General features: G+C 34.5%; 7 protein-coding genes across 10 annotated transcripts; 3 read left to right on the top strand and 4 right to left on the bottom strand.

Annotated features, from left to right (window-relative positions):
* Positions 1-17,584: 17,584 nt before the first annotated feature.
* LOC139855262 (uncharacterized) lies at positions 17,585-18,666 on the top strand. Its single transcript, XM_071844499.1, has 2 exons — positions 17,585-17,759; positions 17,870-18,666. Exons 1-2 carry the CDS (start codon positions 17,585-17,587, stop codon positions 18,664-18,666), a joined length of 972 nt encoding a protein of 323 aa, XP_071700600.1.
* A 1,244-nt stretch (positions 18,667-19,910) lies between these two features.
* LOC139855261 (small ribosomal subunit protein RACK1-like) lies at positions 19,911-21,110 on the top strand. Its single transcript, XM_071844498.1, has one exon. It carries the CDS (start codon positions 19,911-19,913, stop codon positions 21,108-21,110), a length of 1,200 nt encoding a protein of 399 aa, XP_071700599.1.
* Positions 21,111-28,647: 7,537 nt separating this feature from the next.
* On the bottom strand, positions 28,648-31,454 carry LOC139855260 (heat shock 70 kDa protein 3-like). Its single transcript, XM_071844496.1, has 4 exons — positions 31,389-31,454; positions 30,868-31,087; positions 30,201-30,679; positions 28,648-29,574 (listed from the first exon to the last, which is right to left on the bottom strand). Exons 1-4 carry the CDS (start codon positions 31,452-31,454, stop codon positions 28,648-28,650), a joined length of 1,692 nt encoding a protein of 563 aa, XP_071700597.1.
* Positions 31,455-32,884: 1,430 nt separating this feature from the next.
* On the bottom strand, positions 32,885-37,662 carry LOC139855259 (uncharacterized). Its single transcript, XM_071844495.1, has 4 exons — positions 37,531-37,662; positions 37,296-37,425; positions 37,135-37,178; positions 32,885-33,002 (listed from the first exon to the last, which is right to left on the bottom strand). The coding sequence occupies exons 1-4, from the start codon at positions 37,608-37,610 to the stop codon at positions 32,885-32,887; spliced, it is 372 nt and encodes a 123-aa protein (XP_071700596.1). The 5' UTR covers positions 37,611-37,662.
* Positions 37,663-50,766: 13,104 nt separating this feature from the next.
* Positions 50,767-54,864, bottom strand: LOC139851521 (subtilisin-like protease SBT2.5). 4 transcript variants are annotated; one of them, XR_011760638.1, is made up of 7 exons: positions 54,476-54,864; positions 53,652-53,763; positions 53,176-53,416; positions 52,949-53,093; positions 52,547-52,645; positions 51,185-51,464; positions 50,767-51,078 (listed from the first exon to the last, which is right to left on the bottom strand). XR_011760638.1 is itself a non-coding variant. In XM_071840598.1 (6 exons), exons 3-6 carry the CDS (start codon positions 53,319-53,321, stop codon positions 51,411-51,413), a joined length of 444 nt encoding a protein of 147 aa, XP_071696699.1. In that variant the 5' UTR covers positions 53,322-53,416; positions 53,652-53,763; positions 54,476-54,864; the 3' UTR covers positions 50,767-51,410. The 4 variants fall into 4 exon arrangements, 2 of the variants coding, with proteins under 2 accessions (XP_071696699.1, XP_071696700.1); XR_011760639.1 differs by having other exon boundaries at positions 50,767-51,074; XM_071840598.1 differs by having other exon boundaries at positions 50,767-51,464.
* A 1,752-nt stretch (positions 54,865-56,616) lies between these two features.
* On the top strand, positions 56,617-57,816 carry LOC139855258 (small ribosomal subunit protein RACK1-like). The gene has a single exon (XM_071844494.1). The coding sequence runs from the start codon at positions 56,617-56,619 to the stop codon at positions 57,814-57,816; it is 1,200 nt and encodes a 399-aa protein (XP_071700595.1).
* A 1,203-nt stretch (positions 57,817-59,019) lies between these two features.
* LOC139855256 (heat shock 70 kDa protein 3-like) lies at positions 59,020-60,826 on the bottom strand. The gene is made up of 2 exons (XM_071844493.1): positions 60,607-60,826; positions 59,020-60,419 (listed from the first exon to the last, which is right to left on the bottom strand). The coding sequence occupies exons 1-2, from the start codon at positions 60,824-60,826 to the stop codon at positions 59,020-59,022; spliced, it is 1,620 nt and encodes a 539-aa protein (XP_071700594.1).
* Between the last annotated feature and the right edge of the window lie 11,263 nt (positions 60,827-72,089).

Raw genomic sequence — 72,089 nt, 5'->3', positions numbered from 1 at the left:
GAGAAGCTCATAAAACCAGATACTCAATACATCCTGGAACGGGGAAGATGTACAAGGATCTTAAGAAACATTTTTGGTGGCCAGGTATGAAAGCCGATATTGCTAAATATGTTGGAGAATGTTTGACATGTTCTAAGGTCAAAGCTGAACATCAGAAACCATCAGGTCTACTACAACAACCTAAAATCCCAAAATGGAAATGGGAAAACATTACCATGGATTTCATTACTAAATTGCCAAGGACTGTAAGTGGTTATGATACTATTTGGGTAATAGTTGATCGTCTCACCAAGTCAGCACACTTCCTGCCAATAAGAGAAGATGACAAGATGGAGAAGTTAGCACGACTGTATTTGAAAGAAGCCGTCTCCAGACATGGAATACCAATCTCTATTATCTCTGATAGGGATGGCAGATTTATTTCAAGATTCTGGCAGACATTACAGCAAGCATTAGGAACTCGTCTAGACATGAGTACTGCCTATCATCCATAAACCGATGGGCAGAGTGAAAGGACGATACAAACGCTTGAAGACATGCTATGAGCTTGTGTTAATGATTTCGGAAACAGTTGGGATCGACATCTACCGTTAGTAGAATTTTCCTACAACAACAGCTACCATTCAAGCATTGAGATGGCGCCGTTTGAAGCACTTTATGGTAGAAAGTGCAGGTCTCCGATTTGTTAGAGTGAAGTGGGGGATAGACAGATTACGGGTCTGGAGATAATACAAGAAACTGCCGAGAAAATCATCCAAATTCAACAAAGATTGAAAACCGCCCAGAGTCGACAAAAGAGCTACGCGGATAGTAAAAGAAAAGATTTAGAGTTTGAAATTGGAGAAATGGTCATGCTTAAGGTTTCACCTTGGAAAGGCGTTGTTCGATTTGGTAAACGGGGGAAACTAAATCCAAGGTACATTGGACCATTCAAGATTATAGATCGTGTCGGACCAGTAGCTTACCAACTGGAGCTACCTCAATAACTCGCGGCTGTACATAACACTTTCCACGTCTCAAATTTGAAGAAATGTTTTGCTAAATAAGATCTCACTATTCCGTTGGACGAAATCCAAATCAATGAAAAACTTCAATTCATTGAAGAACCCGTCGAAATAATGGATCGTGAGGTTAAGAGACTTAAACAAAACAAGATACCGATTGTTAAGGTTCGATGGAATGCTCGTAGAGGACCCGAGTTCACCTGGGAGCATGAAGATCAGATGAAGAAGAAATACCAGCATTTATTTCCAGAAGATACGTCAACACCTCCAACTGCTTAAAATTTCGGGACGAAATTTATTTAACGGGTAGGTACTGTAATGACCCGAACTTTTCCATGTTTATATATATTAATTGAGATTGATATTTACATGATTAAATGTTTCCAACATGTTAAGTAATCAAACTTGTTAAGACTTGATTAATTGAAATATGTTTCATATAGACAATTGACCACCCAAGTTGATCGGTGATTCACGAACGTTAAAACTTGTAAAAACTATACGATGACATATATATGGTTATATATATAGTTAACATGTTTTTATTATAAGTATGTATCTCATTAGGTATTTTAACAATGAGTTATATACATAAAAATGAGACTATTAATTTAAGAAACTCGAAAACGATATATATAACGATTATCGTTATAACAACGTCTTACTAGGTACATATGAATCATATTAAGATATTGATACACTTGGTTAATTATGTCAAATGATAAGTAAATATATTATTAAGTGTATTAACAATGAAATACATATGTAAAAATAAGACTACTAACTTAATGATTTCGAAACGAGACATATACGTAACGATTATCGTTGTAACGACATTTAACTGTATATACATCATACTAAGATATATTATATATCATAATACCATGATAATATAATAATTTAACATCTCATTTGTTATAATAAACAATGGGTTAACAACATTCAACAAGATCGTTAACCTAAAGGTTTCAAAACAACATTTACATGTAACGACTAACGATGACTTAACGACTCAGTTAAAATGTATATACATGTAGTGTTTCAATATGTATTCATACACTTTTGAAAGACTTCAATACACTTATCAAAATACTTCTACTTAACAAAAATGCTTACAATTACATCCTCGTTCAGTTTCATCAACAATTCTACTCGTATGCACCCGTATTCGTACTCGTACAATACACAGCTTTTAGATGTATGTACTATTGGTATATACACTCCAATGATAAGCTCTTAGCAGCCCATGTGAGTCACCTAACACATGTGGGAACCATCATTTCGCAACTAGCATGAAATATCTCATAAAATTACAAAAATATTAGTAATCATTCATGACTTATTTACATGAAAACAAAATTACATATCCTTTATATCTAATCCATACACCAACGACCAAAAACACCTTTCATTCTTCAATTTTCTTCATCTAATTGATCTCTCTCAAGTTCTATCTTCAAGTTCTAAGTGTTCTTCATATATTTTACAAGTTCTAGTTACATAAAATCAAAAATACTTTCAAGTTTGCTAGCTCACTTCCAATCTTGTAAGGTGATCATCCAACCTCAAGAAATCTTTGTTTCTTACAGTATGTTATTATTCTAATACAAGGTAATAATCATATTCAAACTTTGGTTCAATTTCTATAACTATAACAATCTTATTTCAAGTGATGATCTTACTTGAACTTGTTTTCGTGTCATGATTCTGCTTCAAGAACTTCGAGCCATCCAAGGATCCGTTGAAGCTAGATCCATTTTTCTCTTTTCCAGTAGGTTTATCCAAGGAACTTAAGGTAGTAATGATGTTCATAACATCATTCAATTCATACATATAAAGCTATCTTATTCGAAGGTTTAAACTTGTAATCACTAGAACATAGTTTAGTTAATTCTAAACTTGTTCGCAAACAAAAGTTAATCCTTCTAAATTGACTTTTAAAATCAACTAAACACATGTTCTATATCTATATGATATGCTAACTTAATGATTTAAAACCTGGAAACACGAAAAACACCGTAAAACCAGATTTACGCCGTCGTAGTAACACCGCGGGCTGTTTTGGGTTAGTTAATTAAAAACTATGATAAACTTTGATTTAAAAGTTGTTATTTTGAGAAAATGATTTTTATTATGAACATGAAACTATATCCAAATATTATGGTTAAACTCAAAGTGGAAGTATGTTTTCTAAAATGGTCATCTAGACGTCGTTCTTTCGACTGAAATGACTACCTTTACAAAAACGACTTGTAACTTATTTTTCCGACTATAAACCTATACTTTTTCTGTTTAGATTCATAAAATAGAGTTCAATATGAAACCATAGCAATTTGATTCACTCAAAACGGATTTAAAATGAAGAAGTTATGGGTAAAACAAGATTGGATAATTTTTCTCATTTTAGCTACGTGAAAATTGGTAACAAATCTATTCCAACCATAACTTAATCAACTTGTATTGTATATTATGGAATCTTGAGATACCATAGACACGTATACAATGTTTCGACCTATCATGTCGATACATCTATAGATATTTCGGAACAACCATAGACACTCTATATGTGAATGTTGGAGTTAGCTATACAGGGTTGAGGTTGATTCCAAAATATATATAGTTTGAGTTGTGATCAATACTGAGATACGTATACACTGGGTCGTGGATTGATTCAAGATAATATTTATCGATTTATTTCTGTACATCTAATTGTGGACAACTAGTTGTAGGTTACTAACGAGGACAGCTGACTTAATAAACTTAAAACATCAAAATATATTAAAAGTGTTGTAAATATATTTTGAACATACTTTGATATATATGTATATATTGTTATAGGTTCGTGAATCAACCAGTGGCCAAGTCTTACTTCCCGACGAAGTAAAAATCTTTGAAAGTGAGTTATAGTCCCACTTTTAAAATCTAATATTTTTGGGATGAGAATACATGCAGGTTTTATAAATGATTTACAAAATAGACACAAGTACGTAAAACTACATTCTATGGTTGAATTATCGAAATCGAATATGCCCCTTTTTATTAAGTCTGGTAATCTAAGAATTAGGGAACAGACACCCTAATTGACGCGAATCCTAAAGATAGATCTATTGGGCCTAACAAACCCCATCCAAAGTACGTGATGCTTTAGTACTTCAAAATTTATATCATATCCGAAGGGTGTCCCGGAATGATGGGGATATTCTTATATATGCATCTTGTTAATGTCGGTTACCAGGTGTTCACCATATGAATGATTTTTATCTCTATGTATGGGATGTGTATTGAAATATGAAATCTTGTGGTCTATTATTATGATTTGATATATATAGGTTAAACCTATAACTCACCAACATTTTTGTTGACGTTTTAAGCATGTTTATTCTCAGGTGATTATTAAGAGCTTCCGCTGTCGCATACTTAAATAAGGACGAGATTTGGAGTCCATGTTTGTATGATATTGTGTAAAAACTGCATTCAAGAAACTTATTTTGTTGTAACATATTTGTATTGTAAACCATTATGTAATGGTCTTGTGTAAACAGGATATTTTAGATTATCATTATTTGATAATCTACGTAAAGCTTTTTAAACCTTTATTGATGAAATAAAGGTTATGGTTTGTTTTAAAATGAATGCAGTCTTTGAAAAACGTCTCATATAGAGGTCAAAACCTCGAAACGAAATCAATTAATATGGAACGTTTTTAATCAATAAGAACGGGACATTTCATATTCCACATCTCTCAACTCAAATTGCATAAGGGCGATGATCTAGTGATTGCAGGTACTATGCCAATGTTGGATCATACTTCTGCAATAGCACCTGAACCAGTTTTGATCCTTGATAGACAAATGGTAAAAAGAGGTAATGTAGCTGGTGTGAAGTTGTTGGTTCAGTGGTCGGATGGTGGCCCACAAGATGTCACTTAGGAGTTTGCTGACGAGTTTGTTCGAAGATTTCCCCAATTTCAAATTTGAAGAACCCTAATTCTTGAGGACAAGAATTGATTGAAGAAGAGGGGATTGTTATGATAATATGTTAAATACTGTTGCATCGTTAGTCCTTCGTTAACTCCATTGTTATATATCCGTTTATTAGGCACATGACATGCACGTGTGTCATTTAAATGAATAAGAGGAGGGAGTCTCGTGAAAGGCACGTGCGTCTTCTACACCTGATCTGAACTGGATCGGTGATGAGCTCAATTGTATATAGACGAGATTAGATTCTGTTAGAGTTAGTTATCAATTGTTGTAACAAACATTTCTCCCTGAAAGTTGTGATCTTGACACGATCAATTGTGAATTGAACTCGACTCCATTGCGGTTCTAATTCGTAAGCAATTAGGTTGATTTCTTTTGTTTAACTGCGAATTAACGTTCTAGGTTAATCATAACACAATCAGGTCGTTGAGTAGTTTTTATCCCGTCGACCCGAACTTGACAACCAACCCGACCCTAAGTGTCCCCACCCATATGCGTTGTTTTCATAACTAAACTGAACAGAACTACTGTATAAGCTTAATCATAAATCATAAAATGAAAACTGAATCACTTACAAATGTTTAATTTTACTCATGAAAAGTACTTCTACAATTAGCAGAATGCAGAGTATAACAAAGCATATATCTTGTTTTCAATCACCTCGTTTCTTATACCCCAAAACGTCATCATCACAACAATTCTGCTTCAATTTCACCACTTACATTCAAAGTGTAATCATTTTGATCTCACACAATTAACCTTAACTAAACCGATAAGTCAATTTGCCACCAGAATCACCCATGCCACTGTAATCAAGAACGGTTCCATTCATCAGGTACATGTGATTAACTATTTATTGAGCTTGTATGTGAAGTCACGCAACTTAACGTTTGGCCAACAACTGTTCGATGAAATGCCTGACAGAGATGTGAGGTCTTGGACTATCTTGATTTCAGGGGTTTCAGGTATTGGATCGTACAAATTGGCACTAGGTTTATTTAGCCAGATGCAAAAAGAAGGTATCACTCCAAATCAATTCACTTTGTCGAGCGTTGTAAAGTGTTGTGCAGCTTCATATGAGCTTAATTCCGGTAAGACAGTTCTTGGGTGGATATTGAGGAATGGCGTTTGTTTTGATACGACGTTGAAGAACTCAATTCTGGATTTGTTTGTGAAATGTGAGGCTTTTGATTATTCTATAAAGTTTTTTGAGTTGATTTTAGTGTTAAAGATACAGTGTCATGTAATATAATGATCAGTGCATACTTGAAAAATGGGGACATGGAGAAATTAGAGGGATTATTTTGGCGTTCGCCTGTTAAAGATGCAGCAAGTTGGAATACTATTTTTGATGGATATCTGCAAAACGGGCTTGAAGTAATTGCGGTGCAACTTCATTACAAAATGGTGGCAACTTCTTTACAAAGTGTTTCTTGCATCTTGTTATCTACATAAAAATGTAGAGATGGCAAGATGGGTTTCGAAGAGGTTATTTGAACTCGAACCGTGTGAGGCTAGATGAGCATATATTTTGATGTGGAAAATGTGTGCAGCTGATTGTAGATGGGATGAGTATGCCAAGTTAAAGGCGATGATGCAAGAAAGGGAAATAAAAAAGCAACCTGACCATTCTTGGACCTGACAATTTCGACCCATTTACTTATGAACGGGTCAGTTTGGGATGTGATCAATCTTAAAATGGTCAAATAATATATTTTATTACTCGTAATTAGAAAGGGAATGGGTGGTATGGGTCGAATAGGTTAATATTGCCCAAGTCTACTTAAATTCATAAACCTCCCAAACACACTAACTGTTTCCAGAACGAGAAACTTCATGCTTCTTCAATCCTAAACAAGATTCAAGTAAAAAGTTATGAGTGGATCTCGAATACGATGACTAAAGGCTCGCTATATTGGCATCGTTGGTTAGTTAGTCCCAAGTCGTGTGTTAGTTTACTGGCAAATAGAACTGACATTGGTAAAGTTTGTATTCACTGTGACATTTAAGTTTGGGTTTGTGGTATGCGTTGACATAATGGGTCATGCATACATATACATATTTACTTGTAAAAGATGTACATAAACCGTTCCATATAATGATATAAATATACACAACTTGTTGCTTTAAATAAAAAGAAGTTTAAAGTTTTAGACGTTTTTTGCTGTTTTTAAATTTTAGACATAATTGCAGAAATGGTCACTGTGGTTTGTCAAAAATTGCATGTTTAGTCACTATGGTTTTTTTTTGCACTTTTAGTCACTGTGGTTTTTAGAAATTACAAATTTAGTCACTGAAAGTCACGGACGTGAATTAGGGCCGTTAAGACACATCATGTGCTTGTCACGTGAGGGGTATTTTCGTCCAATCAACTATTCCCTTTCCTTATACGTGCTAATTTCCCTCCCAAATGTTACAACACTTCGTTTTCCGTTCCACAAATCCCTAAATCATTAAAACCTAATTTTCTGAAACCGATCAAAATCAAACTTAAATTGTAACACCGATCAAAATCATCGAACCAGAATTTCACAAACAGAATGGAGAGTCCCACACGTGCTCGATTGTACACGATTCGATACACAGATGAAGCTGATATTGGTTTGGTTTACGGGCACAATTCCACTTTATTTACGATAAAGCTGCACCATGGTGGCTATTTTTCAGATGCACCTGGAAGGAAATACTTAAATGGTAAGATTAATTATGTGGATTGCATCGATAGTGACACATTTTCTCTGAATGAAGCTTATGATATGATTGAAGATTTAGGTTACCCTGGTATGAGTATAATTATTTTTCATTTATTGAGACCAAATTGTTGTCTTGATTTTGGTTTAGAAGCATTAGGCAGTGATCAGGATGTTTTGAATTTGATCCAGTATGTTAAGGAACATAAAGAAATTTGGATATATGCCGAACATGAGAAAACTAGTCTATACAAACGTTTTAGCCCTAGAGGTGTTGTTTTAGAGGAGCTTGTTGATGATGATGAAGTGGTTAATAAAAAGGTTAAGAAAGTTAAAAAAAAACAGGTGTACATAAGAAACTACTTTTAGATTGGCATGAGGGTGAAGGAGCACCAAGTCATGTTAATGAGCATAACACTTTCACACAAGAGAGTGTTGTTTTGAATGATAATGTAAATGTTGCACCTCAAGTAGTTGATGGAAATGTTGAGACTGAAGCAGTTGAGACAACTGAAGTGGTTGATGGAAATGTTGAGTCAGAAACAGATAAAGAAAATGATGAGCCTGAAGTAGATGAGTTAAATGGTGATGATGATGATGATGAAGCCATTGTGGATGATAATACTGTAACAACCCAACTTTTTCCGTTACTTTAGTTAACTGTCCGTTAGTTAGTTAATGGAACTTACGTGAATTTTTTGTTTGTTTTGTATTTAAAGAAATTAAATGCGTACTTGATCCTTAGTGGATTACTTGAATTAATATGTTATATTAATTAGTAAACTTAATTCGGTTGACGAATTAAACTAGAAACGACATGATTAAAGTTAATCGCCTAGAAAACTTTTCAGTTAACGGAACTCAGAAAAACGATAGAATAATTATTGTTAGTAATTATTGAACTTACGAAAGAAATTTAATTTATTATTTACTTAATGAATTAAACACGGTGATTTTGTTTCAACGACTAGTTAACGTTCCGGAGATTCGGTACGGTTAACGGCACTCGAAACGAACCACGCGCGAACGAGCTTTTACACAAAACGAGCTCGAGACCCGAGCCCGAGACCACATGGCCATGACCTCATACCTCATCATCCTTGGTCCCATGAGTAGCCAATGCATGTTGACTATTAGTTTAGGCACATGTTTGTTGACTATTGGTTTTTAGGCTCATGTTTGTTGACTTTTGATTTTAGGCACTAAATAACTAGTTAGATAATCCTCTCATTCCATCCTAACTATGAAAAATGCAGCTCATTCCTCCTCCCTCTCTTTTTCTCCACATCAAACACACACACACACAAATCAACCATCAAACTTGCTTGTTTGCTCTTACTCGTTTGATCAATCTTGCTCTGATCGTCGTTCTCTACGCGTGTGTATCATTAATTTTGTGATCAAAGGTATAATTACATAAACCCTAATCTTTAAAATCTGATTTTTGTTAAAGTTTCATGGATTAGGTTGTCTATTGCTCAAGTCTTGATGTTTGATGAATACTAGATGCGATAAATTGCTCGTTATGATTGATTAATGCGAAAACCGAATTGTTTATTGCATGTACAGTAAATTTTGACTTTCTAAATATATGATATTATGTGATATTCAGAATCCTTGCGAAAAACTATTGATTTTAGGCTTTGGATTCGCTTAATTTCGTTTCCGGATGATCAAGTTATGTCCATTTGAAATTAACGTTGTGTTTTTGTTGTGTAATTCGAAATCTGGGTTTGATAGACCACGAATTGGCTTGTGAAACTAATACCACTGGATAGGTAATTTAAAAACACACAATTTACACTAGGATATCATGTCGTTTACTTATGTATAACCTGAGATATGTTCGATTTAGTGAAAAAGTTGATTTATACAGCACTTGCATAAAAACAGCCTTGTATGATAAAATGTGTTAACTTCTGGATTTAAAGATTTGCATATTTGAAATGTACACAAAAATTACTTCATCTTTCATGTAGATATCATAGGCTAATTGTATCTATATCTTCGGGTAATCGCGTGCGAATGTGACTAGCGAAACTAGAATCGAATCTGTAAATTGCTCTCTGTTTTATACTCTGTTGATTGTGTTTATTGAATGAACATGTAAGCTTCTGGAATATGAATTTTAACATATAATATGGATTTCTCTTGATTCCTCGAACTCCTCGAGCTCCAATGGCAGCATAACCGGAACGAACGAACCAATTAGTCATCATCAATTCTGGATGAATTGGGGATGGGTTCATAGTCGACTCAATCAATGGAGACAAGAAGAAGGTGATCCCTTCCACCAACCGAATTCACCTCTTGGTGAAGAACCTGAAGCACTTACCGGCGAACCAATCCGGAACACCATTTTCACCCTCATTTCCAGGATATCCCGCCACGAATATCTAATATCCAGAATTCTAGATCTTATTCATCCACTTGTCCGAACCGCCAATCATCCCGGAATAGTAGAAGAAGTCAACGAGCTTCGCGCTCGAGTAGTGGCTCTGAAGAATATGGTGCGAAATCTAAGAGCATCAGCAGCACCAGCAGCATAACCAGCACCACTAGTACCATCAACATCACCACCAACAGCATCAGCTTCACCAACAACATCCGCATCCCACACCTCAACATCACACTCGGTACTTCGGATATCAACATCATACGCCCCATAGATACCAAGGAATATTAGTAATTGTGAGTTAAGATGTATTGACTCATTCTTTCTGGAATATATATATATATATATATATATATATATATATATATATATATATATATATATATATATATATATATATATATATATATATATATATATATATATATATATATATATATATATATATACTTTATATATATATATATATATATATATGGTTTGGAACAATAATAAATCTTTTCGTACTAAGCTATTACGTGTGAATCTTAACTAGTATGTACTACTTGGTTAAATCATATCATTAATATGCTATGACGTACATCCTTCGTTAATGACTTAACAATCATTAATCACTGCTTCAGCACAATAAACTCCATTTCATAATAAACTAAGTGTATTATTCAAATACATGTTTGATTTTTCACTTCTATTTTCGATGTACTCGAAACTTTCTAGAAAACATTATTCGTGCCTTGTAAATTTCACAAGAACTCCACGAGCATCAATATCATATACCGAGGTATATCAATAAACAACGAACGATGAAGTATTGATTCATAACTTCATTAGCAAAATATTTCACGTCAATTATGAAATCTCTAAGGCTTTGGAGATTATCTTCAACCGTAAATCAAATGAGTTTAATATTATATTAACTCATTAAATCCATGATTACATCTGAAGAATAAATACGAATATATATCTTCATAAAAATTGTAATTAAAAACCCTTCTGTACAAACTGTAAATTGTAAAAATATTTAACGGGTAGGTAAAACCCGAGAAATATTTATATCTCACATTAATATGTTACATTATACATTCTTCAAATTCTGATTCAATAATCAGTAACTATACTAATTACACTCACAAGATATGTGTATCCGTTCACTAAAGAACAACTACTACATATTATGATTTTGACGTATCGGAATCTAAGTAAAGCTTTAGCAACTGTTATCTTCCTAAAGATCACTACATTCATGAATTATATTCATTTGTATTCTATGATGAATTATCACATCAAACCATCGAAATTATCATTCATTACTTTTGAAATCAACAACGCCTATTCGTCAACCATTAGATCCGTTAACGATTACAATCAGCGTTTAATCATCTAAAAATAAAATCTCTTGAAACCATCTCGGATTAATAACCAACGATTCAGATTCGTTAACCTTGAGAACGCCGACGAAGCAGCAAAAGCTATAGATGGTCTTAATGGCCAAAAGTTTGATGATAAAGAATAACGTATTGAAAAAGCTCAGATTTGGAACTGAAAAACGGATTGAGCTAACCATGAAGGAGACCAAGGACAAATACAAGGACCAAACCTTATATTCAAAGAATCCAGGTAATTCTGGATCCGATGATATCTTTAGAGAATATCTTGCTCCGAAGTCATGCTGAATTTCTAATGGAAGATGATGATTCACAGACCTTACAATCATCATGAACCATGTTACATAACTCTTTCATTCTATTTAACTACTAAACATATCAAGGAAATATATTTTTTGATGATTCGGTCTTTTTCGAATATTCTGGTAATTTGACAAATCAAATCGTGCTATTACCTTTCCTTTCTACCTTGTATATTATGATCATTCGAAACTCCATACCTACGAATTCTGGACCATTACTTGCTTGATTTAAAGTCGAGAAGAGAAAACAAGGTGAAAACGGATACTATGACGATGAACAGTGAATGTTTCTGCATCATCATCGGCTATTGATCTGTATTATTTGACCATGTATAGAAGAACAAGTTGAAGATCTTCTTGGATAAAAAGCATGAGTCTTCGAAAAATAGGTCAGAATATAAAAGACAACAAACATGGAAGATCATAAACCATTTATATCAATAAGTATTGAAAAACAGAGGAGTGGTAGAATTAAAAATACTGTCACCCCTAGAGCATTATAGAAGAACAGAGATTCTTCTGGTGGTAGACTAAAAAGAAGAATGACTGTATACACAGTCAAAATAGTAACGAAAATCAAGAGCGGATGAAGCATCTTCACAAAATTTTCGAAAATAGAATCTTGAAAGTAAGAAGATTGAGGTTGAGAAAATAAGGCCGCAGAGATGATTAATTTATATCAGAACTTTTTACCATAGCAACGCGTCAGCCGATTAAGATAATCGTATTAAATCAAAAAGAAAAGGATTCTAATTTCCTTAATTACCGGGATTCAAATCTCACAGATTTCAAACGATTATATTCAAATCCCTTGAATTTAGGAGAATCAATAGTGATTACATCGAAAAGTCAAGGCGGACAACTATTACTTCAATACATCCATTAGTGACATATTCAGTCGTATTTTTACACATAACCGAATCATTTCATTCATATTCTTAATGATAAGAAATTCTATACACTTAACTGGTATTCATTACGAAACCGAACGGACCTTAGAAGTCCATCCGTATAGAGATCTCGGAAGATTATTTAATCTTATCATATTATTTGACGAAACACTCGTATATGACCAAATTCTTTTATTAAAAGAATCTATGAAGGCTTACGTCTGGAAAGACAAACTATTCAAGCCAAGTATAAACTTTATTTGCAAACTTCGTTATAGAATTCAAGCTCACGTTGAAACGTGGATTTCTAATGATACGAAAATATTTTATTTTCATCAATAACTGCCATCATCCAAATTTCGGGACGAAATTTTAATAACGGTGAGGTAATGTAACAACCCAACTTTTTCCGTTACTTTAGTTAACTGTCCGTTAGTTAGTTAATGGAACTTACGTGAATTTTTTTTTTTTGTTTTGTATTTAAAGAAATTAAATGCGTACTTGATCCTTAGTGGATTACTTGAATTAATATGTTATATTAATTAGTAAACTTAATTCGGTTGACGAATTAAACTAGAAACGACACGATTAAAGTTAATCGCCTAGAAAACTTTTCAGTTAACGGAACTCAGAAAAACGATAGAATAATTATTGTTAGTAATTATTGAACTTACGAAAGAAATTTAATTTATTATTTACTTAATGAATTAAACACGGTGATTTTGTTTCAACGACTAGTTAACGTTCCGGAGATTCGGTACGGTTAACGGCACTCGAAACGAACCACGCGCGAACGAGCTTTTACACAAAACGAGCCCGAGACCCGAGCCCGAGACCACATGGCCATGACCTCATACCTCATCATCCTTGGTCCCATGAGTAGCCAATGCATGTTGACTATTAGTTTAGGCACATGTTTGTTGACTATTGGTTTTTAGGCTCATGTTTGTTGACTTTTGATTTTAGGCACTAAATAACTAGTTAGATAATCCTCTCATTCCATCCTAACTATGAAAAATGCAGCTCATTCCTCCTCCCTCTCTTTTTCTCCACATCAAACACACACACACACAAATCAACCATCAAACTTGCTTGTTTGCTCTTACTCGTTTGATCAATCTTGCTCCGATCGTCGTTCTCTACGCGTGTGTATCATTAATTTTGTGATCAAAGGTATAATTACATAAACCCTAATCTTTAAAATCTGATTTTTGTTAAAGTTTCATGGATTAGGTTGTCTATTGCTCAAGTCTTGATGTTTGATGAATACTAGATGCGATAAATTGCTCGTTATGATTGATTAATGCGAAAACCGAATTGTTTATTGCATGTACAGTAAATTTTGACTTTTTAAATGTATGATATTATGTGATATTCAGAATCCTTGCGAAAAACTATTGATTTTAGGCTTTGGATTCGCTTAATTTCGTTTCCGGATGATCAAGTTATGTCCATTTGAAATTAACGTTGTGTTTTTGTTGTGTAATTCGAAATCTGGGTTTGATAGACCATGAATTGGCTTGTGAAATTAATACCACTGGATAGGTAATTTAAAAACACACAATTTACACTAGGATATCATGTCGTTTACTTATGTATAACCTGAGATATGCTCGATTTAGTGAAAAAGTTGATTTATACAGCACTTGCATGAAAACAGCCTTGTATGATAAAATGTGTTAACTTCTGGATTTAAAGCTTTGCATATTTGAAATGTACACAAAAAGTACTTCATCTTTCATGTAGATATCATAGGCTAATTGTATCTATATCTTCGGGTAATCGCGTGCGAATGTGACTAGCGAAACTAGAATCGAATCTGTAAATTGCTCTCTGTTTTATACTCTGTTGATTGTGTTTATTGAATGAACATGTAAGCTTCTGGAATATGAATTTTAACATGATATTTTACTTATTGTTAGTTTATGTCAATCTCTGAAACCTTATGCATTGGGCACAATAGAGCCATACTTTATGTAAATTCTGATTTGAGCTGAAAAACTGAATGTTCAACTTGCATGAATAAACTGTACAAATTGGCTAAACCAAAATTGCTCAATTTTTGATATGTGTTATTATAACTTGTCCTTGAACCATGGCCACTGGTCTTGTATCAATTTCATGTTCCTAACTCCGGTTATAGCCAAAACGAAATCAGTGCGCGGTCAGAAACTGACTTGGCAAACCATAAATGTATCCCTTCTGATTCCTGACTTTTAATTATCGTATGAGACCCTGGCCAGACTTTTTGGAATCGATTTTGAGTATACTTATGATCTGGAGTTTGCCATGTTTGCATGAATTTTGTACTATGAGATAATATGCTAAGTTTGCTACATGTACATGAACTTTGTGCACAACGATAAACTGAAATTGTGAAATTGACCATGTATGACATAAAACGTGTTGTTTGACTTAGGTTTGACATGTTGACCAACATTTGACACGAACCTACCGATGTTGACTTTGGTTGACTACTTTGACCAAGTTTGACTTTCGGTTTGACTTTGGTTGACTTTGTTTGACTTGCATGAATTAGTTGATTGTATTTTGACTTCTACTTTGAAACGCGTCGATTCGAGCAATAAAACAACTTATACTATGAAACCACACTTGTTTAAGACATATTTATTGACCAACCTAAATACATATACTTAGGTTGCATTACTCGGCTATAAACCGTACAAGTAAATTGTCCACTTTTCAATCCGAGCTTTATTCAAAGGTGAGTCTACAGTCCCGCTTTTTACATGTTTTCAGGGATGAGAATACACGCTGTTATACTTATATTATCAAATGCTTTTTGTATTGACACGAGTACTATATCTGCATATTGAGTTTGTACACAAAGCCTCTAGCTTGAATACTTTAAATACCATCGGTGTAGGCACAATTTAGATGGACGGATGCGTTAGGTTGACAACCTCACCCGCTATAAAAACTGTGGTGCATTTACTTTGAACATAATACATTCGTACAAATGTATAACATTTTTATGAGGTAAAGGCGGGTATAGTGGATTCTATACTCGGGTCATTGCTAGTATTCAGGTGCTCATAGATTATGCAAACGTTTCGCAACTTGGAGTTGTACTTGTAAAATCTCGTGGTCAAGGAACTTAAACTATTTTCTGATAACTGTTTTCAGATACTATACAATGTTATTTAAAACTGTGGTTTACGAACAAATGAGATAAAACTTGACTTGGTATTGTCTACGAATATTTGAAACTTGACATGGTATTGTCTACAAATGATTGAAACTTGACATGGTCATGTCAACAAACTTTTGAAATGGGACACAGTGTTGTCTACAAACTTTTAACGTTAAACCTTGGTGGTCTTCCACTAATAAACATCTTCGAAATGTTATTTCTTAAACATACTGTATTGTTTACTTAAACCCTGTAGATTCACTCAACATTGTTGTTGAACCGTTTTGCGTGTTTTATTCTCAGGTATTAATTGCTTCCGTTGTAGAATATTGCTGTTACGTAGAAGTCAAGCCAAGCACTGGGACCAGAGTTAACATTCCGTTAAAGGGATTTTTGACGGGGTGTTACAAATACAGTAGTTGATGTTGAAGTGGACATGAAAGGTTTCAAATTCACTCTGGAAGATAATATAGAGAGCAATGATGAAACTAATTTGGATGATGTTGTTGATAATGATGAGTTTTCAAGTGATGATGAATTTGGTGATGGGGTTAGGCATAAAAAACTTAGTGAACTAAGGAAACAAGAAGAAGCAAGTAGGGATTTGAACAAAACACATTTTTATGTGGGGCAGAAGTTTGTAAGCAGAGAAGATGTTAAAGATTATATTAGATTACATGCCATTGAAACCAGAAGAAATTTGAAGATAGTGTTAAATGATAATATCAGAGTGAGAGCTGTGTGTCTAGGGATTGTATGTAAACAATTTAAAGTTGGTCAAACAAAGCAAGATGTGGTAGGTGACAAAGTTATGAGTGGGGACCAACAAAAAGTTAAGTCAAATAAAGAATCTTTAAGTGGTGTAAAGGTGGGTAAGAAAAACCAAAAGAAAAAAGAAGACAAAAAACAAAACACTACCCAAGAACCCCAAGAACCCCAAGAATCAAAGAAAGCAGACAAATGCACATGGGTTCTACATGCTTCACCATCTGGAAATGGTGAGACTTGGCAAAAAAAAACCCTAAAAGACAAGCACTGTTGCTATCAATCTAGATTAATAAGTCAGTGCAATTCCAAGTTTATCTCTTCAACAATAGTTGATCAGCTTCTTTCAAACCCTAAACTACCTCCTAATGCTGTGAAAAGTCAGTGTGAATCCAAATTTGAGGTTGAAGTTTCATACATGAAGGCATACAGGGCTTTGAAGAAGGCACAAACTGCTATATCAGGTGATTATGTTGCACAATTTAAGGATTTAAGAGACTATCTAGTAGAGCTTACGAGGTGTAATGAAGATACTACTGTGAAAATTGAAACAGAAGTTGGGGATCCAGATGCAAATACAAGGGTGTTCAAAAGGGTCTATATCTGTTTAGGTCCATTGAAACTAGGTTTTAGAGCTTTAGGCAGAGATTTGATTGGACTTGATGGAGCTTTCATGAAAGAACCTGCATATGGTCAAATACTTACTGCTGTTGGTCTTGATTCAAATAATGGGATATACCCTGTTGCATATGCACTTGTGGAATCAGAGAATTATTCTTCATGGTGTTGGTTCCTGAATTATTTGAGAGATGACTTAGGACTAAGTGAAAGGTCCAACTTTACCTTTATAAGTGATAGACAAAAGGTATTAATACTAATATATGTTTTATCAGTTATAAATGACATGGTAGAAGTACTAATATATGTTTTATATGTTACAGGGGTTATTAGAAGCAGTTTCAAGGTATTTTCCATGTGCTGAGCATAGATATTGCCTAAGACACCTTTAGCAAAACATGAGAAAAAAGTGGAGTGGTACTGCCTATAAAAACCATATTTGGACTTGTGCTACTGCACTAACAGTGCCAGAATTTAATGAAGCAATGAAAAAATTGAAAAACTTTAGTGAACCATGCTATGATTGGTTAACTAAAGTACATGCCAAGCATTGGGCTAGAAGTCACTTCACAGGTAAAGTACATGTCTTTATTGTATTCATAAGGGTGTATTAATGATGTATGTTAATGTATGTTATATTCTAAGTGTCTTTATTGATTGTCTTTATGTTAATGTATTCATAGGTAGAGCAAAATCTGATATTTTGCTCAACAACATATGTGAAGTTTATAATCGATGGTTAGTGGATGCTAGAGACAAGCCTGTTATTACTATGCTAGAATATGTTAGGGAATATCTGATGAAACAAATTGTGAAAGTGAAGAATGTTATTGGAAAAACTGATGGTCCACTAACCCCATCTGCAACAAAAGTATTTGAACTTATTAAGAAAGAAGCTTCTAAGTACAAAGTATTATGGAATGGTAGTACCAAATATCAGGTAAATGATGCTCATGGAGATCAGTGTGTTGTTGATGTTGCACAAAGAACATGTGGTTGTAAGAGATGGCAGTTAACAGGTATGGCTTGTAAGCATGCTGTTGCCACTTTTTGGAACATGGAAAAGAATAATCAAGATGTTGGGGTACCTGAGGTTTGGGTGGATCAAGTGTATTGGTTGGATACTTGGATTGCTACATATAATTATACAATCACTCCAGTAAATGGGAGATCCAAGTGGGAGAAATCAAATGGACAAGAAGCTACTCTAACTGCACCAATTAGAAGGGCAACAGCTGGTAGACCTAAGAAGAACAGGAGAAAAGAGATGGATGAGAAAGACAATTTGAGTGAAGGTGGGAAGCTAACAAGAAAGGGAAAGAGTTTGAGTTGTGGCAAATGTAAGGGTTATGGGCATAATCGTAGAACATGTACAGTTACTCCAGCTAATGATGGTGCAAGTACAAGCAAGCAAACCAAAAGAAAGAAAGATGATGGTGTGGCTGCAAGCAAGAAGAAGTCAAAAAAAGGTGGAAATTAGTTTGTTAGTTAACATGTAATCTGTTATGGTAACTGTCTTTTGAACATGTGTGCTTGGTAACTCTATTTGGTACTTGTTGTGGTCTTTTGATCCAGGTGTATTATGTTATTGTCTTTTGAACTTATTAGCATGTAATCGTATTGTTATTTGTCTTTTAAACTAATGTAATGTTATTTGTCTTTTGAAGTTATGATAAGTGAACTCTTGAACTGCATATTGACCATTTGTCAAGCAATACAAAACAAAACATCATGTGTTTCAAACACTAGAATGGAACTGCATTTTTCATTAAACCTGATTTAACTTCATACATTACAATCACAACAAAAAGTCATCAGTACATTGTTATTATTACATTCTAAAACACTACGATTTTACAACTTCATAGATTACAAACAGCACCCAACTTAAAATCAACATCATCTTGTTTCTCCATTCTCTATATTCAGCATTTATCAATTGTTGTTCAATAGGAACTCTCGGAGTTGGTGGATCAACCCATAAAAAAAATCTGCAGTCGTAATTCTGAGAAAACCCAAAAAAACATATATTCAATTTAAAACCCAAATTGACGAACAAAAGAAATTAGATTGGAATTTCACTTTACCTGGTTTCCACATCTCAAGAAACGTCGACCTGGATTACGCCATGTAGTTGAATATAGAAGTACGGCTTGAAGACCACAATTGCATTGAACCATCGTTACGATTTGTAGTCCTGTATGAAATTAGGGTTTCAATTGCAAAAGGGAGAAACCAACGTGTTATAAAGGGGGAAAGAGAGAAAGAAGCACGTGACTAGCACAGATAAGGAAAGGGAATAGTTGATTGGACGAAAATACCCCTCACGTGACAAGCACATGATGTGTCTTAACGGCCCTAATTCACGTCCGTGACTTTCAGTGACTAAATTTGTAATTTCTAAAAACCACAGTGACTAAAAGTGCAAAAAAAAAACCAAAGTGACTAAACATGCAATTTTTTACAAACCACAGTGACCATTTTTGCAATTATGTCTAAATTTTAATATTAAACATAAAACTATAATTTATATAAATTATAATTAAAAAAAATTGTTTAAAGTTCTAGACGTTTTTTTTTTTCTCTTTTTAATTTTAATATCAAACATAAAACTATAATTTATAATTAAAAATATAAAGAAAATATTTGTTTTTCAAACCGACACAGTTCCATGCAACAATATATTAGGCCTTGTAAACCCTAGGAAACCTAACAACTCTAATAATGGCAGACACCTTAATCCTTCGCGGCACTTTACGATCCCACACCGATTGGGTTACCGCAATCGCCTGCCCAATTGACAATTCCGACACAATCATAACATCCTCCCGCGACAAATCCCTCATCGTTTGGCACCTCAATAACTCCGACAAAACTTCTGGTGTCGTCCATCGCCGTCTCACCGGCCACTCAGATTTCATTCAAGACGTCGTTCTTTCCTCCGACGGCCAATTTGCTCTCTCCGGTTCATGGGACAATGAACTTCGTCTCTGGGACCTCAACACCGGTTCGACTGTTCGCCGATTCGTTGGTCACGGTAATCATGTACTTTCCGTTGCCTTTTCAAATGATAATCAACAAATTGTTTCTGCTTCTCGTGATAAAACTATCAAATTGTGGAATACATTAGGTGAATGTAATCACACATTTGAAAATGGACATGATGATTGTGTTAGTTGTGTTAGGTTTCGCCCGAATGTAACAGGGCCTATGATCGTATCTGGATCATGGGATAAAAGTGTGAAGATTTGGAATTTGAGTAGTTGCAAACTTAGGTCTAGTTTGCATGGACATAATGGATATGTGAATACTGTTACGGTATCACCTGATGGATCAGTGATTGTGAGTGGTGGGGAAGATGGGAATATATTGTTGTGGGATTTAAGTGAAGGGAGTATGTGCGATTCGCTTTATAGTGGTTCGATTGTGAATGCGTTGTGTTTTTGTCCTAATAAGTATTGGTTGTGTGCTGCCACTGAGAAAAGTATTGAGGTATGGGATTTTGAGAGTAAGAGCGTTGTTATGGATTTGAAGGTTGATGACTTGAAACAGGAATCTGAAATGGCTGCTACTGCCTACTGCACAAGCTTATGCTGGAGTACTGATGGTAGCACACTATTCAGTGGATATACAGATGGAGTTGTGCGCATTTGGCGTGTTGAGTGTCTTACCTCATGTAACGGATGGGATTTTTGTGATGCAGACAATCCTACCTTCAGTGACGGATGGCACTCCTGTGACGGATGGGTGACGTGTCCTGCCTCATGTGACAGATGGCAGAGCTGTGATGTAGACAACCCTACTTCGTTGGTCGGTGGGGAGATGTGTGATGTAGACAATCCTACCTCCCGTGAGGGAAGGAAAAGGTGTGACGTAGACAGTCCTGCCTCCCCCACTTTTAAAAAGAAAAGTCGTTTATGGTAGAGGGCCATACTAAAACACCTCTTTTAAAAAGACAAATGTAGCTATAAATACCAGAAAGCTATCTAGGTGTCCAACTTCAAGTTTTTTGGTTTATATAAGTTTCATTTTTGGAGGTTATTTTTTAATTTTATGTCTTTCCCGGTGTTATGAAGGAACATACGTAGTTTGCGTAACTTTTTGTAGTTCTACCAATACATGTGATAATCTGGCTTTTCTTGATGAATTCATAATTGCACAAAGTTGCCAGATGCATTATGCATATTTTTATTTACTTTGGGTTCGGTTTACTATTCTTTGTTATTTTGCTCCACAAGCTTATTGGTGCAATTGATTTTTTGTGGTGCGGACGGGCGGTTGTATATACTTCACTGAATTCAAGTTAGAGCTGCGATTATATCTTGTTTTTAATGTTACTTTCAACTCCGGTTCTTGCTATGCTCTCTTCTGGCATTCTTATGTTCACTTGTTAAGACAAGTAGCTAAATGATCATTTTTGGATACCAGATTAATACGCTGCTTGAGATTTGAACCCGGATTATCATGGGATAGTTTAGTGTATAAATAGTGATTCAGCATCAAATCCCGGGCAAGGATGATTATTAAGTTGTAATTTGTAAATCGTGATAGGTTAGTAATCTAATTGTACCACGAATATATCAACAACAAGAAAAATATACGGATTTTTTGTTAAAATACAATGCAAATTTAGAATAATATGGAATTAGTTAATGTATATGGGTAAAATATCTAGATATTAATATGTATATGAAAAATATCTAGATATTAAAATGTAAGGAAAAATCTAGATATTTATGTGTGTAAGAAATATCTAGATATTTATATGTATAAAAATATCTAGATATTTATATATATCCATGGAAATATCTAGTTTCTAGAAACTTCCATGGAGTAGTATAAATATAGGTGGGTGTTTCATTTGTGTAAGGTGTGAAGTTGTGAGAGTAAAATAAGAAGTGAGTTGTGAAGAAGAGAAGAAGAGTGTGAGTTAGCGAAAGTAGAGAAGAGAAAGCTTGTAAGTAATATTGTAATTGTAATTTAATATAAGTATTTTTGTTAAGTTTCCCGATCAAGCCTTAGTTTGTGTTTAAGTTCTTAGTGTACTTTTGTTGTTCTTATTATATGGTCGGCTCTGCCGCCTAAGTAATACATGGTCGGTTATACCGCCTAAAGATATATGGTCGACACTGTCGCCTAAGTACATTGTGCACTAAGGATTTATAAAATTAAAGGCTAACCAACGTTAAAGTGTTGGTGTAGTGAGTCTAGTATAGTCTAGATCCTCTATAGTGGGTGTGTTGGGCTCGTCGAAGCTTCCAACAATTGGTATCAGAGCGGGTCGTTCGGGACCATTGCTAGTGGAGGTACTCATCGGTAAACGTTGGACGTTTACATCGTCTTGTTGACACCAAGGCCCTAAGGGAGATTCTGTCAGAGCACAGTTAGGAACTGTGAAAGCTCATTGGTTTGGGACCAAGCTTATTGGACGTTGGACGTCATGATGACAGATCTTGCAAGTACGAGCAGTGGAATCAAGAGTCTCAATAACCACAACTATGGTTATTGGCGGACTTGCATAGAATCCTACCTACAAGGACATGATTTATGGGAGATAGTTGATGGCAATGACACAACGCCTCCACCGAAAGAAAATATCGAAGCCTTGAGAAAATGGAACATCAAGGCCGGGAAGGCTTTATTTATATTGAAGACTACAATCGAGGAGGATCTATTGGAGCACATCCGTGACGAGAAAACACCAAAGGCAGCTTGGGAAACTTTTGAAAAATTATTTTCAAAGAAGAATGAAGCACGCCTCCAGCTCTTGGAAAATGAGCTTGCGGGTATCACACAAGGAAGTCTATCTATTTCTCAGTATTTCACCAAGGTGAAATCTATTTGTCGTGAGATATCTCAACTTGCTCCTGAAGAGAAAGTGAGTGATGCAAGGATGAAGAGAATTATCATCCATGGCTTAAGGTCCGAGTATAATGGATTTATAGCCGCTGTGAGAGGATGGCCTACTCAACCATCATTAATAGAGCTGGAGAATTTATTGGCTAATCAAGAGGCATTAGCCAAGCAGATGAATGAAGTAACCATAAAAGACGGAGAAGATGCACTCTTCACCAATAAAAAGAAAGCAACATCTCGAAGACAAGAGGCGATGAAAGAAAGTAAGACATATGGGTGGAAGGGTCACCCAAAATCAAGAGGAAACGCTTCAGGGGGAGCTCAACAAGGAAGAAGAGATCATCGCCAACAATACGGGGAAAATGATAAGAGAAAGAATGGTGAATGCTTCAATTGTGGCAAGAAGGGTCATTTTGCTCAAGAATGTAGATTCCCCAGAAGGCGAACTTTCGAAGGAAATGTGGCCGCCGCAAGAGATAAGAAGAAAGAGGTCACATTCGAAGCAACCATTAATGAGGAAACATGGGATGCAGAAGCAGGACTTTCCGTTGAAGCTGACATGGATGATCAAGCTCTTGCAGCAACCTTAAAGTCAAAAATAAACTATAAAGATGATTGGATCATCGATTCTGGGTGCTCAAATCATATGACCAATGATGAGACGAAGCTGCAAGAAATGGAGGATTACAAAGGAAAAAGAGTCTTGTTGACAGCCAACAATTCAAGGTTGTCTATTTCTCACATTGGAAAGACAATAATTCCAAGTGAAGGTGACTCTCATAAGCTCCATCTCGAGAAGGTGTATCTTGTCCCTGGCCTAAAGAAGAATTTACTGTCAGTACCACAATTGACAGCAGAAGGGAACTATGTGCTCTTTGGACCAGAAGATGTGTCTGTATTCAAGAGAGTGAAGGTGGTTGGCAATCCAATTATGCAAGGAAGAAGAATAGAGTCGGTCTATGTACTATCTGCTGAAACAGCATATGTGGATAAGACTCGAAAGAATGAGACGGCTGATCTTTGGCATGAACGTCTTGGACATGTGGGCTACAACAAGTTAAAGGAGATGATGGTGAAACACATAGTAAATGGACTTCCTCAAATTGATATCCGAACAGATACAATATGTGCTGGATGTCAATTTGGAAAAGCTCACCAATTGCCATTCAAGGAGTCAGCGCATCAGTCCAAGACACCACTAGAGCTCATACACTCAGATGTATTCGGCCCAGTGAAACAAACATCACTTGGAGGTATGAAGTATATGGTGACATTCATTGATGACTTCTCAAGGTATGTATGGGTTTACTTCATGAAGGAAAAGTCAGAGACTTTTCAGAAGTTTAAAGAGTTCAAGAACAAGGTAGAAAGTGAGCTCAATACTAAGATTCTATGCTTACACACAGATAATGGAGGAGAATATTTATCAACCGAGTTCAATATCTATCTTGAGAAGCACAAGATCAGAAGGCAATTAACTTGCCCCAATACTCCACAGCAGAATGGAGTGGCGGAACGCAAGAATCGCCACCTTGCCGAAACTTGTCTAAGTATGCTTCATGGTAAGAATGTACCAGGTAGATTTTGGGCCGAATGTATGAGGACGGCTTCATACGTGATTAACAGACTCCCACAAACAAAGTTGGGATATATTTCACCATATGAAAGATTATGGAAGATCAAGCCAACCGTCAACCATCTCAAGGTTTTTGGATGTGTATGCTACGTCTTCGTACCAGATCATCTACGAAGCAAATTTGATAAGAAGGCAATTCGATGCATTTTTGTCGGTTATGATGAATCAAGAAAAGGATGGAGATGTTGTGATCCAAATACTGGAAAGTGTCATACTTCAAGAAATGTGGTATTTGATGAAGCTTCTTCATGGTGGTCACCTCAAAAGATAGAGCTTCCAGAATCTCATGGATTAGAAGAAGTTCCAAAAGAGAAAGAAGAACATAAAGAGCACATAACGGATCCAATTAAAGAAGGAGATGGATCGTACTCTAAGGAAACGAGTCCATGGAAAACTGGGGTACATCAATCTACATTCGAAGAGGTTCGTCCAAGCCAAATGGATGCCGAGTAGCATGTGCAAGAATTACGGAGATCAACAAGGCCGAGGCAACCTAATCCGAGGTATGCCAATGCTGTTCATGTGGATGAATCAATACCTATTGAGCCTTCCACTTATGAAGAAGCAGCACAAAGTCAAGAATGGCAGAAAGCGATGGAAGAAGAAATTAATGCACTAAAAGAAAACCAGACATGGAGTTTAGTTCCAAAGCCAAAAGATGTAAAACCAATATCTTGTAAATGGGTTTACAAGGTGAAGACTCGATCAGATGGCTCCAATGAAAGGTATAAAGCTAGACTTGTTGCTAGAGGTTTTTCTCAACAATGTGGGCTGGATTATGAAGAAACGTTTAGTCCAGTGGCGAAGATCACAACAATTCGAGCTCTACTAGCTTTAGCCGCTAGCAAATCTTGGAAGTTGTGGCAGATGGATGTCAAGAACGCTTTCTTACATGGAGAACTTGACAAAAACATCTATATGGAGCAACCAAGAGGCTTTGAGAACAAGATCCATCCTGAGCATGTCTGCAAATTAAAGAAGGCACTATATGGCTTGAAGCAGGCTCCAAGAGCTTGGTATGGGAAAATTGGTGAGTTCTTGGTACAAAGTGGTTTTACAGTTGCTCCTTCAGATTCTAGTTTATTTGTGAAACAAAATCATGGAAAACTAGCCATAGTGCTAGTATATGTGGATGACTTAATCATCACGGGAGATCACTATGAGGAGATCCAAAGAACAAGAGAGAATCTGTCTATCAGATTTCATATGAAGGAGCTTGGAGAACTCAAACATTTTCTTGGACTCGAAATAGAGCAGAAAAGAGAAGGATTATTTCTGAGACAACAGAAATATGCGCGAGATCTTTTACAAAAGTACAGAATGCTTAATTGCAAACCTATCTCAACTCCGATGGATCTAAATACAAAACTACGAGCAGATGAAGGAAAAAGTCTTCAAGATGTTACCATGTATCGAAAGATGGTCGGAAGTCTTATTTATCTCACACTAAGCCGGCCAGACATATCTTATGCAGTTGGAGTGGTTAGTCGATACATGAGCAATCCGAAGAAGCCTCACCTTGATGTTGTACGACGCATCTTAAGGTATGTTAAAGGCACTATTAACTTTGGTATTTTATACAAGAAAACAAAAGAATGTCACGTGACTGGATACTGTGACGCCGATTGCGCTGGAGACTATGATACACGACGGTCAACAACTGGATACATGTTTAGTCTTGGATCGGGAGTAATATCATGGTGCAGCAAGAGACAACCAACTGTATCCTTATCAAGCACCGAAGCAGAATATCGATCGGCAGCATCAGCAACACAAGAAATTACTTGGTTAAAGCAGCTAATGGAAGATCTTCATCAATCAACAGATTATCAAGTAAAGCTTTTCTGCGATAACTTATCAGCTATACGTCTAGCAGAAAATCCAGTCTTTCATGCGAGAACAAAACATATAGAAGTGCACTATCACTATGTTCGCGAGAAGGTCCTTGAAGGGGAGATCAAGATGATGCCAACAAAGACAGATGAACATGTTGCAGATATATTCACCAAGAGCCTAAGTAAACCGAAGTTTACAAAATTCAGAGAAGCACTTGGAATGGTCTGCAAGACATCGTTGGAAGAAAATTTGCATTGAGGGGGAGTGTTAAAATACAATGCAAATTTAGAATAATATGGAATTAGTTAATGTATATGGGTAAAATATCTAGATATTAATATGTATATGAAAAATATCTAGATATTAAAATGTAAGGAAAAATCTAGATATTTATGTGTGTAAGAAATATCTAGATATTTATATGTATAAAAATATCTAGATATTTATATATATCCATGGAAATATCTAGTTTCTAGAAACTTCCATGGAGTAGTATAAATATAGGTGGGAGTTTCATTTGTGTAAGGTGTGAAGTTGTGAGAGTAAAATAAGAAGTGAGTTGTGAAGAAGAGAAGAAGAGTGTGAGTTAGCGAAAGTAGAGAAGAGAAAGCTTGTAAGTAATATTGTAATTGTAATTTAATATAAGTATTTTTGTTAAGTTTCCCGATCAAGCCTTAGTTTGTGTTTAAGTTCTTAGTGTACTTTTGTTGTTCTTATTATATGGTCGGCTCTGCCGCCTAAGTAATACATGGTCGGTTATACCGCCTAAAGATATATGGTCGACACTGTCGCCTAAGTACATTGTGCACTAAGGATTTATAAAATTAAAGGCTAACCAACGTCAAAGTGTTGGTGTAGTGAGTCTAGTATAGTCTAGATCCTCTATAGTGGGTGTGTTGGGCTCGTCGAAGCTTCCAACATTTTTCTAAGCATAGCCCTAAGCCCTAAGCGCTATACTTGTGCTTTTAGTGTTGGAGTGTGGAGACATTTAAACAAAACTGGAAAAAGTGTCACTAAAAACTGTTTCAACAGAGAAAAACAGATCAAAAACAGAGCAAATTGATTGCGCGCGGTGATGGTGCGCGGCGCGCTCCCTGCGCGCACTAGAGAAGTTTTGATCAGAAGGCTTGCTCGAAGTTTGGGAGTGTGCACGGCGCGCACGTTTAAGTGTGCACGGCGCGCACGATGTCTGGCAGCAAGTGGGCAACTTGCACACATGGGATCCGATCTTGATTGATTCTCCTTTCACTTTAGGTGCTTAGTGGGTTGCTTTACACCACTAATTGTGGTTGTGATCATGTCATTAGTGGGTGTAAAGCATGGCTAGTTGGTTTATCTTTCATGATTACTAGCACACTTGAAGATCAAGTTGTAGTTTGGTTGGTTTCTTGTTTGCTCTATATATAGAGCTCATTCATAGTCATTGTAACACACCACTCTCAAGTATTCAGTAATATAACAATCTCTAGTTGGTCAGTGGACTAAAGCAATCACAACGATTGCATATAACCACGTTATATCTTGTGTCGTTCTTACATTTTCGCATTTATTATCTTTCGTTCATTAAGTGGGTTGAGTGATCTTGATAGTATCACTACTCGGCTAGTAATCTTGTAGAATTACTAGCGTTGTGTGGGTCCTAATATCCTAACATTTAGGACATGCATTACATGGTTGTAACTAATTCAAAACTACCCCACTAACTTGCTAAATAACCACCTTCCTACACCTTTTGTACTATCATTCATGCACACAATCTTTTCTTAAGCATAGCCCATAGGATTATGTTTAGAAAAACTCAAAATTATATATTGCCCTGTGAAAAGTATCTGCTTAAAGAATAAAACTAATGTAGAGGAGCTCAAATTTGAGAGGCTAAAAATGCACGGAGTAGTTTGTTGTTAATTGACTCACCTGTTTTGCCCCTTCTACTCAACTCAACATTTATATTTACTTACAATATAAAATCCTCCGTACGATTTCCACAACACAACAGAATCAGTATAAGTTTCATTATTGATAACCACCTTATTCCTAGAAAACAAAAATCATTGATGAACCTTACCTACACATTTAATCAAATATATACTTTTCCATCTAATTTAGTGGGTGATTGGCAACAACTAACATTAGTCATCCATCTTGTAGTATCATCTTCTTCATCATGTGATGCTTCAAGAAATCTCCTCCACTGCAATCAATTCTCCTACTTTTTATATCACATGTGGATATCACTTTGGTGTAGAGTTTGATAATTCCATTGGCATCTATAGAAAAGCAGATGTATACACCTTGCTTGAAGGCAGGGGCTGGTGGAATGCCATCTAGAATCAACGATTCGAGCAAGATGTTTTCATCCGTGTTCATGCTCTCACCCTGATACACATCAATATTCATATGTACTTGATTGTCGATTTGTGTGCTGTAATAACGCATCTTGGCGGTGGGTATCGGTGTGTTCCTTGGGACTATAACGCTCATTTCATTTCCACGGATCGAGATGCCAAGAGACAGAGGGGTCACATTTAATAGTATCAGGTCCTTCATCATCTTTATACCACCACCATTACCACTCAAGTTTGACGCCAATACTGCTGCACCATATGCCACAGCTTCATCTGCATTAATGCTCTTGTAAAGTAGTTTTCCATCAAAAAACTCGCTCAACATTTCTTGTACCTTTGGAATCCTTGTAGACCCACCAACAATAACTACATCATCAACATTCTTCTTGAACATTATATTCCCATCTCTCAAACACTTCTTCACATGTGCAATGCACTTTTTAAAGTAAACATCATTTAGCTTCTCAAATTTTGCCCTGGTGATTTTCATCAAAAAATCAATTCCCTCGTATAAGCAATCAACGTCAATTGATGTTTGAGTTGTTGACGACAGGTCCCTCTTTGCTTTCTCACATGCAACTTTCAACCTCATCATTGCTTTCACATTCTCACTCATGTCTTTGTTTTCTTTGTTCTTAAATTCTTGTACGCAATACTTCACCAATGCCTTGTCAAAATCTTCACCACCCAAATGAGTGTCACTGTAACACCCCAGCTTAACATGACCACAATATTGTCCGCTTTGCCCGCAGGCGCACGGATTTTTCTTGGCGACCACACACGAGAAGCACTTTCCCAGGAGGTCACCCATCCTGGTAGTGCTCTCGCCCGAGCACGCTTAACTGCAGCGTACTCACACATCTGCTCTGTCTGTGGTCCCAAAACGCGTTGTGTCATTTAAGCGTGGGTATTACCTTATAATCCCATGATCACTCATGTCCGTGGGCGATGTGGGATTTGCCTAGGGTGTTACATTCACCCCCCTTAGGGACTCATCGTCCTCGATGAGGTTTGCCCCACCACCCCCAACATCACATGAGTGGCTCTGATACCATTCTGTAACACCCCAGCTTAACATGACCACAATATTGTCCGCTTTGCCCGCAGGCGCACGGCTTTTTCTTGGCGACCACACACGAGAAGCACTTTCCCAGGAGGTCACCCATCCTGGTAGTGCTCTCGCCCGAGCACGCTTAACTGCAGCGTAGTCACACATCTGCTCTGCCTGTGGTCCCAAAACGCGTTGTGTCATTTAAGCGTGGGTATTACCTTATAATCCCATGATCACTCATGTCCGTGGGCGATGTGGGATTTGCCTAGGGTGTTACAGTCACCGCCAACTGCTTTAACCGTAATGGTACCATCCTTGCTGATATTTAAAAGAGACACATCAAATGTCCCTCCGCCCAAATCAAAAATGAAAACGTTTGTCTCTTTGGGACCATATCTATCAACATTTGTCTTATCCAGACCATACGCAATTGCTGCTGATGTTGGCTCGTTAATCAACCTCATGACATTGAGGCCCGCTAGTTTAGCGGCAGTCATGGTTGCTTGACGTTGCTTGTCATTAAAATATGCAGGAACAGTAATCACTGCATCTGTGACTTTTGTTCCAAGGTAGGATTCAGCGGCCTCTTTAAGATTTTTTAAAATCAGTGAAGATATGTCTTCTGATGAAAATTCCTTGTCCCCATATTCATGTTCAAATACAACAATTGGCTCCTCTGCAGACCCTTTCTTTACCTTAAAAGGCCATAACTTCATGTCCTCCTGCACTCTACTATCACTAAATTTGTTTCCAATTAAGCGTTTAACGTCTCAAGATTAGCAAATAAAAAATAAAAAAAAAAAGTTAGTGAATTAAACATGAAATTAGTACTATGTAACTTGACACAAGAATCTGGAAAAGGCATGTGACGGAAAAGATCATCATTATCAGAATAATAATAATAAGAATGTAAGTAAAAGCACCAGAAAAAACATTAAATAATGAAAGAAAGATTACCAAAAACTGTGTTTTTAGGGTTTCTGGTTATTTGATTTTTTGCAGCCTCACCCACCAAAATATTAGTGCCGTCCCAGGCAACACATGAGGGTGTAATCTTGTTACCTTGTTCATTAGGAATGATCTCAATACGATTATGTTGATCAAACCACTCAGCCACACACGAATATGTTGTTCCAAGATCAATCCCAATTGCAGTTCTTCCAACTGATTTCGACATCTTTGTAAAACAAAACAGAACAGAATAAAACTAAACAAAACACAAATCGCAGTCCTTGGTCCTAATGTTTTTAACCTTATTAAAATTAAAACTTACGTAAAAAACCTACCTTTTCTGTTACACAACAACTGAACCGACTAAATTAAATCATATTGCGGAGACGATGATTTATTTATATTAATTCACATGCTTGGTAATCCGAAATTAAGTCAAACTCTATCTTCTATCTGTGTACGTACTCCGTGTACTGCAAGACCTATGTCTTCTTCTGTTAAAATAATGCATTGGACTTTGCAAATACGCGAACGTACAAACTACCAAGCCCAAGCCCAAGCCCAAGCCTGTAACACCCCGCCAAAATCGCCATTGACGCGGATGTTAACTCTGGTCCCAGTGCTCGGCTTGACTTCTAAGTAACAGTAGAGTTCTACAGCGGAAGCAATATATCTAAGTACCTGAGACAAAACATGCTTAAAATGTCAACCAAAAATGGTTGAGTGAACAACATAGGTTTAATAATCATAATAAGTTTTTAGACCACAAGATTTAGTTATCAAAAGTAAATGCTGAAGTTATGATATCGAAACGTAAACAAAGTTACCCCTGGACACCTTGAACTGTCAGTGTCGAATAATCATTATTATGTAACCAAAGACCAACGGTCAAATGATTAGAGACGTCGCTCTCAATAGGCCTATTCACAATAACTAAGCTTACCAAAATTCCAGTAATTAACGATATCATGGTGGGGATTTAGCATGAATCAAAGCATGTCAGCACAGTTAAACAGTTTGCGGGTACTTGTGTCTAAGCGTAAAACAGTTTGAAAACAAGCATGTGTCTCACCTCAAAGTTCAAAATAAGTAATAGAGAAACAGTTAAAAAGTGGGGCTATGAAGTTCACCTTAATAGCAGATAGATATTCCACACAAGTTATATGATCGGAGTGTTAAACACGGAGAATCCACACAAATAGAACATACATAATCATTTTAATAATTATTAGATTAACTAATTTGAAGATAGGTTCGACAGATTCTAATGAGTTGTCATTCGATTAGACAATACCCCCTATCTATTAATAGTCAATAGTCCAATGTCCACAAGTGTCGGTCTTTTGTCCAAACCTTAATTATGGTACAAAATCTAATAACCCCGTCTTAATATTTAGTCTAACATCATGATTACTTTGGCTCAAATAAGCATAATAATAACTTAGTTACGAGGTATTAATTTAAAAAGGAAGAACATAGCTTACAGTGGTGATTAATCGCGTAGAGTTACACGGGCAGAGTTTTGACTTACAAACTTACAACATTTGCTACCATAACCTTATTATTATTAATTTAAATTAAAATTATAATTAAAATATAAATATAAATATAAATTGAGAGATAAGGGAAAGAAAATAGAAAAAGATGTATTAAAACTCGCAGAAAACTGGCGAATTTATAGGATGTGGCCTGCTACAGTAACTCATGCGGTCGCATGAGATTTGTGCCTTCTGGCCATGTGATCGCATGGCCGTCATTTCCTGGTCACATACTTTTTGGCTCCTAGCTTGTCGACATATTTATTTAATATATATAATATATATAATTTTATATAATTTTTTATATATATTATATTAAATTCATGTGCATAGTTGATTTGTAATTTTAGCTCCGTTGCGTCGCGCGTTGATAGTTGGCTCAGGTCCCAATTCCGGATTTTCGAACGTCCTTTCGTACGATTTAATATCTTGTACTTTGCGTTTTGCGTCTTGTACTCTTGTAACTTTAAGAGAGTACATTAAGACTAATACCTCTCATCAAAGTATTCTCCAAAATCGTCGATTATAACCAAAACAGGAAACCTATCATGCATGTGAAATGCAGCAAAGAACTTGTTGATCCCTTCCTCATCCTCCACATACCTACCGATCATAACAATCCAAATTAGAAAAATAGAAACTGTGATAGTGGAAAATTTAAAGACTTAAATGGTGTTTGGGATTGCTTATAAAGGTACTTATTAACTTGTTACATTTTTAGGGCACATGAGCGATTCTCAAACTATCTTAAAAACTGCTTACTTGCTTAAATTTCAGAAGGATTAAGTACTTAAACCTTATAATAGTAAGTTTTTGCGGATTAACCCTTTAAAATAAGCAATGCCATACATCCAAACCGGTTGTATGACAAAAAATTATGTTGAGTGTATTGATAAACCTGTAAAAGTGGATGAAGTACTTAAACCTTATAATAGTAAGTTTTTGCGTATAAGCACTTTATAATATGCAATGCCAAACACCCAAACAGGTTGTATGACAAAAATTTGTGTTGCAGTGTATTGATAAACCTGTGAAAGTGCATTGCTATTACAAAGCCAAAAAGTGAAACAAATAACTACAGTTCTGAATTATTCAGTAACAATTAAAAAAACCTTACTTCATTTGAATTCGATTAAAAACTATAAGTGGTGAGGGTCTAGTTATCAATTTTCCAAGAGAGCAAGATATACATGGAACCATTGTATCATGAAGGATTTTTCTATCCTTCATTCGATGTCCATGTGTACATTCAATAATTCTTTTCATCATTGTTGATCCTGGATGGCCCAATCTGTTATGCCATAAATTAAATACACCAGGATCAATATACTTTTCTTTAATCACCATATGTGCTTCTGGTACATTTATATGTGTATAATGTAATCCAGAATTAAGTCTTGGCAGTTTTTCAATCACGTGATTCTTGTTAGTGATACTTAAATATTTCTCATTTTCTGCCGTTACTGACTGATAATCATATCCATTAAGGTATATGTCAGAAAAACTCAATAAATTTCTGCTTGACTTAGGAGAGAATAAGGCATTATTAATTAAAAATGTTGTACCGTTTGGTAATATGAATTTTTCCTTTCCTATCCCTTCTATCAAGTTAGCAGCACCTGATATTGTATGTATAGTTCCTTCCGTTAGTTTCAAATCAATGAAATATTTTTCAGATTTAAGGGTGCGTTTGATAAAACTGAATGGTTCAGTGCTGAATGATTCATATCCTGAATGATTCAGAGTCTCTGAATCCTGAACGAAAAACTAGCGTTTGATAAATATTCTGAATGACAAATCTGAATGAAGAAAATTACTATTTTAACCTTCTACTCTTTATTGTAAGGTGGAGTGATTAAATTTAAATTAATTCTATTATAGTAATGTGGAACGATAAATTTAAATTAATTTTATTAATTTAGTATAATTCAACAACATAATACTTCGTACTAATACTAATATGCATCAACATATATATACATCAAAAAATTAAAATATATATCAAAAAATTGAAATCATACGGAGTATATCTTGTCATATTGATATTAGGTGACCCCAAGTTTGACTCTAGTTTCATCCACAACTTCATTTCCCCAAAAGTCTACAATGCTTGCCATCATCAATTCCCCGCTATTACTTCAAATATCTCAGATCTAAATCATTTCGTGATCTTCGTCATCATCAACTGAACAGTATCTATAAGCTTGCTTTTACGAATTGATAAAATTACTTTGCTTGTGTTTGACAATCACAAAATCGATTTTGTGGGTAGCGGTTCAAATGGAAGAAGGAAAAATCCCTAATTTAAGGAGATGAAGAGAGGTGTATTGTTGAGTTGTTGATGGCTGGGTTAGAAGAAAGGTGGAGAATGATTCAATTTTGAAGAGATTGAAGTTGCTTACAAGGGTAGATATGGAATACTTGCACTGAATGAAAGGGGGTGTGGTTCAGAGTGTGTGAAGGTGCTGAGTGATTCTGAGGTTTTGGTTCCATTCAGAGGTGATGTTTATTGCAAATCAAACACCCTGAATGCTGACCGATTCAGTGTTCAGATCTGAATGGCATCATTCAGAAGCTATCAAACAGACCCTAAGTATAGTGTGTGTAGTACCACTATCTGCTATACAGAGATCTCCACTACTTGATTGATGTTGGGTTCCAGCAGAATTCATATTAAACTTCATATATAAGAAACAAACAGTAAGTATATAAATGTTACACAAAATGTTTATTACACACAAATAGATAAAACTGAAACATTTGACATACATAGAATTGAAACATCAAACATAGAACTGGAGCATTTGATAAAACATATAGAACTGAAACATTTGAGAAAACATGATGACAAAGGTTAAATCATTTTATTTATAAAAGAAACATATTAATTTAACTCAAGAAATCTTCATATAAATCAGATGGTTACTCAGTGACTGTTGGATCAATATTATCCACAAAATTTACTTCCTTTTTCTTTACCTTTCAGCGAATCCTGATACATCTTAACAAGATGTTTAGATGTTCGGCAAGTATTAGTCCAGTGGCCCATTCTACCACATCTGTAACAAGATTCTTCAGAATTTTTAGAAGAATTTGCTTCAACATCTTGTTTAGTGGGCTTGTTTTGTGGTTGATATTTATATTTTCGTGGATTATTATTTCTTTGACCACCACGGCCACGACCACGGCCACGTCCACGCCCATTCCCATTACCATAAGGATGGTTTCTACCATAGTTATGGCTTTTGGCATGATGATGGCGATGGTTATTATAACCACGACCTTGCCCGCGTCCTTGTCCCTGTTTATAATTATTTGCTGTATTTGCTTCAGGGATTGCAAGTGTACCAGTAGGACGGGATTGCTGATTTTTCATTAATAGCTCATCATTTTGCTCTGCAACCAAGAGATATGAATTAAGTTCAGGATATGTGTTGAACTTTAGCATTCTCAAATTTCTTTGCACTGTGATGTTGACAGCATTCATTGTGGAGAAAGTTTTCTCCAACATGTCTGCATCACTTATTTCATGTCCACAGAATTTAAGTTGTGAGACTGTATTATACAGAGCTGAGCTGTATTCATTTACTTTCTTAAAGTCTTGGAACCTTAATGTTCTCCATTGATCCATAGCAGCTGGAAGTAAAATTTCTCTTTGATTATTGAATCTGCTTTTGAGACCTTCCCATAAAACATGGGGATCTTCTACAGTCACATAATTATTTTGTAAGCATTCATCAATATGTTGATGAATAAAGCAACATGCCGTTGTTTGTTCTTTTTCAGAACAAGTGTTGTTTTCATTTATGATTTCAAGAATGCCCATTGATTTAAGATGCATTTTTACTTTTATAACCCATGACATGTAGTTGTTTCCCGTTGATTCTAAAGGAGTAAATTTAAGCTTTTCCAGATTCGACATTTTCTATTATCAAAAATTAAAACAAACAACATGATAAATTAGAGTCAATTTATATTCATAAGTATATAAACATTAAACATAAATTTAATATAACATAAATGATAAGTAGGCGACAATGTCGACCATATGTAAGCAATCATAAATAAATGTTATATAACATAAATGATAATTAGGTGACAGTGTCGATCATATAAATGTTAGATAATAGAAATATAAATGTTAGTAACATAAATGATAATTAGGCGACAGTGTCGACCATATATTATTCAGGTGGTATAACCGACCATATATCATTTAGGTGGCAGAGCCAACCATAATTAGTATTAAGATTATCGTGCTGATAACGTGTTATAATTCAGTAGGCTTATAACTACCTTTAGTGGTTTGATTCTTGATGTTATAATTCAGTAGGCTTATAACTACCTTTAGTGGTTTGATTCTTGATTAAGAATGCTAATAATGAAGTGTAAGAACAAAGATGATAATGGAGAGAAAGAAAGAAACACTTTGTAAGTGTGAGAAAATGGTGCAAGTTTAATGCTTGCATTCATGGCTATTTATAGCAAAAATATCACAAGTTTAGGTAATACAATTTTTTTTTTTTTTTTTTTTTTTTTTTTAAGGCAAAGTTAGTTGTTAGTTGTTAGACTCGAACCTGGGTCACTCTCGAATCCATGAAACATGGATACCAATGAAGCAAGGCCTCATTGGCAGTTTAGGTAATACAATAATATTACTTTTGTGTATCAATAATTGACTATCCATTTATATATATATTTATATATTATAACAGTAACAATTAAAAAACCTTACTTCATTTGAATTCGATTAAACACATCTGAAGACGAATCAATTCCCTGTGAAAACATTCATAACAATTCATAAACTCAAAACTAAGAATACTAATAAACAAATACTCCTAACTAACTGTAAAATAGTAAAAATGATAGAATGAGAAAAAAAGGAAATTTAACCTTAGAGAGAAAAGGGGGATTTGTATCTAATTTCCTTGGATTGCAAATGAAAACAACTGATTTATCATCATCGTCAGTACTATTGACTACGGAATTGAATGCAAATTGAAATAACAACGATGTCTTCCCTCTGCAATAATAATAATATCAAAATATCCCTTAATTACATTTTGGTTAGAGACAAATTGTGTGTTTTAGTGTGCCTGAAAAAAAGGAAGAGAGAGTTAGAGAGTACGATGAGGGAGGGCCGGAGAGTAGCATTATTGTGTTATTGAGTAGATTCGGAGAGTTACCGGAGAAAAAGCGCTCCACCATTGTTACCTGCGAAATGATGGTGTGTTTACCATATTTATGCTTTTATTTATTTATTATCTCTTTAAATTGGTCGATGATGGCCAGCAGTAAGAAACCGTCACTGGTCGATGGACACCCAGATAGGTTTAAAATGGGATAGTTACCAATTAAGTTTTTGACAAAATTACAAATATAGTCCCTTTGTTCTCACATTTTTGCTTAAATAGATACGTCCAATAATTACTTGCATTATTAGTCATTGAATTCGTGTTTTTTTCCCAAATACCTCCCTTAATTTAACGACACTTAACAGTCCATTAAATTTTTAATCGAGTACATAGAGTTTTGATTGGGCGTGTAATTATACATTTAATCAAATTATCTTCTCTATCTTAATCATCATATCTCTAAACAAAGTAAATTATAAACTTTTCAAGTAAACTTCACACTCAAAACATTTTCACTCAGTCTATTCACCGACAGAGGACTTGATACTGAACTCGATTGAAGCTCATTATTATCACATAAATTAATCGATTCATTCAATATCCATATATAATTGGTAATAAGAAGATATTTATTTATTCTCATTAAAAAGAAAACCCGATTCTATATCAAGAATGGAATAAGTGGCATAAATTCACACCATCCATGACTTCTTCTTATTTGAAAACCTATGCAGGAATCTCGATGAATCAACTTTGAATCATCGACAGGGTTTACACACGGTGGCATATTCACCGCGCCATTCGATGACTCCAACTACGATGACAATGAAGAAAACGATAATGAACAATCACGTGATGATGATGATGATGATGATGAAGCATGATTTTTTTCTGTCATCGGAGATGTCACATTCATTAGTTGTACGGCCAGTGATGGTTGTTGTGGCGGCTGCGATGTCGTTGTCGACAACGATGTCGGTGATGCTGTGATGATACTGTAGCTTCTGCTGATGATGACGACGATGAGACTGCTTCGGATGATGTTTGATGATGATTGTGATGCTTCATTTTTGTGGGTCTGATTAACAAATTTTTTGTGTTATACTTATAGTTTTTTCATTGCATTTGATGAAAAATGTGGAGTATATGGAGAACATGGCAGTAGTGTGGCGTAATGATTTCAATATGGTTATGACTAAAAGCAAGTAAGGAGATGGTTCAAGGATGCTAATAATTTAACTAAATGTATAATTGCACCTTCAGTCCCAACTCTATATATTTGATTAACAATTTAACGGACAGTTAAGTGTCATGAGGTGAAGGGATGTGTTTGGGACAAAAACAAAAATTTGGTAACTAATAATGTTGATAATAGTTGGGAGTAACTATTTAAGCAAAAATGTAAAAACATAATGACTATTTTATCTATTTTGTGTAAGTTTTTTTTCAAAGTTGGAGTGTTATTTGTTGTGTGTAAATGTGTAAATCGGAAGGACACCCTTATACGGAGCACTACATGAACGCCCTTTGATGTTTTACGAAGTGGATCCAGTTTTCGTGGTTAGTACATATTACGCACTTAGTCCCTAAAGTTTATATCTTGCACATACAGTCCTTGTGGTTTGTCAATCTTGTGTGACCATTCCATGAGACCGAACTTAACGGAGAATATGTAACACTCACAGGGTTAATATTTTTCTAGGGCAATTGGCTCTCGAAAGGCTTCTCACAAGGATAAATCTTTGTTATCGTCGTATTGAAATCAATAATTTTTGTTGCCCATTGTGTAACCATGGTAAGAAGTTATACATCATACTTTATTCGCTTGTGGTGTTGCAAATGAATTATGAAGGAAAGTTGGGCTATGGTTAGATATGGATATCAAGTATTATTCATGTTGGGCAGATTGGCTACATTGGTATGATAATTGTCATTTAAACTTTAACCTTAAAAAAACGGCTGTTCCTTATTGTGGCGACATTGCTTTGGGTGTTTTGACGATTCGATTATGGAAATTATTTTTTCGGTGAATCGGAGAGAAAAGAGGAGATGCTTGATTCGATTAGACATGTTTCTTATACTTGGTTTTCTTGTAGGAGTAAAGATTGTATTAGTTGGAATTTGACTTATAAAACTATTGTAACTTGCTTTTGATTTGCTTCTAGTTTCTTGCTACAAAGCTTTAATGAAATTTTCAATTAATAAAAATGTAACTATCATATAAATTTCACACAAAGTGTACTTTGTGCGGCACAAAGTACATATGTAAATGCCACACACTTGCACAAATTTCACCAAAAGGTTCATATAATTGCATTAAATATGCTATTAACCAATCAAATTAATTCATTCATAATTTGTTATCATAATTTGCTTTTGTAATTTTATTAGGGCACATCATATCGTTATGTAGTTGAGTTTGTGTAACATCGAGTAAATCATTTATCTTACGACATTAATACTTAATGGTAACGTACATGTAACATCCCAATTATTTAAGGTAATATTATATGTAATCTAATATATTTATATATATTGTTGGTGCTATTTTGTATTATAAGTAGACAATACTTAAAGTTTGTCAGTTAAAGTTAAGAAGGACTAAGGGTGCAAGTTAGTTTAAGGACCTCTCACATTATGGTTTTGGTGGGGAGGGTAGAAAGTGCAAATAAGGCATAGTTAATTAACAAAAAGGATTAAAATGCTGGAAATTAAAATCAGTTGCAAAAAAAAAATACAGAGTGTGTGTGTGCGTGATGTGTGTGTCGAGCAAGAGGAAGGAGGAGACCAAAATTGGAAGTTGATTCTTCATGCAAGTGCAGAATTGAGTAATTAGAGGCTTATAGTTCATGCTAGAAGCAAGTAATTTATCATCTTCTTCCTAAATCCAAACTTAAAGTAAGGGTTCATAAACTCTAGAGAAGTAAGGTATGAATCTTGTTGAATTTAGATGAAATTGATGGTTGTTTCAAGTTTAGTTAATGTTTTAATGTTATATGCACTATGGCTAAGCTTAAAAACGAAATTAATTAGTGTTAATGTGTATGCTTATGTATGAACTTGCTAAAGAACAAGTATTTTGGAAAAGAAGATTATTCTAATATGGTTAATGGTTAAAAATCAAGTAGTGCACATAAGGTGTTTGATGAAATGCCTCAATGAATATGTATATGAGATTTAGTTAGTTTGTAAAGAAGAAAGTTTATGTGTCAATTGTTGTTATTGTTGTAAGTAATGAAATTTGGGTGCATGATGATTTAAAGTTGATAGTAGTGAAAATGGGTTTTATGCACATTTGATGTTTGATGAGATGCTTGAAAGAATTACAAGTCATGTTGTAGGAGATGAACTAGAGAATTTTGTAATTAGAGGAATGATGTTTGTATGATAATGTTGTTAGATTGGAAAGGAGAAAAGATAAGTTAAACATGTTATGTGTGTGTAAGTGTATGAATGTGTTGAAAAGCCTTTGAAGTTGTGATTTGTTAAGATTATGTTATTGATGAAATTAGCTAATGTATAGGTGCTAATCAAGGCATAGGAGCTTTAAGTGACCAAGGAACTTCGTTTAATCAAGGTGAGTTATATGGGGGTAATATGGGCGGGTCAAGGGTGATCATGGAATCCATGATCGCAAACTATGTAAAAGAGATGTTTTGTAAATTATGCTATATTTTTGAATTTAACTATGAAGGTGTACTTATGGTTGTATTTGAATATGAGATATGATGATAAGGGTGACTTAATGCTCCCGGATTGCATCCGTGCAAGAGGGTGTCGATTAAGTTTACTAAATAAAAGCTTAGACTTTACGTCTATGTGAAGATGAAAAGCTTAGACTTCATGTCTATGATAAGGCGAGAAGCCTAGACTTTGTGTCTATGTCAAGGTGTAAAGCTTAGACTTTATGTCTATGACCATATCACGTGATGAGCTTGGATTTATATCCATGTTAAGTGTAAGCTTGGACGAGGTCCATGTTAAGAGTGAGCTTGGATTTATATCCATGATTAAGTGTAAGTTTGGACAATATTCATGTATTGTGTTAGTTTGAATTTACATTTATGATAATGTTTTAAGCGTGAATTATGTACAAGTTATGTGTTAAGATTTAGCATATGTCTAGGAGGCAAGATGATCAATCCCGAATCACGAAATCAACCTTGGGTTGGAAGGTTATGGTTACGTTATGATTATGTTCATGTTTTAAGTTTAAGATATGTACTTACCATTAACTCACTAAGCGTTTTGCTTACCCCGCTATGTTGCTAATGTTTGTTAGGTTCTTATGCATCAAGAAGGTTTGGGACGGCAAGGTTTAGAGGGGCATTCGACACTTATCAAGTGGTATGCAAGTCTCTTAATTGAATCTAGCTTTACGATAACCGCTTATGAACGCCAAGAGTCAAATGTGTAATAAGACAAAAGATGTTTAAATTGTATTTTGGAACTAAGTGCTAATTTTGGTATTTTGGGTCAAAAGAGACATGTTTAAATTGGGCAACGGGTCGTGCGCGACCAAGCAATGTTTGTGTTTCTTAACGATGAATGTAAGTGTCAGAAGTTAAGCTTGTTTATGCATTATGTTGTCAAAATATGTTGGGTGATGATGAAATGATAAAAATGTGGTTTTTATAACATGTTGCAGCTCAGCACCAGCTCACGGGTTATGTCGCGCCGCGACAACTTGTGCCGCGCCGCGGCATTTAATTTATTTTGGTAACAGAAAGGCTGCTAAGCATGAGATAAAATCCTTTTATATGTCGCGCCGCGACAATGGGAGCCGCGCCGCGGCAAATAACTGGGTCTGGGCTGACACCTAATTTTAAAAAAAAAAAAAAAATTTCTATCGTTTAAATGGCGTTAAAAGTTGGTATCAGAGCTATGGTTTAAGGGACTTGGATAATCCACCATAGGGTTATCTAGGCTTAAACCAACACTAAGTTTTAATAAGCGGTTTGTGACTTGCAGGATAGGTAATGTTTAAAGTATTATGCCATGTTCTTTAGGATTGTATAGGATGCTAGAACTTAGAAGAAAGGAATGGTAAGAATGAATGTGTGTTATACATGAGTTTGTTTGTATTTTCGAGAAAACTATGCACTTGTGATGTGATGTACGAGAGTGGTTTGGTACACCCGGATTGCATCCGTGCAAGAGGGTGATGATCAAACCCGCTAAGTAATGAAGCTTGGATCCATGTCATAGATGATGAGCTTGGACTTGTGTCCATGTCAATGATGATGAGCTTGGACTTGTGTCCATGTTAATGAGGATTAGCTTGGACTTGCGTCCATGTTGATGATGATAGGCTTGGACTTGTGTCTATATCGCTAATGGTAAGCTTGGATCTATGGTAAAGTTAATGAGCTTGGACTTGCGTCCATGGTAAAGTTAATGAGCTTGGACTTGCGTCCATGGTAAAGTTAATGAGCTTGGACTTGCGTCCATGGTAAAGTTAATGAGCTTGGACTTGCATCCATGGTAGAGTTAATGAGCTTGGACTTGAGTCCATGGTAATGTTAGTGAGTCTGAATTTACGTCCATGCTAATCTTGATGAGTTTAAGCCTTATGTCTATGAAATTATGTTTAGCTTAGGCACAATCATAGGTCATCCCTAGTAAGTTGTGACTATGGTGTGCTATGACCGGATTCGATACAAGAAAGAAACATACGGGTTAACAGGTTATGTTTTGGTTGTGGTTATGCTAATGCTAAGAGTGCTCTTGGGTTTTTGTGACCATGAGTTCTATATAGGATGATTTCAGTTGCAAGTTTAAGATGAACAAACACATGAATAGAAACGGTTATGTAAGTAGTTGTTAAAAGTATAATGAATGTACCCTTAAGTTGTGATGACTAAAGATGATGCAATGGAAACGAGAAAAGCGTGAAAGTGGTCCAAGTAATACTGAAGTGTGAAGGGAATATGAACTCAGTCCGGGTTGGGTAGGGACCCGAACCCGATCTAGAATAAAAGAAGGGTAAAGGAGTCACGCGATGTGTGGTAGGTACCTTCCTTTACACCTGCACATGTTTTGTGTGACTTTCTACATGAATGTGTGTAGGCCTTAACCATTAATTGGAGAGGCAACGAAACTATATAGTTGTGACTATAGTGAGTAAATGATTATTTTGCTCCCTTGGAGTGGGGTTAGTGTGTTGCAATGGAAATGTGTAGCAATGAACCTTCAAGTAAAGAGACTAAAGGAGAAGAAAGAGTTTCCCTTAGGCAAATGCAAGAATGTAAAGAGGACCAAACTACTTACTTTTGAGTCTGAAATGTCTTAAGCAACAGATCCCTTTGGTCTTGGAAGGAGAGGAAGATGTGATAGATAAGATTGAACCGGTTGTAAGGTCTTGTAAACACTTGGATCTTCATAGCTTTAAGACTACACAAATGCAAGAAGAACAAGATATAATGTAAGAAGCCTGAAAACGAATAGTTCTTATTTTTTTTTTTTAAAAGGAAGAGATTTGGTACGCCAAATGATTGTAGTATGATGAAAGACTTAATAGACAGTTAAGAAAACTAATTAAGCATGGAGAGTAAAATTTTGCATGAGAATGAGCAATCCAGCTATCATGGTACTTAAGACTGGGTTATGATTAAGGAGTAAGATGTGCATGATATACGATGTTTTAAAATGAAGATTGAGTGTATATACAAATGTGTATTATCTGTAAAGACACGAAAGAGATGTGAGAAATAAGAAGATTTTTATATTATAACAATGAATTTTGAGAATGAAAGGAGGCGTTTATGAAAGGTCGCATGAAAATAATTTAAAGAGTAAGGTTCCTTACCCGTAAAGATGATGGGAGATGTATTTAGGGCTACATTTGCGTTGTAGCAATGAGTCTTGTGACACGTTCTGGTTATGTATTGAAAAGAAGTAGATTCGACTATTCATTAGTCAGAGAATATGATGTAGAGACTGATGACGAAAATGAAGATAGTATATGATTGATCTATAATCATACTAGATGATATTGAAGGCTTGTTCAAGAAATTAGGTAAATTTTATAAGCAAAAGAATTTATTGGGTTTTACATGATGCATGTCAGATTCCCCGATTCTAGTTAATGTGGTTAAGAGGAAAAAGGGTTAAGTGAAGATACATGATCGAAAGGATCATAAGAATGGAAGATTGATCATGGTGATAATATGATCGTTAACTTTAGGGAGTTAGATGAAGGTCGAAATAATGGTAACTCTTTAGACTTTAGTAGAAATATTTTACAAAGAAAGAACCTATGGACGATTTGAAGGAATGTAAGTTTATATAAAAGTGATATATCGGGAGTGAATGCGGACTCTAGTATAGGTTCGCCAATAGAGATTAAGAGATTCTAGAAGATTTTTATATTTAAGCAAATGAGTCATATAATGTGTGATTTTTATGAAGAGACTTGAAAGATGAGTTATTATAAGTGTAAAATTGGCGAAGGATGTAATTCAATGAAGAAGAAAAGGTACTTATGGAATGTATTGTGCAATTATACGAAAAGCTTACGACATGGAATAATGGTGAGCATAAAAAGGGATAAAGTCTCTTTATTTGTTTAATACTAAACACGATTCGAGATGATGACGCGAATAATCAATGTTGATGACAGCAATGTTCTACAGTGGAAGTAATTAATACCTGAGAAATAACACGCGAAACGGGTCAACAATAATGTTAAGTGAATCTACAGGTTTAAGTAAACAATACAGTATGTTTAAGAAATGATTTTCAGAAAACGTTTATTAGCGAAAGACCACCAAGGTTTAATATTAAAGGTATGCAGACAACATTTGTCAAGTTTTAGTCTGTTTGTGAACATCAATGTCAAGTTCAGTTGTGTATGACATTCAAAAATGTTTTGTTTCTCCTGCTTATAAAACATAAGTTTAAGTAAACAATTGCAACGTATGAGACCACAAAGGCTTCATATTTAAAGTTTGTAGACAGCATTGTGTCATGTTTCAAATGTTTGTAGACAATATCATGTCAAGTTTCAAATGTTCGTAAACAATATCATGTCAAGTTTCAAATGTTCGTAGACAATATCATGGCAAGTTTCAAATGTTCGTAGACAATACCATGTCAAGTTTTATTTCTCTTGTTTGTAAACCACAGTTTTAAATAACGTAAAATAGTATCTGAAAAACATTATTCAGATAATTAGTTCATTTGCATTTGACTACAAGATTTCAATAAGCACAATCCAAACGTTTCAAAAATGTACATAAATCTGTGAGCACTTGAATACTAGCTAAAGACATGCGTATAGTATATAACTACACTTATCCTTTACCCCGTATATCGTATACACTTGTTCGAGTGTATATAAAGTTCAAAGTATATACACCACAGTTATAGTAGGGTGAGGTTTATCTAACCTAACAGATCCGTCCATCTAATTTGTGCTTACCCGAAGGTAATTAAAGTATTCAAGTTAGGGGATTTGTGAACAATAACTCAACATGTATAATAGTACTCGTGATAAAAGTAAAAGCATTCGTAAAAATGTAAATGTAACCAGCGTGTATTCTCATCCCATAAAATATGTAAAAAGCGGGACTGTAGACTCACCTTTGAAAAGCTCTGTAAGAAAAGTAAGCAACAAGTAGCTTGTACGGTTTACTGTAGAGTAATGCAACCTAGATTTACGTATTTAGGTTGGTCAATAGTTGTATGTTATACAATAGTTATTTCATAGAGTAAGTTGTCCTATTGCTCAGATCGACGCGTTTCAGTGTAAAAGTCAACACATAGACAACTAGTTCATGCAAGTCAACAAAAGTCAAACAAATTCAAACTTGGTCAAAGTGGTCAACCAAATTCAACACATCAGTAGGTTCATGTCAATGTTGGTCAAATAGTCAAACTTAGTTTATATCGTTCATTTCAATTTCAGTTTCAAGTTTTATCGAATTCCAATTTTCGTTGTCATACCGCATATTAAGTAGTGTGCAACTAAAGACACATATGCACATATGACAATCAAGTTTCAATTATGACATGTTAATGATCAGTATATAACCTACATTCATTCACAAGTCCAAAGTTATGTCCTTAGCACGAAGCACATAGTCACATTCACAATACACATTGCACGAAATCAGTTTCAATCTGCGCATCAGTTTCAAAATGAGTATAACTGGAGCTAGGAGCATGAAAATCAAACAAGGTCAGTGGCTAAATTCAAAGACAAGCTAAACTAACACATATCAAAAGATGAGGTGATTTGGTTTATCCAATTGGTGCAGTTTATTCGGGAAGCGTGAAACAGTCAAATGCGGCGCATCACTCTATGGATGCGGCGCATCCATGCAGCAAAAATGTACGAGAGTTTTGGATGCGGCTCTTTAAAGGGATGCGGCGCATTAAAGCTAACCGATGCGGCCCATCATAAGGAGATGCGGCGCATCTCTTGTCTGCCAGCAAGTTGTCAACTTACACACATGGGATCCGAACTTGATTGAGTCAATTAGCACTTTAGGTGCATAGTGGGTTGCTTTACACCACCAATTGTGGCTGTGATCATGTCATTAGTGGGTGTAAAGCATGGCTAGTTGGTTTACCTTTGATGATTAGTAGCACACTTGAAGATCAAGTTGAAGTTTCATGGTGTTCTTGTTTTCTCTATATATAGAACTCATTGTATGCAATTGTAACACACCACTCTCAAATATTTAGTAATAAACACTCTCTAGTTGGTCCGTGGACTAAAGCAATCACAACGATTGCATATAACCATGTTATATCTTGTGTCGTTCTTTATTGTTCTTGCATTTTATCTTTCGTTCATTAAGTGGGTTTGAGTGATCTTGATAGTATCACTACTCGGCTAGTAGTCTTGTAGAATTACTAGCGTTGTTTGGGTCCTAATATCCTAACAAAGTATACTTTCTGCTTGTACTGATACATACCTATATATTGAAAAGTGGTTACAAACCTGATGTATTTGTAAGTTCATCGATGATAGATATGTACGCCAAATGTGGAAAGTTTCAATGTGCTTGGTCAATTTTTAAAGACATACGAAATGTGGTTTTATGGACTGCTGTATTATCTAGTTATGCATCACACGGGGAAGGAAAGGAGAAAATTCGTCTTTTTCAGGTGATGAAAAACGAAGGGATAATACTAAATGAAGTAACATTTATAGCTTTTTTTGACTGTGTGTAATCATTCAGGGATGATAAATGAAGGCTGTAATTACTTTAAGTTAATGAAATACTCCGTATGATTATGTTATTATCTATATATCTAATACACAAAACACACTAGCACTATTCATCAATAGTAATTAGGGGTATTTTCGTCACTTTACCTTTTTGTCTTATTAGAGATGAATAGTACTATTTAAATTTTCAATTTTCACAAAACTAACCCCCTAACTTCTATTAAAACACAAACCAACCCTTCAATGCTACCAAAAGATGTCGAAAAACATTCTTTTTTACAAAATAGATCAACTAACTTAAAAAAAAAACCTGAACGCTAAAAGAAGCAACTTTCACAAAAGGAACAACCCTTCAATATTAGATGTCGAAAAAAAATTCTATTTTACAAAATATATCAAGACTTTTGTTTAACTCGCATTCAAAACGGAGCCCCCGGCGCGAAGCGAGAGCTCCACAACTAGTTAAGCCTAAAGTTGAGCATTACACTTGTATGGTAGATCTTTTGGGCCGAGGTGGTAGGCTAAACGAGATAAAAGATTTCATAATTGAGAATAATATTTCACATTTGAGTGTTGTTTGGAAGGCGTTTATGGCATCTTGTCATCTACACAAAAATGTAGAGATGGCAAGATGAGTTTCGAAGGGGGTTATATGAACTCGAACAGTGTGAGGCTGGAGCATATATTTTGATGTGGAAAATGTGTGCAGCTGATTGTAGATGGGATGAGTCTGCTAAGTTAAAGGCGATGATGCAAGAAAAGGGAATTAAAAAGCAACCTGGTCAAACTTGAATCTGAAAATTTCGACCCATTTACTTATGAACGGGTCAATTCTGAACGTGATCGATCTTAAAAGGGTCAAATAATATATTTTATTAGTTAGAAAGGGAATGGGTGGTATGGGTCGAATAGGTTAAAATTGCTCAAGCCTATTTAATGCATTAACCTCCCAAACACATTCACTGTTTTCCGGAATGAGAAACTTAATGCTTCTTCGATCCTAAACGAGATTCAACTCATTCAAGTAAAAAGTTATGAGTGGATCTTGGGTAGGATGACTAAAGGCTCGTTAGATTGGCATCGTTGGTTAGTTAGTCCCAATTCGTGTGTTTGTTTATTGGCAAGTAGAATTGGCTTTGATTAAGTTTGTATTCAGTATCTATATAAATTTACACATTGCTTGCTTTAAAAAAAATATTGTACATAAATTGTTCCATATAAATATACACATTGTTTGCTTTAAAAAAAATTGTTTTAAGTTTTAGACGTTTTTTGCTCTTTTTAAATTTTAATATTAATTAAACATAAAAAAAATAAAATAAAACTATACTTTATAATTACTATTACTATTTATTATCTAATAGACAAAAATAATGAATAGTAACTAGGAGCATTTTCGTCCTTTCACCTTTTTTTCATTTATCATTAGTTCCTTTAACTACATCTTTACATTTGAAAATACTACCACTATCAACTACAACAACAGTAAGGTGATGTTTGTTTTTTAAGATGTTTTTTGTCTGAAGATCTGTGGACCATGTCTGTTAAGAAGATGTGGTCTGAAGGTCTTTATGCTGAATAATGAAGACTGTTTGTTTTTATGTCTACAAAATAACTTAATCCTGTCTGCAGCACTTAGAAGTACATTTCTAAGTCTGCGAGGCTGCAGACATAATAAGACATTATTTTATCTTATGTCTTCAGAAAAATAAACTGTTTGCAGTAAAAACGTCTGCCGCCGCGCAGACATAACACATAATAAGGTCTGCACATAGTAAAACAAACAACACCTAAATCACCACCCTTTTAACCACCACCGCTGCTAACCACCTCACCGTTAACCACCTCCACCGTTAACTAAATAAAAAATCATTATAGATCCGACTATCAAGCTAGAATCGAGATCAGTGAAAGATGAAAATAAATAATAACCATTAGATAAATTGGACATATAAATAGTCGAAAAAATAATAAAAGTACAAACTATAATAAAAATAAAAAATAAACAACCGAAGAAGTAGATCTAGCGGTTTGACTTAAAGTATACAAAAAAGTAAAAAAATAATATAGATCTAAAGTAAAAAAAATAAACAAACAGATAAGCATATCGAGCGGTTCGACCTTAGGACTAAGACGACAAATTGAACGAAGAAGAGCTGCAGCGGTAAGGGACTTCGATTTGAACGAAAAATTAGAAGATAGTTGCTTATCTAGTGATGAACGGCAGAAAAAGGTGAAAGGGAGTAGAAAGGCTTTTCACGATTTGGCGGAGTGTGTTTTATTTTTTACTAGATTTATGAGCCCGTCCGTTGGACGGATACTCATCCGAAAACATTATCTAATATTTTTCAAATGAATATGAATTGATGATATTATTCGATCATTTTCCTAAAAACTGGCGTGCGTTAAATTTGTAAAGTACAAAGAATAGAGATAACTAAAATGTTCAAAATATGTTTTCGTTCAGTTCTTCATAACACAAGTTTACGTTATTGTCAATCAAACAATATTTATGTTCCGATCAAGAAATGCATATGATATAAACAACAAACATTTAGCATATGACATACGAAATGCGGTGGTAAAATGATTGTACGGTCAGAAGAAGATCTTAACCTGTAAAGTGAGTAGATATTGCCACCTTGAAAACATAGAATAGAATCCTTCAATTCTAAAACCTATAAAGTGAGTTTTTGCACTTATGATTAAAGAGACGTACGATAGGTCTACTAAAGTATAATAGAATCAATACACAATTATGACAAAAACTCAATACATTAATAACGTAATCCAAGTTGACATCATCAGTTAAGTAAACATTAGCAACTGACGGAACCAAAAAAAAATGATTATTTAAAGCCTCAAATATAATACTATCAAAGAATAATTGTTAAAAGCTTCAAATAATCTGAAGTATATATGGATTACATACATGAACATCATCCAATTTGACATTTTACTGTAGGCTAATAAGAAAGACAAATAAGGTGATAACCTACTACATAATACATATAAGGCAGCATACTAATAATCATTACTTATAGATCTTTATAAATAGGTACCAACTATTCAACAATCATGATAGATACCAATTATTTAACCATTTATAATTAACAATCTGTATTCCATAATAAACAAATGTGACTACCAAATAAGATTACTACCAACTAAAACGACAATAATAGACAACTAAAATACCCATAAATCAATAAAGTGGTGAATAGATCCAATAATACCTTCAGACATAGCTGGTAATGGAAAACTTTGATAATGTGTAATGATTGTAGAACCATGACTTAACTCAGAGGCATAAAGATGGCTAACTACCAAAAAGAAAACTCGGTGGCAGAAACATGGCTAACTTCACAAAAAGAAAAAATATAGACACTATCAGAGAACAACTATAAAGTACTACACTGTGATTAGAGACACTATGTTAACATTTGTGGGTAAATAGGAAACTTCACCTTCTCTTTCTTCTTTTTGACAGCACATATGTCCAGATTAGTCCAGGCATCATCAAGGTTTTAAAGGTGGTCTCAAAAGAGACTATCCAAATAAGTTAACTGTAATCCTAATTATAATACTCTTTCACAATTGCAACCTACTCAAAAGTCCTACTCATACCGTATATTTCCTAATCACATAATCTCATAACGAAAGAAAACATAAATTAACAATAACAAAATAACCTTACATCTTATGTTTCTGAATCGATCTCTTCTTCTCTAACTCCAAAATTTCAAGCTGCATAACCCAATTGCAAAAATTAGTCAAGCAACTTTTTCTTTAGACAAAAACCAACTCAGCATATCAACTAAACAAATTCATATTTAGGAAAAAATAAAGGCATACCTAGGAGCTCTCTATTTACAACTTCAAATATAACTATAAATAGGAATTAAGAGCCCGTGCGTTGCACGGGTACTCTTCAATTAAGTAAATCTAAAATGTCAAAGGTTATATCATGTTACATAATTACGATGACACTTAGTGATACCAAATTCTAAAATTGCACACATAGTGTCTATCATACTACAACTACACCATTTTATTTTGTTAAAGGGGTACCCAGTCACAAATTTATAAAAGTAATCGTTATATAAAAAATACATTAGGTACAGAGTAATTAATGAACATTCCAATCCGATGTCAAAATGACAGTGATAAGTTGTACCTAAATAAAAGCATAACATGTAGTTAATAAACTCGCTTCTAGGGTTTTGGGATTAAATTACAAACTTTGCTGACTTTCAGTCACTCAGGGACTAAAAAAGTTTGACACAAACACTTTACACAAACAATTCATTCCTTATGCACTTAACACTTGACTTTGGCACTTGATACAAAACAATTTGACACTTGACACAACACTTGACACAACAATTGAAACTAAACATTAGATTTCTTTTGACACAAAACACTTGATTGACATTGACTTTGGGTCACACAGTTCATTTGGGTCACACAATGCACAACATAACAGATTATCATTTAACACAATGCACAATGCAGTCACAACATAAGCAGTTTAACCTTTTACACAATGCACAATGTAATATAAAACAAACGCAGTTCAACGTGTTTACACCAACAACGTAATGTAGAAGTGAAATACAATTCATTAGAACCATTGTTTAACACAAAAGATAAGAAATACATCATTAAAATGGTGGGCAGTAAGAACAATGTCAGTCATTGGAGAGGTTAATGATATGTTTCATATAATGTCAACAAAGCTAACTATCTAACCACTATACAATTAGGATTCTTATAACTATTTTAGAATATCCAATCACTCATAAACAGAAAGAAGCGTGTTCACAAACCTCATGCCCAGGTGGACTGATGTGATAAATGCAGATGTTGTGTAGGAGCAAGGAAGCTGGTTCAGGGCAGAAGAAAAGTCCTTGAAAACATAACATATTCTATTCATGAAATGAAACGTTAATTAGAACAATGGAGAACATAAAAAACATGAACAAATAACAAATATGATGCGACTTACGATTGAGAGGTAAATCAGGATAAGTAATTAAAGGAGCATTTGTTGGTCGTCGTACACGATTACAGATATCCTTACCGCCATTTTTTACAAAGATAGTTAACATTTACAAGACAAAAGTATAAAAAATGCATTAAAGATTTAATCTTTTATATTTTCACCGTCATTTTTTTAGTAATTTTAAGTAAATAGTATAACTCAAATACAAAAAGGAAGTAAATTTGACCTGTTCTTGAGAAACATGAACTGCAAAACCGTTGATAACATGTTTGTAGATGTAGAGTTTTTTGTAGTTTCCATCATCGAATAATGTTTCAAGAAGCCTATCGTGTCTTTCTTCAAGGTGTTGGGAATATGATGTAACTGAATCACTGTATATAGTAATGAAAAAAAGTTAAAAAAAAATAAACACGATTATATCGGTAATTATATTCAAGAAATTATACAACTGACCTAGTGACATCAAGTGTTTTATCAGATTCGACAGCAGTAGCTTCAAAACCATTAATACCACCTGTGTAACTTATCAGTGGTTCTCCTTCTAATGTTACAATATAAACCTTTGAGTTTGCAATTACTAAAACACTAAGTAACATCATAACCGTAAAAAACGGACTCAACGGTCTTCATCATCTTCTATCTACTTAAATTCCCAAAAATCACTTCCAAAGCAAAGTAAAAACTGTATATTAATCTGCAATTTAAATTATATGTATATAAACATTAGGTCACAGCAAAATCATAGCATAAAGATAAATCAGAGTACCCTGAACTGTAATCCCTGTAATCCCAGAAGCTTATTTGATCAAATTAACACTCTTTATCCATCAACTCAAGTTGATCAATGAATGACTATCAAATCATTTATATATTTAAAGAAAAAATAACATAAAAGGTAGAAATAAAACAGAGATGAATAAGATGTATACCAGTATGATTCAAAAGTGCAATAATCACTTTCATTTACATCTGAGAATCCATGTGATCAACCAGCATATTGTACTTTAAACAGTCATTAAATCACTTACAGAAAGCCAATATCTACAAGAAACGTATCAAGTCAAAAATTAAATTAGAAACTTGAGTTTTGAAAAGAAAAAAAAAACAATCAATGCCCATTAAAGATCAAAACAAACCCAACTTAAAAGCAACACCTTTACTCGCATTTATCTAAGAAAAATGATTAGATTAAATTAAAATCTACTAAATACAAAGTCAACCCTGTTTCACCAAAAATAAAGCATCTACAAAACTCAATGACGATCAGCTAAAGTAAATCAAAATATATAATCAAGATAAGATCAACTGTTTATATGTTACACAAAAGGTAAATTTTTGAGTAACCAAAAAAGGTAAATTTTTGTACCACATATAACATTCTACACCATTGTAACCAAACAACAAACACAAAAACACAACAATATATACCTATGAAAAGAATATTTAACAAAGCAGTCAACATCCAAAAATCACTCCAAAATTTTAAATCTAAAAAGATCACAATAAATTATAAAGACAATACCTATTAACAAAGAGCGATAAGAAACACAAAACCAAATGCAGATTAATGACCCAAATCGGCAAACCTACTACAGTTTAATCAAAACTAATAAACTATTTACATAAACACAAACAATGTTAATATAAAAGCAATCAGCAACACTCACGTGGACTTTAAATGACTGTGTATTAGAAGCTATTAATTCATTGATTGTAAAATAACTTTAAACAAAAAGATAAATATAAACTTTACCATAGCATTTTGATGTGTAAAATACTGAATCGATGTAACAGACGCCCATAGCAGGAAGAATTGTAGTGACGATCCATAGAACCCTAATTTTGAATGAATGAAAGAGGAGATGAATCGATGATTTGGTTCGTAAACACTATTAGCCAACTGATGGAGAATGAAACTAAACTGCTACGTGATTGAGGGGATGTCTGTTAACCCTAATTCAGAGGATAACTGCTCTGTGAAATACCATACGTTGAATGATATGATAACTGCTCCGATAAAAGGGTCATCAGTTTAAGAAAGGAAAAAAGAACGTATATTTTTATAGATGAGAATTTGAAAGATGAAGTTAAGAATATTGATTCTATCAAGTTTAGTTTGTACGTTTACCTATAGTAGATGAGTTTTTTGGTAACCCTAATTTTGAACAGGAGGAAGAAAGAGAGGCGCACGAATTTTGTGGCTCTAATCAAGGAGGACACGCGTCCGTAGTAGATAATTAGCGAATTTTTTAATTCAAAATTATGAGAAAATTAGGATTTGTGAGAAGAAATATGGTGCTGACATGTGGCTGAATTATGCATGAGATTTATATAGATAAAAGATTTTTGGATACCAAAAGGGACTATTAAAGGGATTAAACAGCACAGCCCACAGTTTTACACTTGGGCTCCTTTTTTTTGCAATAAATGAACGTGACCTATCTCCAGGGCCGGTCCGAGAATTTGAGTGCCCCGAGCGAGGCGGAAAAAAGGCCCTTACCGGTTTGGGTTATTTCGACTTTTTCTGGATTCGACTTTGGTTTTAACCTTATTCGATATTTACCCGTTAGAAATTTAGCGGATAATTGCATTAATTTGTAAGGATTTAGTTTGGCTATATTAAATTTAGATACTTTAGAATGCATCATTCATTATTTACATATCAAAATATGTAAGAAATAGAAAAGGATATAACATTCAAGCAAGGTTGAAAAGCTAGATTTCGATATTAAATTTAAAATTTTTACGACCTTAATTAGTTAAGTTATTTCCATTATATTATTTATACTAGTGAAATGACCCGTGAAAACACGAATTTGTTTAAACGAAACAGTTTAATGATATGTTTTAGGTATTAAGTGAATGTAAATATTAAAGTCATTTCGTTTATTGCCCCGTGGAATCACGGATTCCGACTAAGAAACTTGTCGTTAATTTTACAAACATAAAGTTCGCTCAAAGTTGAATATTTATATTTATATTTTTAATAATAATTATTATTATTAATAATAATTAATGCGTTTTAAATTTTTTTTAGAAAATAAAATTACAATTTAGGAGAGATTAATATTTTCTTCTATAAAAGATTTTGTATTATTTTTTTAATTAAATTAATATATAATTATGACATCATCATTATGAAAAATAAAGAGTAATTTAGCTTAATGATGATGTCATCATTTTAGAGGTTTATTAAACTATATAGATAATTTAGATTAGATAGGAAATAGAAATAGGATTGGAAAAAATAATAATACAGTGTCACGAGGGAGTATATAACAATAAGCCATTAATCGGCACATGTGAATTAATTTCAGGAAATAGAAATCTAGAAATATCTATGAAGGCACTTTGTGATGGAATTATAAGCTTTCATCCCACGTCGGGGAGTTAAATAACCAAACTGTTCTATTAATACAAAAGTCTTGGACAGTGGTACAAATAATACAATATGTCTCCTCTATATGACTTGGCCTCATAAATTATTGATGACTTGGGCTTATAAATAATTTGTGCTAATGAAAATATTGGGCTCCTAAACTTCATGGGCCTTGAGTACGTGCACTACTTGAACCCCTTATGGGCCGGGCCTGCCTATCTCAAATACATATATCTTAACAATTTTCTTTATTTTATTTTTTTCCTTACAATTTTCTAAAAAAATTACCACATAAAAATATATGTACCTATATAAATATAAACTTGATATAAAAATATGGTATGAATACCGTATCAAACGCAAATTATCGATAATTCACGAATTCGGCACAACGCGAGGGAACACAACTAGTTAAAATTAAAAATATAAAGAAAATATTTGTTTTTAAACCGACACAGTTCCATGCAACACTATATTAGGACTTGCAAACCCTAGGAAACCTAAGAACCCTAATAATGACTGACACCTTAATCCTTCGCGGCACTTTACGATCCCACACTGATTGGGTTACCGCAATCGCCTGCCCAATTGACAACTCCGACACAATCATAACATCCTCCCGCGACAAATCCCTCATCGTTTGGCACCTCAATAACTCCGACAAAACTTCTGGTGTCGTCCATCGCCGTCTCACCGGCCACTCTGATTTCATTCAAGACGTCGTTCTTTCCTCCGACGGCCAATTTGCTCTCTCCGGTTCATGGGACAAGGAACTTCGTCTCTGGGACCTCAACACCGGTTCGACTGTTCGCCGATTCGTTGGTCACGGTAATCATGTACTTTCCGTTGCCTTTTCAAATGATAATCAACAAATTGTTTCTGCTTCTCGTGATAAAACTATCAAATTGTGGAATACATTAGGTGAATGTAATCACACATTTGAAAATGGACATGATGATTGTGTTAGTTGTGTTAGGTTTCGCCCGAATGTAACAGAGCCTATGATCGTATCTGGATCATGGGATAAAAGTGTGAAGATTTGGAATTTGAGTAGTTGCAAACTTAGGTCTAGTTTGCATGGACATAATGGATATGTGAATACTGTTACGGTATCACCTGATGGATCAGTGATTGTGAGTGGTGGGGAAGATGGGAATATATTGTTGTGGGATTTAAGTGAAGGGAGTATGTGCGATTCGCTTTATAGTGGTTCGATTGTGAATGCGTTGTGTTTTTGTCCTAATAAGTATTGGTTGTGTGCTGCCACTGAGAAAAGTATTGAGGTATGGGATTTTGAGAGTAAGAGCGTTGTTATGGATTTGAAGGTTGATGACTTGAAACAGGAATCTGAAATGGCCGCTACTGCCTACTGCACAAGCTTATGCTGGAGTGCTGATGGTAGCACACTATTCAGTGGATATACAGATGGAGTTGTGCGCATTTGGCGTGTTGAGTGTCTTACCTCATGTAACGGATGGGATTTTTGTGATGCAGACAATCCTACCTTCAGTGACGGATGGCACTCCTGTGACGGATGGGTGACGTGTCCTGCCTCATGTGACAGATGGCAGAGCTGTGATGTAGACAACCCTACTTCGTTGGTCGGTGGGGAGATGTGTGATGTAGACAATCCTACCTCCCGTGAGGGAAGGAAAAGGTGTGACGTAGACAGTCCTGCCTCCCCCACTTTTAAAAAGAAAAGTCGTTTATGGTAGAGGGCCATACTAAAACACCTCTTTTAAAAAGACAAATGTAGCTATAAATACCAGAAAGCTATCTAGGTGTCCAACTTCAAGTTTTTTGGTTTATATAAGTTTCATTTTTGGAGGTTATTTTTTAATTTTATGTCTTTCCCGGTGTTATGAAGGAACATACGTAGTTTGCGTAACTTTTTGTAGTTCTACCAATACATGTGATAATCTGGCTTTTCTTGATGAATTCATAATTGCACAAAGTTGCCAGATGCATTATGCATATTTTTATTTACTTTGGGTTCGGTTTACTATTCTTTGTTATTTTGCTCCACAAGCTTATTGGTGCAATTGATTTTTTGTGGTGCGGACGGGCGGTTGTATATACTTCTCTGAATTCAAGTTAGAGCTGCGATTATATCTTGTTTTTAATGTTACTTTCAACTCCGGTTCTTGCTATGCTCTCTTCTGGCATTCTTATGTTCACTTGTTAAGACAAGTAGCTAAATGATCATTTTTGGATGCCAGATTAATACGCTGCTTGAGATTTGAACCCGGATTATCATGGGATAGTTTAGTGTATAAATAGTGATTCAGCATCAAATCCCGGGCAAGGATGATTATTAAGTTGTAATTTGTAAATCGTGATAGGTTAGTAATCTAATTGTACCACGAATATATCAACAACAGAAAAATATACGGATTTTTCTAAGCATAGCCCTAAGCCCTAAGGGCTATACTTGTGCTTTTAGGACATGCATTACATGGTTGTAACTAATTCAAAACTACCCCACTAACTTGCTAAATAACCACCTTCCTACACCTTTTGTACTATCATTCATGCACACAATCTTTTCTTAAGCATAGCCCATAGGATTATGTTTAGAAAAACTCAAAATTATATATTACCCTGTGAAAAGTATCTGCTTAAAGAATAAAACTAATGTAGAGGAGCTCAAATTTGAGAGGCTAAAAATGTACGGAGTAGTTTGTTGTTAATTGACTCACCTGTTTTGCCCCTTCTACTCAACTCAACATTTATATTTACTTACAATATAAAATCCTCCGTACGATTTCCACAACACAACAGAATCAGTATAAGTTTCATTATTGATAACCACCTTATTCCTAGAAAACAAAAATCATTGATGAACCTTACCTACACATTTAATCAAATATATACTTTTCCATCTAATTTAGTGGGTGATTGGCAACAAGTAACATTAGTCATCCATCTTGTAGTATCATCTTCTTCATCATGTGATGCTTCAAGAAATCTCCTCCACTGCAATCAATTCTCCTACTTTTTATATCACCTGTGGATATCACTTTGGTGTAGAGTTTGATAATTCCATTGGCATCTATAGAAAAGCAGATGTATACACCCTGCTTGAAGGCAGGGGCTGGTGGAATGCCATCTAGAATCAACGATTCGAGCAAGATGTTTTCATCCGTGTTCATGCTCTCACCCTGATACACATCAATATTCATATGTACTTGATTGTCGATTTGTGTGCTGTAATAACGCATCTTGGCGGTGGGTATCGGTGTGTTCCTTGGGACTATAACGCTCATTTCATTTCCACGGATCGAGATGCCAAGAGACAGAGGGGTCACATCTAATAGTATCAGGTCCTTCATCATCTTTATACCACCACCATTACCACTCAAGTTTGACGCCAATACTGCTGCACCATACGCCACAGCTTCATCCGCATTAATGCTCTTGCAAAGTAGTTTTCCGTCAAAAAACTCGCTCAACATTTCTTGTACCTTTGGAATCCTTGTAGACCCACCAACAATAACTACATCATCAACATTCTTCTTGAACATTATATTCCCATCTCTCAAACACTTCTTCACATGTGCAATGCACTTTTTAAAGTAAACATCATTTAGCTTCTCAAATTTTGCCCTGGTGATTTTCATCAAAAAATCAATTCCCTCGTATAAGCAATCAACGTCAATTGATGTTTGAGTTGTTGACGACAGGTCCCTCTTTGCTTTCTCACATGCAACTTTCAACCTCATCATTGCTTTCACATTCTCACTCATGTCTTTGTTTTCTTTGTTCTTAAATTCTTGTACGCAATACTTCACCAATGCCTTGTCAAAATCTTCACCACCCAAATGAGTGTCACCGCCAACTGCTTTAACCGTAATGATACCATCCTTGCTGATATTTAAAAGAGACACATCAAATGTCCCTCCGCCCAAATCAAAAATGAAAACGTTTGTCTCTTTGGGACCATATCTATCAACATTTGTCTTATCCAGACCATACGCAATTGCTGCTGATGTTGGCACGTTAATCAACCTCATCACATTGAGGCCCGCTAGTTTAGCTGCAGTCATGGTTGCTTGACGTTGCTTGTCATTAAAATATGCAGGAACAGTAATCACTGCATCTGTGACTTTTGTTCCAAGGTAGGATTCAGCGGCCTCTTTAAGATTTTTTAAAATCAGTGAAGATATGTCTTCTGATGAAAATTCCTTGTCCCCATATTCATGTTCAAATACAACAATTGGCTCCTCTGCAGACCCTTTCTTTACCTTAAAAGGCCATAACTTCATGTCCTCCTGCACTCTACTATCACTAAATTTGTTTCCAATTAAGCGTTTAACGTTTCAAGATTAGCAAAAAAAAAATAAAAAAAAAAGTTAGTGAATTAAACATGAAATTAGTACTATGTAACTTGACACAAGAATCTGGAAAAGGCATGTGACGGAAAAGATCATCATTATCAGAATAACAATAATAAGAATGTAAGTAAAAGCACCAGAAAAAACATTAAATAATGAAAGAAAGATTACCAAAAACTGTATTTTTAGGGTTTCTGGTTATCTGATTTTTTGCAGCCTCACCCACCAAAATATTAGTGCCGTCCCAGGCAACACATGAGGGTGTAATCTTGTTACCTTGTTCATTAGGAATGATCTCAATACGATTATGTTGATCAAACCACGCAGCCACACACGAATATGTTGTTCCAAGATCAATCCCAATTGCAGTTCTTCCAACTGATTTCGACATCTTTGTAAAACAGAACAGAACAGAATAAAACTAAACAAAACACAAATCGCAGTCCTTAGTCCTAATGTTTTTAACCTTATTAAAATTAAAACTTACGTAAAAAACCTACCTTTTCTGTTACACAACAACTGAACCGACTAAATTAAATCATATTGCGGAGACGATGATTTATTTATATTAATTCACATGCTTGGTAATCCGAAATTAAGTCAAACTCTATCTTCTATCTGTGTACGTACTCCGTGTACTGCAAGACCTATGTCTTCTTCTGTTAAAATAATGCATTGGACTTTGCAAATACGCGAACGTACAAACTACAAAGCCCAAGCCCAAGCCTGTAACACCCCGCCAAAATCGCCATTGATGCGGATGTTAACTCTGGTCTCAGTGCTCGGCTTGACTTCTAAGTAACAGTAGAGTTCTACAGCGGAAGCAATATATCTAAGTACCTGAGACAAAACATGCTTAAAGTGTCAACCAAAAATGGTTGAGTGAACAACATAGGTTTAATAATCATAATAAGTTTTTAGACCACAAGATTTAGTTATCAAAAGTAAATGCTGAAGTTATGATATCGAAACGTAAACAAAGTTACCCCTGGACACCTTGAACTGTCAGTGTCGAATAATCATTATTATGTAACCAAAGACCAACGGTCAAATGATTAGAGACGTCGCTCTCAATAGGCCTATTCACAATAACTAAGCTTACCAAAATTCCAGTAATTAACGATATCATTGTGGGGATTTAGCATGAATCAAAGCATGTCAGCACAGTTAAACAGTTTGCGGGTACTTGTGTCTAAGCGTAAAACAGTTTGAAAACAAGCATGTGTCTCACCTCAAAGTTCAAAATAAGTAATAGAGAAACAGTTAAAAAGTGGGGCTATGAAGTTCACCTTAATAGCAGATAGATATTCCACACAAGTTATATGATCGGAGTGTTAAACACGGAGATCTCAACCTAAAGATATTATGTTCGATTAGTTAATGTCTAATAGACGTAATGTTTGTTTATTAATATAGCAAACTATATTAACAGTGACCATTCTCGAGAAAAGTTGTTAATGTACTTATTTAATATTATATATATATATAAGTGATAATATAATTAGTGTAATTAAGTGTTACTATGTAGATAGGTTTAGGTTATAATAATAATATTATTATTATCCCTTAATTAACCAATCATTAATCTTTTCAATAAATGTGCTATATATATAAATACACCTATATGATACATATACATATACGCCTTATATGTATATGTTTATAGCTATAATATATGTATTTATTATGTATATGTTACATATATATAAGTGAAAGGTGGTACATATATATATATATATATATATATATATATATATATATATATATATATATATATATATATATATATATATATATATATATACTATTACTTATCATATTTTATCTATCAAACGAGTATTAACTTTTAACATGTTTCAATCTACAATTACCAATTTTAACATTAACCATCTCTATCCCTAATCATCATCTTGTTTATAGCTTATTCATATTTCACAATCTTTATCATATTTATTGTTATTGTAATCTACTAAATTTTTCAGTAACTACTTATGTAGATTTTGTGAAATTGTGAATCATAAACATAATAATCGATTCAAATAAAACAATTGATTTGAAACTGAATTTGTTATAAATTTTGAAAACTGTTATATAGTTCAGGGACTAAAGTCGTTAATGCCTTAAACTTTATCCTTTTCTTTCTTTTGTTTCATGATAACAACTCACAGAGCAATTCGATTTTTTTTTTTTTTTTTTTTCATACGTACACAAGTATATGTATATTTATATTTTAGTTATTTTAGGGATAGTTTTTAAATATGGTTTTAGTTCAGGGGTTAAACTTGAAAATTTAAGAAAATCACCATTTTTTTCGAACTGGTACGAGATTGAAACAGAGCAAGCAACATTCAAATTTTTTTTTAACTTCCATTACATAATCATAAACCCTTTTTTTTTTTTTCCACAAGCTAATAATATGTATCATGTTTTATATATATTCAGATTCACAGAACTAATATATATAGTAGTATTAAATTTAAAAAGCTTAAATTTTATAGTTTATACCTTGGGGTAAGACGCACGAAAAAGACGAGTGATCGAGGATGGTTGCGGGTGTTGAAACTCGACAGAAACAGGAGGCTAAATAGCAGCAGTTCGAGCAGCAAAACAGAAGCCAAAACGCAGCAAAAAGTGGCGGTTTCGGGTGTGTTTCGGGTCGTCGGACAGCAGCAAACAGGCGGCAGAAGTAGCAGCCCAAAACCAGCTGTGATGGTGGTGTTGCTCGGCTGCAAAAACGCAGCAAAAAGGCGGTGGTGGTGGCGGTTTGGGCTGTTTTGGGTGGCGGGTTTGTTGCAGAAAAACGCAGCAGGTGCGGTGGTGATGAGCTGCAGAAAATCACAGCAGATGTGTGTGTTTGAGAGTGGTGGTTGTCGACTGCAGATGGCTGCAGAAAACCGCAGCTAAATGGTGGTAATTGAGGGTTGTTTTGGGCTGTAAAAGGGCGGCGACAGACTGCGGAAAGTGCAACAGGAAGTGGCGTTGAGAGGGTTGTTGTTGGTGGTCTATTAGAGGGCTGTTGGGAGTCGACTTTTGGATGGTGAGAAGGTGACCAAGACTGCCGAAAATAATAAGGAAGAGGGAGAGGGTTTCAAGTGTTTTTGTGGTGCAAGTTATGTATGAGAAACAAGAAGTTAATGGATCCTTTTATAGAGTGGGAATTAGAGTCATAGGCATATTAGGATTGTTTAGGAGATAAAACTTGGAGAGAAAGGATTAAGAGTTAGAATTAGGGTAAGATTAGTTTACTTAGTGATCAAGTTATTTTCTCTCTTTTTTTTTTCTTTTTAATTAAACATGGCCGATTTTTTTTTTTATAAATATGTATATATTTTTTTTTTCAGCATTTATATTTATTTATTTATAATATATATTAATTTTTTTTTATTATTATTAAAGTTACTTTTATTTTAAATAAGTTTTATTTATTTATTTTTACATTATTCGTCCATATCTTTTATTAAATTTTATTTAGTTCTCCTTAGTTTTTAATCTATATAAATTGTCACCATTTTAAGTTATTACATATAGTTTATATAATATATCACATAATGCATAAACTTTAATTAATAGAGAGTGTCGACTAAAATTTTACTATTCGTCCAACGTTTTGTCAAATAAAGTTTACGCACACAAAATCCTAAGAGCAAAATAGTAAGATAGAAATGGAAAAATGAGGGTCGTTATAGTACCTCTCCGTTAATAAAAACTTCGTCCCGAAGTTTTAGGTAGACTTCTCGGATGCATCAGCGGTTGAGAATAGATGAGGATATTTTCGTCTCATTTGGTCTTCATGTTCCCTGGTATACTCGGGACCTTTACGTGAATTCCAACGGATTTTTGGCAATAGAAATTGTTGCCTTGTTTCAAGTGTTTGATCCCACGATCCATAACCCCTACAGGTGTAGTGACCCGAACTTTTCCATATTTATATATATTAATTGAGATTGATATTTACATGATTAAATATTTCCAACATGTTAAGCAATCAAACTTGTTAAGACTTGATTAATTGAAATATGTTTCATATAGACAATTGACCACCCAAGTTGACCGGTGATTCACGAACGTTAAAACTTGTAAAAACTATATGATGACATATATATGGATATATATAGTTAACATGATACTATGATAAATAAACATATCATTAAGTATATTAATAATGAACTACATATGTAAAAACAAGACTACTAACTTAATGATTTTTAAACGAGACATATATGTAACGATTATCGTTGTAAAGACATTTAATGTATATATATCATATTAAGAGATATTCATACATGATAATATCATGATAATATAATAATTTAAAATCTCATTTGATATTATAAACATTGGATTAACAACATTTAACAAGATCATTAACCTAAAGATTTCAAAACAACACTTACATGTAACGACTAACGATGACTTAACGACTCAGTTAAAATGTATATACATGTAGTGTTTTAATATGTATTTATACACTTTTGAAAGACTTCAATACACTTATCAAAATACTTCTACTTAACAAAAATGCTTACAAATACATCCTCGTTCAGTTTCATCAACAATTCTACTCGTATGCACCCGTATTCGTACTCGTACGATACACAGCTTTTAGATGTATATACTATTGGTATATACACTCCAATGATTAGCTCTTAGCAGCCCATGTGAGTCACCTAACACATGTGGGAACCATCATTTGGCAACTAGCATGAAATATCTCATAAAATTACAAAAATATGAGTAATCATTCATGACTTATTTACATGAAAACAAAATTACATATCCTTTATATCTAATCCATACACCAACGACCAAAAACACCTAAAAACACTTTCATTCTTCAATTTTATTCATCTAATTGATCTCTCTCAAGTTCTATCTTCAAGTTCTAAGTGTTCTTCATATATTTTACAAGTTCTAGTTACATAAAATCAAGAATACTTTCAAGTTTGCTAGCTCACTTCCAATCTTGTAAGGTGATCATCCAACCTCAAGAAATCTTTGTTTCTTACAGTAGGTTATCATTCTAATACAAGGTAATAATCATATTCAAACTTTGTTTCAATTTCTATAACTATAACAATCTTATTTCAAGTGATGATCTTACTTGAACTTGTTTTCGTGTCATGATTCTGCTTCAAGAACTTCGAGCCATCCAAGGATCCGTTGAAGCTAGATCCATTTTTCTCTTTTCCAGTAGGTTTATCCAAGGAACTTAAGGTAGTAATGATGTTCATAACATCATTCGATTCATACATATAAAGCTATCTTATTCGAAGGTTTAAACTTGTAATCACTAGAACATAGTTTAGTTAATTCTAAACTTGTTCGCAAACAAAAGTTAATCCTTCTAACTTGACTTTTAAAATCAACTAAACACATGTTCTATATCTATATGATATGATAACTTAATGATTTAAAACCTGGAAACACGAAAAACACCGTAAAACCGGATTTACGCCGTCGTAGTAACACCGCGGGCTGTTTTGGGTTAGTTAATTAAAAACTATGATACACTTTGATTTAAAAGTTGTTATTCTGAGAAAATGATTTTTATTATGAACATGAAACTATATCCAAAAATTATGGTTAAACTCAAAGTGGAAGTATGTTTTCTAAAATGGTCATCTAGACGTCGTTCTTTCGACTGAAATGACTACCTTTACAAAAACGACTTGTAACTTATTTTTCCGACTATAAACCTATACTTTTTCTGTTTAGATTCATAAAATAGAGTTCAATATGAAACCATAGCAATTTGATTCACTCAAAACGGATTTAAAATGAAGAAGTTATGGGTAAAACAAGATTGGATAATTTTTCTCATTTTAACTACGTGAAAATTGGTAACAAATCTATTCCAACCATAACTTAATCAACTTGTATTGTATATTATGTAATCTTGAGATACCATAGACACGTATACAATGTTTCGACCTATCATGTCGACACATCTATATATATTTCGGAACAACCATAGACACTCTATATGTGAATGTTGGAGTTAGCTATACAGGGTTGAGGTTGATTCCAAAATATATATAGTTTGAGTTGTGATCAATACTGAGATACGTATACACTGGGTCGTGGATTGATTCAAGATAATATTTATCGATTTATTTCTGTACATCTAACTGTGGACAACTAGTTGTAGGTTACTAACGAGGACAGCTGACTTAATAAACTTAAAACATCAAAATATATTAAAAGAGTTGTAAATATATTTTGAACATACTTTGATATATATGTATATATTGTTATAGGTTTGTGAATCAACCAGTGGCCAAGTCTTACTTCCCGACGAAGTAAAAATCTGTGAAAGTGAGTTATAGTCCCACTTTTAAAATCTAATATTTTTGGGATGAGAATACATGCAGGTTTTATAAATGATTTACAAAATAGACACAAGTACGTGAAACTACATTCTATGGTTGAATTATCGAAATCGAATATGCCCCTTTTTATTAAGTCTGGTAATCTAAGAATTAGGGAACAGACACCCTAATTGACGCGAATCCTAAAGATAGATCTATTGGGCTTAACAAACCCCATCCAAAGTACCGGATGCTTTAGTACTTCGAAATTTATATCATATCCGAAGGGTGTCCCGGAATGATGGGGATATTCTTATATATGCATCTTGTTAATGTCGGTTACCAGGTGTTCACCATATGAATGACTTTTATCTCTATGTATGGGATGTGTATTGAAATATGAAATCTTGTGGTCTATTATTATGATTTGATATATATAGGTTAAACCTATAACTCACCAACATTTTTGTTGACGTTTTAAGCATGTTTATTCTCAGGTGATTATTAAGAGCTTTCGCTGTCGCATACTTAAATAAGGACGAGATTTGGAGTCCATGCTTGTATGATATTGTGTAAAAACTGCATTCAAGAAACTTATTTTGTTGTAACATATTTGTATTGTAAACCATTATGTAATGGTCGTGTGTAAACAGGATATTTTAGATTATCATTATTTGATAATCTACGTAAAGCTTTTTAAACCTTTATTGATGAAATAAAGGTTATGGTTTGTTTTAAAATGAATGCAGTCTTTGAAAAACGTCTCATATAGAGGTCAAAACCTCGCAACGAAATCAATTAATATGGAACGTTTTTAATCAATAAGAACGGGACATTTCAACAGGTTCTCCAATAAAGTGCATTTTATTATCAAGGCGGAGGTCGTTCAAAGGAATAATATGAGTGTCACCTGACTAGGTTTTCTCAAAAGGGATTGTGATGTTACAAGCATTTCAGTAAATCAGAAACCTGAAATGTGCAATGAACATTACTAAGCTTATTTAAAACCATTGAGCGCTTATGTCGCCATACTAGGGCAGACAATCAGAGAGAAGTACTAGGAGACCACAACCATGTAGTTAATGCATGACTTGGGTTTGTTAGAGATAGTACCGACTTCAAATCCCGGAAGATAACCATAGACATGATACCTTTGGTTTTCAAGAAATCTCTAATGTGAATAGAGGAAACGAGATTCCAGCTGTGGAGTCACTAATTAGGCTTATATGCAAAGCAAGCCATAATTACTAAAATGCTCTCAGAATGGTATGAGTGATTAATGAAAAGATATCGTTCAGTATACATGCGAACTTATCCTTGCAATGAATGTTAAGCACCTTATGATCATGATTTCAGCTATATGTTGAAACAGAGGTCGAAATTTGTCTAGGATTACATCTAGTTGTAACTAGTTTAGAGTAAACACCTAAACATCATAAACATTTAAGGTAACTCCTTTAGAGAGGATAGCGAGGACCATAAATTATATTTCTGATAGGAAACCGCACGAAAAGTGTGATCTCTTAATGAGAAAGACGTTCTCGCTCAGATGGCGAGTCGATCTATCACTCACTTATGTGTTTAAGTGCGGATGAGAATCAATGTGAATCATTGGCTATAAAAATTATTTCCAACAGGTGAGGAAATCTACGAAAAATACTTTCTTGTGTCAAAAAGATATTAAATCATAGAATTGACGTTTTTACGAGGTTGTTGCGGTTTAGCCGTGAGATATCAAAAGTAAAATCTTCTCAAGGGTCAACCTTACAAAGGAAAAGTTACGGAGAACATAGAGTTTTGAATGATGAACTCAATGGTAAGTTTCGAAGGGCAAGAGGAATTGTGATTATTACGTGGTGTAGAATAATACGAAAAATTTTATATAAACAAGAAATGAAAATTTTATAGAAGTTCGAGTTGTTTAAGGTGACAATGTAAAAAGGAACGAAGTTCTTAGTAAAACTAGAGTTATGTACAACATGTACTATTTTACGTAAAATATCTTTTGAATAGAAGAATTGATTTGAAAAAAATAGAGAGTAAAATTTTATATGTACTAGTCAAAATAAATACGGGTAAATTTTATTACTTTATTATATACGATTTATAAAATTTGCACGAATAAATTTATTTTATAAAATTTCGAGAGGATCGCACAATAAAATTTATATTTCGGAGGTTACGAGTTGGAAAAAGATCGATGAAGATCGGGCGAAGGAATTTTGAAAATTTCGGGTTATTTTTAAGCAAAAATGTTGCGAGGTAATGAAATCTATTGTATTTAAATACGGTTGTTGACTATTATTAGGGCATAAGTTTTTGGAATTCAAAATGTTTATGTGTGAAGCTGTTACTGACAAGTGAGGTATGAATGGTGAAGCTAATCCTTAGTTGACTTTGAAATGCCAACTGGTCATGACTAGTATTGGAGTCGGAAAGCTAGCAGTAAGTGCCTTTATTATATACTCATGGATTGCTTGATTCCGTCATTCACAATATTTGATTCTTGTCGGGATGGTATGAATTTCCCCATGAGTAAGGGCGATGTGAGGACATGGTGTCACTTGCCTATTATTAGAACCATTAATATATAATCATTTAATGATACATCTAACATGCTTTTAACACTGAGGCGAAATCGTAAGATTTTTAGGAAAATGGTTAACGGTTCAAAGGTCGCGACTTATTGTTTAGGTACAACAGATCACACAATGTTTGACCATAAGTAACGTAATGATAATCATATCAATTCTACCTTTGATCATATGGAGCGTGTGAGGAATCACGTGCTTTTCAATATGGTGATGAAAATACATGTATACTTTAGCCTTAACTGGCCCGAAATGTGGATACACTAGAGTATGATGGGGTTCTTTTAATTGCTATGATAGTTTTTAGATGTGATTATGGTGAATTTTAGCTCAAGCCGCAGCCTGCGAGAAAATGGAGGAACTTCAGGTGGTGTATCTAACCCTAAATAGTGATCGATTATTGCATGGTGCCAAGTAATGAATGCATAAGCGCGAAAAGGTTTCCTTGGCTATGGTAATCAAAGGATACTTATTGGAAGGTCATATTCTTCATGAGATTATGCCCGTGAGATATTGACCATAATAGTGAAAGTCGTGTTTATGAGATTGACGTCTGAAAATTCAAATGAGATCCTTGCGAGTGGTTGTCGCTTACCTTCAACGGGTTTCCTAATGGGTTTATGATAATCTACACTAGGAGCGTAATTACAGATAATAGGAGGCATGCTTAGAAGAAATTTCGGGGGTGTCACTTCAGGTCACTTAAGAATATGCATCGTTCCTTCCAGCGAGGAGCTTGAATATTAATCGTCAAAGATAAAGAGATAGGTTGTTTAAGAAAGAAAGATTGCAAAGTTTTACAACCTTTATGGCATAGGAGAATTTGTTAATCTACTCATGGGTATGAGATAGATAGTTTGATCGTAACGATCTCTTCGTATATATATAAATCAGATGATAATTACCCTTCATGTAATAACATTGAGATTTTTGAATTAATGTATTGGGAATTTTTCTTTGATTCACTTTCCATCCCATGTGTCATGATATTGAAATTTCTATATGAATTACCGTAATATAATCACGTCGGCCAAGCGTCATTATATTTCACTAATTCATACTTCCACTTCAATATCACCTCATAAGGTCGGGACATGTGATCAAACTTAGATAGTTGACGAGAGAATGTTGAGTCATGAGTGACATCCCTTCACGTGAGTCAAAGAATACTTTGAATCACAATGGCGAAGTCAGGTCATAAGATATGTATGGATATTATAACGATCACATACTAACCGATCCTTTAGAGTCGGGATCAGGCAAGATGATAGGGTTTTTGGCTTGATACCTTTAGGAAAAGATACAGAATATCAATAGAGGTAAAAGCAGGATGTAAGATGAAATAGCATTATAAAGATTAAAGGAAAGCGCTTAAAACTAAGGCAGAAAAGGTTATAGTCCTAAAGATTGCTAAGGCACCCTAGCTAACACATAAGGCACACATAAAATGCAATCCTGCTTCTCTATAACAGCTCGGCTCTCCTAAATTACATAATGAGATAGCTATAGGGGCATTCTATTGTTGGAATACAAGTAAGTCATGGCTCTTATTCTAAGAGTCATACGTGTAAGTATAGCTCCTATAACAAAGTGTTTCTAAAGATTTTGAATGGTATAGGAGTTCTAGGCATAACAAATATAAGTGAACTTAATGCACATAATCTAGAATGTAATGCAAATAATCAATGCAAATGAACAACTCGGTTATAGACTAGACTCACTAATGCATCCTAACTATTCATGTTAGTCACATTAATGTAACCTAGTTTCCTATAACCAGAGCTCTGATACCAACTGTAACACCCCGCCAAAATCGCCATTGACGCGGATGTTAACTCTGGTCCCAGTGCTCGGCTTGACTTCTAAGTAACAGCAGAGTTCTACAGCGGAAGCAATATATCTAAGTACCTGAGACAAAACATGCTTAAAGTGTCAACCAAAAATGGTTGAGTGAACAACATAGGTTTAATAATCATAATAAGTTTTTAGACCACAAGATTTAGTTATCAAAAGTAAATGATGAAGTTATGATATCGAAACGTAAACAAAGTTACCCCTGGACACCTTGAACTGTCAGTGTCGAATAATCATTATTATGTAACCAAAGACCAACGGTCAAATGATTAGAGACGTCGCTCTCAATAGGCCTATTCACAATAACTAAGCTTACCAAAATTCCAGTAATTAACGATATCATGGTGGGGATTTAGCATGAATCAAAGCATGTCAGCACAGTTAAACAGTTTGCGGGTACTTGTGTCTAAGCGTAAAACAGTTTGAAAACAAGCATGTGTCTCACCCCAAAGTTCAAAATAAGTAATAGAGAAACAGTTAAAAAGTGGGGCTATGAAGTTCACCTTAATAGCAGATAGATATTCCACACAAGTTATATGATCGGAGTGTTGAATACGGAGATCTCAACCTAAAGATATTATGTTCGATTAGTTAATGTCTAATAGACGTAATGTTTGTTTATTAATATAGCAAACTATATTAACAGTGACCGTTCCCGAGAAAAGTTGTTAATGTACTTATTTAATTATATATATATATAAGTGATAATATACTTAGTGTAATTAAGTGTTACTATATAGATAGGTTTAGGTTATAATAATAATATTATTATTATCCCTTAATTAACCAATCATTAATCTTTTCAATAAATGTGCTATATATATAAATACACCTATATGATACATATACATATACGCCTTATATGTATATGTTTATAGCTATAATATATGTATTTATTATG

This window comes from Rutidosis leptorrhynchoides, chromosome 6 (genome assembly GCF_046630445.1).
Source record: "Rutidosis leptorrhynchoides isolate AG116_Rl617_1_P2 chromosome 6, CSIRO_AGI_Rlap_v1, whole genome shotgun sequence".
NCBI classification, from domain to species: Eukaryota; Viridiplantae; Streptophyta; class Magnoliopsida; order Asterales; family Asteraceae; genus Rutidosis; species Rutidosis leptorrhynchoides.
Note: the sequence above shows the minus strand (reverse complement) of the source record. Positions and strands in the feature narration are given on the sequence as shown.

Bases quoted from the DNA above. Each gene is read 5' to 3' on its own strand.
- LOC139855262 (XM_071844499.1), top strand. From the start codon at position 17,585: ATGAGAAAAAAGTGGAGTGGTACTGCCTATAAAAACCATATTTGGACT. The intron at 17,760-17,869 runs GTAAAGTACATG...ATGTATTCATAG, and splicing joins GGCTAGAAGTCACTTCACAG to GTAGAGCAAAATCTGATATT.
- LOC139855261 (XM_071844498.1), top strand. From the start codon at position 19,911: ATGGCAGACACCTTAATCCTTCGCGGCACTTTACGATCCCACACCGAT.
- LOC139855260 (XM_071844496.1), bottom strand. From the start codon at position 31,454: ATGGCGATTTTGGCGGGGTGTTACAGGCTTGGGCTTGGGCTTGGGCTT. The intron at 31,088-31,388 runs GTATTTGCAAAG...TGTTTTACAAAG, and splicing joins TTGGTAGTTTGTACGTTCGC to ATGTCGAAATCAGTTGGAAG. The intron at 29,575-30,200 runs GTTGGCGGTGAC...GGTCATGTTAAG, and splicing joins GTACCATTACGGTTAAAGCA to CTGGGGTGTTACAGTGACAC.
- LOC139855259 (XM_071844495.1), bottom strand. From the start codon at position 37,610: ATGGTGGAGCGCTTTTTCTCCGGTAACTCTCCGAATCTACTCAATAAC. The intron at 37,426-37,530 runs GTACTCTCTAAC...TTATTATTGCAG, and splicing joins CTCTCCGGCCCTCCCTCATC to AGGGAAGACATCGTTGTTAT. The intron at 37,179-37,295 runs GTTAAATTTCCT...ATGTTTTCACAG, and splicing joins ATCCCCCTTTTCTCTCTAAG to GGAATTGATTCGTCTTCAGA.
- LOC139851521 (XM_071840598.1), bottom strand. From the start codon at position 53,321: ATGATGTTACTTAGTGTTTTAGTAATTGCAAACTCAAAGGTTTATATT. The intron at 53,094-53,175 runs GTCAGTTGTATA...TACTATATACAG, and splicing joins AAAACACTTGATGTCACTAG to TGATTCAGTTACATCATATT. The intron at 52,646-52,948 runs GTCAAATTTACT...TTTCATGAATAG, and splicing joins TTCATGTTTCTCAAGAACAG to AATATGTTATGTTTTCAAGG.
- LOC139855258 (XM_071844494.1), top strand. From the start codon at position 56,617: ATGACTGACACCTTAATCCTTCGCGGCACTTTACGATCCCACACTGAT.
- LOC139855256 (XM_071844493.1), bottom strand. From the start codon at position 60,826: ATGTCGAAATCAGTTGGAAGAACTGCAATTGGGATTGATCTTGGAACA. The intron at 60,420-60,606 runs GTAATCTTTCTT...GCTAATCTTGAA, and splicing joins CCCTAAAAATACAGTTTTTG to ACGTTAAACGCTTAATTGGA.